The 72,089-nt window shown below is 40.4% G+C and overlaps 2 gene segments (V, D, J or C); both read left to right on the top strand.

The window, feature by feature from the left end:
- The first annotated feature begins 24,851 nt into the window (after nucleotides 1-24,851).
- Nucleotides 24,852-26,859, top strand: LOC149472274 (putative non-functional T cell receptor gamma variable 10). The segment is given in 2 exon segments: nucleotides 24,852-24,915; nucleotides 26,540-26,859. Coding segments are annotated over 2 exon segments (384 nt in total).
- On the top strand, nucleotides 26,561-44,743 carry LOC149472273 (T-cell receptor gamma chain C region C7.5-like). The segment is given in 4 exon segments: nucleotides 26,561-26,892; nucleotides 37,220-37,549; nucleotides 40,294-40,335; nucleotides 42,822-44,743. Coding segments are annotated over 3 exon segments (414 nt in total).
- The last annotated feature ends 27,346 nt before the right edge of the window (nucleotides 44,744-72,089 follow it).

Below are 72,089 nucleotides of genomic sequence, written 5' to 3'. Positions count from 1 at the left end.
GTGGGTGTGAAAAAAACTCTCCAAAAATGAGTGCGTTGCGTATATATCAATTGAAACATTTGTAGCAACCCTTCATCTGGAATATCCTAGGTGGAAATCTAGTGTACTTGTGTATTGGATCGGCCTGTACTAAATGATCCCTTAGTGTTTTACCACGCTTGTATGCTATCATGGGTTTCACCCTGATTCTAGGTACTAAAGTGCCATCTGCCTGTAAAATGTTGATATTCCTTTCTACCGCCTGTTTAATCCACTGGAATCCCGGTTAAACACATGGACAAACAATGTTGATCGATCGTACTGGTAGTCCTAGATGATTGGTTACAGTACAATTTAGCACCTGGGCAGGGTATCCCTGATCTAAAAACTTTTGGTACAGTATCTCAAGTTGTTGTTGCCTATCATCAGTGTTTGAGCAAATATGTATGACCCTTGTAAATTGTGAAATTGACAAGTTCCTGTGTAGATGAGCAGGATGTGCTCTATGAAAGTGGAGTAACGTGTTCCTATTAGTAAGTTTATTATAAATGGATGTAGCAATGGTACCGTGGGTGTTGGTGATCATTACATCTAGAAAAGTGTTCTGGCATGCTGAAATTTCAGGGTTAAACACAATCCCTGGAAACACATCATTCAGAAAGTTGATGAATATATATAAATCATTCTGACTGCCTGTTCAGATAAGAAAGATTTAATCTATATACCTCCTCCAGCCTTTCACATGCTCAGTGAATAAAGTGGATGGGTATTTGTGACATTCCTCCAAGTAGCCTATAAACAGGTTTGCAAATGCAGGAGCTGCCGAGCTACCCATAGCAGTACCTCGGATTTGTGTGTGTGTTTTGCCCTCAAATTTGAAGTGATTATTCGTAAGAATAAACTCAAGGCATTCGATAATATATTCATTTGGTAAGTCAGAGGAGCCCCGTTTGGTCTGGAAATGTCCAACTGCATGTAGACCTGCGTTATTAGGTATGCATGTATAGAGAGATGTAATGTCCATTGTGGCCAGTTTCCAACCTTTCTGAAATGAGGAAAATGCCCTTAGTATCATGAATATAGGCTGGTAGTTCGTGACAAAGAGTTGTAAGTGAGAGTCTATAAACTGGGCTAATGGTTGGGTAATAGCCCCAGTACCAGAAACAACTGGACTGAACTTCAGTGGAGTAGTCCCCTTATGGATCTTTGATAGTCCATAGATCAGTGGTATGCGGGGATGGCCATTAAACAGAAATTCAGCAATCCCATCGGTTATCCAACCATTAGTTTGACCAATGTCAATCAGGTTCTTCAGTCTATTCCTGGTGCCTTGTGTGGGATCCCTCTGTAGTGACGCATAGTTCGTGGTATCTGCCAGCATGGAGAGCATACCGTCCCTGTAATCAGTATAATCCATGATCACAATACCCCCCACCCTTGTCTGCTGGTTTTATAATAATGTTTTTGTCTTCCCTTAAGGACCTTAATGCTGCAAACTCCTCAGAGCTCAAGTTAGTGCGGTTATTTCTGGGGATGTTATTGAAGACATCATATTTGATTCTTTGTGTATAGTTATCAATAGAAAGGAATTGCCTCGGAGGTGTAAATTTACCTTTCAGTCTAAAAGGGGTAGACATTGATATAGACCATGGGTTGGGCTGTGTGTGAAAGAATTGCTTGATTTTCAGTGTCCATTCAAATTTGAACATTTCTATTTCAAAATTGAATGTGTTCAGTCTGCTGAGAGGACACAAAGAAAGAATTCTCCACTCACCATTGGTGATGGGTCTAGAGGAGAGATTAATTATCAGGCACGTCTGGTTCCCTGTCGTCCGCTGCTGCGTGGTGGGAGGACGTTGCGGACCCCTCCTGGGTCGCCATTTCCGCTGACCATCAGAAATAGGGGTTCACCGGTAATATTTGTAGAAGCAGTTGTTCCTGTAGATGGCCCAGCCTCATTATTTGTGGAGAGATTTTCAGTCAGACAAATGCTCTCAGATGTAGACGGTCGATCGTTCTTAGTTAATGGGCATGCACGAAGCCTTCTCCATGGACGGGTTGAGCCAGTCAGCCAAGGATGCACTCGGCCCTCTTGGCAGTCTTGATTGATTAGTCTGAGTTATACTTGCTTAGTTTGTTTCTGTTTTTTGGTGTAAACAATTATTTTGTTACCGATCTTCTGAAGCCTCGTGGACAAATCGTCCTTGTCCTGTACAGAGAGTTCAAGAGCTGGTAACTCTCTATTCACTTGACACAATTGTACTTTCACTTTCTTGATGAAAAGTTAAGAGAATTTTGTGTTGAAACCTCACACCATTTCTCGCAAAACTCCTGCTTGTGACGATCAATCGTCGGTTGGTTCTTTATGCAGAAACCACTCAGGATAAAATCAAATAGTGTTGCGCTCCCAAACCTCCAATTATTATATTATTATTTAAATCACTTAATCTCTATCCTAAAAATCATATGATAGGAGAAATGTGTATAAAAAATATCAATAATTAAAAATGATGTCTGTGATTAATCATAAATTATAAATACTGATAATCTTATGCTTTATATCAATTCAAATTAACCTAGTGCATAAATGAATAAAAACAATGAAAAATGAAAAAAATTGAAAAAATTTTTGAAAAAAAACGTCCCATATAATAAAAGTGACTTTGTGCTGAAAAATCTTCAATCTACAGTTGTGACCAAAATTATTCAACCCCCACTGAAATTGAGTGTTTTGGCCAGTTTGACATTGCTTTTGATCATTCAGTCATCTTGCTTACATTTACATTAAAGAGGCACTTGTAGGTCAGACAAATATAACATAACAGTTATAATGAAATAACCACAAATGTCTTTTCTGTGCTCACAGCATTATCAGTTTTATTCAACCCCCAAGTGACATTCAATCTTAGTACTTAGTACAGCATCCTTTTACAGTTATAACAGCTTTTAAACGTGAAGCATAGCTTGACACAAGTGTCTTGCAGCGATCTACGGGTATCTTCGCCCATTCTTCATGGGCAAAGGCCTCCAGTTCAGTCACATTCTTAGGCTTGCGCACTGCAACTGCTTTCTTTAAGTCCCACCAGAGGTTCTCAATCGGATTTAAGTCTGGTGACTGCGATGGCCACTCCAAAATGTTCCAGCCTTTCCTCTGCAACCATGCTCTAGTGGACTTGGAGGTATGCTTGGGATCATTGTCCTGTTGAAAGGTCCAACGTCTCCCAAGCCTCAGGTGTGTGACGGACTGCATCACGTTTCCATCCAATATCTCCTGGTACTGAAGAGAATTCATGGTACCTTGCACACGCTGAAGCTTCCCTGTACCTGCAGAAGCAAAACAGCCCCAAAGCATGATTGACCCTCCACCATGCTTCACAGTAGGCAAGGTGTTCTTTTCATCATAGGCCTTGTTCTTCCTCTTCCAAACATAGCGTTGATCCATGGGCCCAAACAGTTCTAATTTTGTTTCATCAGTCCACAGAACACTATCCCACAACTTTTGTGGTTTGTCCACATGGCTTTTGGCATACTGCAGTCGACTCTTCTTATTCTTTGGAGACAGCAAGGGGGTACGCCTGGGAGTTCTGGCACGGAGGCCTTCATTACGCAGTGTGCGTCTTATTGTCTGGGCTGAAACTTCTGTACCCACATCTGACAAATCTTTTCTCAGTTCCTCAGCAGTCACACGGGGACTTCTCTCCACTCTACGCTTCAGGTAGCGCACAGCAGTCGAAGTCAGCATCTTCTTTCTGCCACGACCAGGTAGCGTTTCAACAGTGCCCTTTGCCTTGAATTTGCGAATGATGCTTCCTAAGGTGTCTCTTGGTATGTTTAACATCTTTGCAATCTTCTTATAGCCATTGCCCTTCCTGTGAAGAGAAATCACCTCTTCTCTTGTCTTCCTGGACCATTCTCTTGCCTTCACCATGTTTGTAACCACACCAGTAAATGTCTAGAAGGAGCTGAGTATCACAGTCATTTTAAAGCTGCCTAATTGGTGCTTATTATGCTTGATTGCTGCTCGGTGACATCCACAGGTGTTTTCAATACCTGATGGAAAGCACCTGTATGAACCTCTGTTCTTCAGAGTGGTAGTCTTTAAGGGGTTGAATAATTGTGGCAATGAAGAAACCACATAAGAACCATTTACTACTGTATTACATAAACAATTGATGTCATTTTAGTTGCATTTGGGTAGTTACAACGTCCTTGTAGGATTTGATTCTGAATACAATTCCAAATGTACACTATAGTCCCTAAACCCCTTTACAGCATTGGGGGTTGAATAATTTTGGTCACAACTGTATATTGATTATATATCCGTGACTGCTTGTGAATCCTCCCAAAAGTGAAGATGTATGCTCACCTCATTGGAAGCCTGCAATTAGGCTATATAAGCATTCGGTTCTCCTCCCTTGGAACCTACTTGTTAGGAACTCTTGCTTTGAGATAATAGATATCCGTAATAGACGATATGTGCTGTGGATCACTTCTCCAGAGGATGCAACTCCTCTATATTCTCATCTCCATGCGGTTCTCCACATATAAAAAAGATCTCGACATGGTGCTTTATCTTTTATAAAGATCGGCTTTATTTGCTCAGAATATGGCACTCACATATATTGTATTCAGACAGTGGTAACTCGAATACGATCCGAAACTTCCGCTGACTGTCGGAGCTGTACACCCGTGGTCCGGCAAACGAACTGACTCCCTCCGAGTGACGTTACAGTCCCACCCCTACGCGTTACGCCACTGGTCACGTGGCTTCATCAGGGGGATTTGATTGGTCCGTCACTCGCACATTGCCAGCTTATAAAGCACGGCTCAGCCATTTTAATGACTATCTACTGGAGGCAGCCATTTTCCTGGAGGTAAATCTAATTTGAAGACGCTGTCTTCTATTGCTACATGTGATAATAGTAACACTTTAATCATCCCGGAGGGGTACATAGTAGCACAATTCCGCAGTCCGCGTGGATATAGCCAATCTACCCAATAACATAAATATGCAATATATAGCAATGATGGCTATATCCACGCGGACTGCGGAATTGTGCTACTATGTACCCCTCCGGGATGATTAAAGTGTTACTATTATCACATGTAGCAATAGAAGACAGCGTCTTCAAATTAGATTTACCTCCAGGAAAATGGCTGCCTCCAGTAGATAGTCATTAAAATGGCTGAGCCGTGCTTTATAAGCCGGCAATGTGCGAGTGACGGACCAATCAAATCCCCCTGATGAAGCCACGTGACCAGTGGCGTAACGCGTAGGGGTGGGACTGTAACGTCACTCGGAGGGAGTCAGTTCGTTTGCCGGACCACGGGTGTACAGCTCCGACAGTCAGCGGAAGTTTCGGATCATATTCGAGTTACCACTGTCTGAATACAATATATGTGAGTGCCATATTCTGAGCAAATAAAGCCGATCTTTATAAAAGATAAAGCACCATGTCGAGATCTTTTTTATATGTGGAGAACCGCATGGAGATGAGAATATAGAGGAGTTGCATCCTCTGGAGAAGTGATCCACAGCACATATCGTCTATTACGGATATCTATTATCTCAAAGCAAGAGTTCCTAACAAGTAGGTTCCAAGGGAGGAGAACCGAATGCTTATATAGCCTAATTGCAGGCTTCCAATGAGGTGAGCGTACATCTTCACTTTTGGGAGGATTCACAAGCAGTCACGGATATATAATCAATATAGATTGAAGATTTTTCAGCACAAAGTCACTTTTATTATATGGGACGTTTTTTTTCAAAAATTTTTTCAATTTTTTTCATTTTTCATTGTTTTTATTCATTTATGCACTAGGTTAATTTGAATTGATATAAAGCATAAGATTATCAGTATTTATAATTTATGATTAATCACAGACATCATTTTTAATTATTGATATTTTTTATACACATTTCTCCTATCATATGATTTTTAGGATAGAGATTAAGTGATTTAAATAATAATATAATAATTGGAGGTTTGGGAGCGCAACACTATTTGATTTTATTTTGCGTTTTGCCACATTGGTAGTTATGTGCTAGAGGTTGCGATCCAACTTTAAAGTGTTTAATAAGGAGTTTTTTTCTGCTTTCTGGCTCGCAAGACATTTCAAATATTAGAAACCACTCAGGGTTTTGATTAGTGGTTTATGTATCTATAGTCTGTATAGTCACTGATGCACCCTTATCACATGGCTGACAAAGGGGTCCTGCGAGGCTCCGAAACGTTGCACTTTTCTTTCTGATGTGATCTTTTTGGGATAAAAACCTTTTTGGACCATATCGAGATCTGTGGTGTGCTGGCAAATATGTATGTTTGTGCGAAGTGTATACAGTTAAAGTCTGCATACTTTTCAATAAACAGGTATCAGCAGTGTATTCTAATTCTGAGAAAGTAGTGTCATCCTCCTGATTAGTGATGGGCCAAACACCCCCCTGTTCAGTTCGAGGTCGAACATTCGAACCTACAGAATGTTCCACCGCGAACTTCGAACACGAACAATTTACTTAGTGGTATCTTACCACATCTGAATATGTGGTAAAATACTGCTCAGTTACTAAAATTTATATTATTAAGTCATGCGTTATTTTAGTAGTGAAACATTCATTATTGTTTCAGCTGTCAGTGGGGTTCCCTGTTGACAGCTGAATGTAAAAGGATTGCCGGCATTGCCCAACAATTGAAAAAAATGTTTAAAAATGGCGTGGGTCCCCCCTCTCATCCATACCATGCACTAAATGGCATGGGCATCTCCACCAAGATCCATAACACAACCTCATCAAGCAGCCTGGCAGGTCAAGAAAGGGGGGATGGCCCCTCTCCTGAATAATACCAGGCCACATGCCCTCAACATGGGGGGGTGCTTTGGGGCAGGAGGGCTCCCCCCCAAAGCACCTTGTCCCATGTTGATAGGGACAAGGGCCTCTTTCCCACAACCCTGGCCGGTGGTTGTGGGGGTTTGCAGGCGGGGGGCTTATCGGAATTTGGAAGCCCCCTTTAATATGGGGCCCCCCAGATCCCGCCCCCCCATGTGAATGAGCATGCAGTACCCATTCACAAAATAAAGTGTACTGTACAAAATACAGGAGAGTCTTTGACCTTTATTAAAAATAAAAAAAATGTCCCCTGAAGTAGATACAACACCAATCATGATACCCGCTGCCGCCCTGAAAAAACAGAAAAAAACCCCGCTCCACTCACGACACTGGCTCCCACTGTCTGACAGCTGTGCCGCGATGACAGTTCTTAAATACTGTCATGATATCACAAGGGAGTGGGGTTAACCCCGCCCCTTGTGAAATCATCCTGTGCTGTAATTGGCCAAAGCATTGCACCTGACCTGCGGTCAGGTGCATTGCTTTGACCAATCACAAATCACTGTCAGGGCACAGTGCATTGCGGGGCGCATCGGGCCCACTGACCGTCCGTATCGTTCGTGTGTTCAGCAAACACATGAACAGTCAATGTTCAAGTCGAACTTAGGTTTGACTCGAACATTCAGCCAAACACTACTCCTGATTATGATGGATAGAAATACAAATACTTTGCCAAGAAAAACTCCTCACATACACTGTATGTATTTTATTTGTGTATTTAAATGTTTGCCTGTAGTTCTTAGGCAACCTTTATTCACCATTATGAATCTCACCACAAAGCCACGTCCAGACTAAGATGTAGCATGGGATCTTCTGTCACTAGTAATCTCAGGTCACACTCCCCACAGAGCCATACCATCAAAGATATAAGCACACAACATCATCCATCGTGTAAAACCATTTATTAATCATCAAACAGTAAATTAAAATTGCCCACTCACATGTAGAAAAAGATAAAAACGCATTGCCACCACTTAGTATGGGTGTACTGCATGGATCTTTAGATAGAGCCCAAGATAGATACCCTGAGGAAGTCACGTGGTCGTGACGCAACGAGTCGGTACATCAGTTCCGATGACGCACTTCCGTTTGGACGCCATTCTTGTGCTCTATCTAAAGATCCATGCAGTACACCCATACTAAGTGGTGGCAATGCATTTTTATCCTTTTCTACATGTGAGTGGGCAATTTTAATTTACTATTTGGCACATTAATCAGCCACTGAATAGCCCTCCCCTGGGAGTAATATATATCCATTACTATCTTCCGAAAGCCCCCCCCCCCCCAAAAAAAAAAATTCAGAGTATATGTTTACTAACACATGTCAAATCTGCAAAACTGTGCTCAGGCATTTATTTTACCCTCAGTCATGAAAGGGTTAAATGATGATGATTTCAGAACAGGCACAGTGAAATCACAGTGAAATAACTGAATGTTCAGAGGGTTGTATCAGAAGGAGATAGTCACAGCAGATATCAGTTAAATCTGGCTTTCAACAATACACTAGAGCAGGGGTGTCAAACTGGTAGCCCTCCAGCTGTTGCCAAACTACAAGTCCCATGAGGCATTGCAAGGCTGACAGTTACAAGCATGACTCCCAAAGGCAGAGGCATGATGGGACTTGTAGTTTCACAACAGCTGGAGGGCCGCCAGTTTGATGCCCCTGCACTAGAGAATCAAATCAGGACTGACAAATAATAATGTATTAGGTTGGCTCTTTAGCAGCCAAATGTCCGCAACCATGAAGTTTCAGCCCTTGTAGAGTGTTGTGTATGTTGTTGTTGGCTATTCCAACTTGGGGAGTACAAGTCACTGGAAATGTGTGTAGCAGAGCTGTGGGCCATTTTTACAGAGTTTGGGCCTAAGAGAGTAAAGAGTGTAGAGTCTGCACATTCCAGTAATATGCAGAAATGTGCCAAACAATCTGTATACATTAAAGTGACTAAAAATAAAATTATTGTCAGTCAACTGACTTTGACCACTGTGGAGGAGAATGTGGTGCCAGATTTGTATTATATTTTTATGAGTATAGTACTTGTATAGTGGTACTCCCCAGGTCATCCAGCTTGTTTAAATATCCCAGAGTTTCATAAAAATAAAATGAATGGCCTTTTAAAAGAAACATATGCAATTTTGATACATTCATTCCTGCCACGGTCTGACATGCATCCCACTGTCAGAGCTCGAGCTCTCCAATTAGTATAGTTTACGATTCCTATTGATTTTATAGCTCTAGCTCTAACGGAAGCTTGTGTCAGACCAGTGAGGTAAGACTTGCTCAGAGGTTTGACTCTTCAGCCGCTGCATTGTAACGGAAATCTGTGAGAGCAGCAGATTATATAAACATCTAAAACAAGTCAGCTTCTACAGTCTTAATTATATTTTGAACCCTGAATTATACAGTTCATTTTGTTCGGGAGAGTACAATTTGGCTTTAAGTTTAGGGCAAGGTTTAAAGTTGAGTTGAGGTTAAGAGTTAGGTCAAGGGGTCTACTTATAAGTAATTTGCCAAACCATTTGTCCAGTGAATTATTATTATTTATTATTCATGTACATTTGCTCTGTGCTAATTGGGTAAAATTTAAAAACCATGTCAACCCAGCATTTCATATTCCTGATATGTTCCTGCTGTACCTGTTTTCTTTGTATTGCTTCCTTTGTGTGAAATGCCTAGTGTTCCTGCCAGTCATTCTGCTTTCCTATAAAAAATTGACCACACTGGACATGAGAGCACAGTGTGGTCAGTTTGCTGGCACTCAGCTCGCTGTCCTCGAATCAACAGACTTGTCCTGACATGCCCCCCCCTTCAGCACAGCCGTTCACTGAGAAGACAGTGGTGTATCATCATTGTGTGCAGGGTATACATTGCACGGTGGGATGAGGGGCTACTGTGCCCTGACACACACTGCCCACATGGATTACAAAAAAAAGCAGCAATCAACAATTTCCTATGCCCCAAGTGGGAAAAATACTGTCTCTAGGCATCAGGAGCTTTGGAACTTTTGCCCATCTTACATGCAGGCAGCGGCAGCCGGCACATTTGCTGATGGTATGATTATAGTTCCGGCTGCAACTGCCCACAGCCACTGTCTGGAAGCCCTGCAGAATGATATCTTGACTTGCTTCTCCTGAGGGCTGAGAGCAGGCTTATGAAAGTAGGAAAGAGAGAGCATTTTCCCCACCCACCATGCTGGGGGGGGGTTTGCTGACGATGTGGCCCCTCATCCCTCCTCACTGACTGGAGTGACTACTGTGTAACTCCTGTCAGAAGGAGCAGCAACAGATAGCTGCAGCTGGAGAGAGAATTAGGCTTTCTACTCTCTCCAGCCTGCAGGTGGCAATAGTGAGCATGTACGGAGACTCAGTCCTCCCTCAATCTCAGCACAGTGCTGCTATGCAGTGCTGTGTAGTTATGCTACCATTCTTCCTCTCTCCCCTTGTCATGTGACATGTCATATGACTGGAGAGAGGAAAAAGAAGATGCCTCATTGTGTGGTATATAAGTACAAGGGGGAAGAGCGAGGGACAAACCAGCTCCAGACCTCCCCACTCTACTTCTCAGATCCCCCAGACCATCCCTCTCCTCCTCAGACCCCCCTCTCCTTCTCAGACCCCCTCGACCCCATTATCTACTCCTTAGACCCTCCATTCCCTCTTTCCTCCTCAGACTCCCCCAGACCTCTCCCCCTTCCTCAGACCCCCAGACCTTCCCTTTCTACTGCTCTGCCCCCCCCAGACCTCCTCAGATCACCTCAGACCTTACCTTTCTCCTCATCAGACCCCCAGACCTCCCCTCTCTACTTCTTAGACCCCCTCAAACCTTCCATCTCTACTCTTCAGACCCCCAGATGTCCCCTCTCTACTTCTCAGACCCCACGCACTCCGCCCTCTCCTCTTCAGACCCCCCAGGTATCCTTGCTTCACTCCTCAGATCCCCCAGACCTCCCTGCATCTCCTCAGACCCCCCAGACCTCCCCCTCTACTCCTCAGAACCCCCAGACCCCCCAATCCTCCTCAAACCCCCCAGACCTCCCCTCTCTTCTCCTCAGAGCCCCCCAGACCCCCTTCTCCTCCTCAGACCCCCCAGACCTCACCTCTCTTCTCCTCAGAGCCCCTAGATCTCCCCTCTACCCACACCTTACTGGAAGCTAATGAGGGGCATTCTGTTCTCTATTAGCTTCAATGGAGGGCATGTGAGACATCAGGGGTCTAAAAGACTCCTGATATCTCCTCAAAAAGAACCTATCTTAACAACAACATATCACATAAGGGACTTTAGTTTTAGTAAAAAAAAAATAAAAAGTGTCAAAAAATAGTTACATGCAAGCACTTTGAAACCCCTCCTAAAAATATTTTGAGCCATCCCCTCCCAGCATATGAGAATGTACAAAAGTAAACATACCTGTCGGGACACCTACTTATGAAAACATTTCTTGTACTACACATGTTACATATTACTGCACCCTCAGAATTAGAAATAATTATAGGCCCATTATTCACAATTCACCCTAAACTGATGACCTGTAGGGCCACACCCAATATTTAGTGCAATTTAAACCATGCCCACTTTTCACCACGGCATGGTAGTGCTTTGTATAGTGAACTCGGTGTAAAGTTATTTACCCTGAGGTCATCACAGAGGACAAGGGGGAACTCCTTACGTCTGAAGGAAAAGAAATTTAATCTCCAAACACGGAAAGGTTTCTTCACAGTAAGATCTGTGAAAATGTAGAAAAGACTCCCTCAAGAATTGGTTCTGGCCAGCTCAGTGGATTGCTTTGAAAAAGGCTTGGATTCTTTCTTGGATACACAGAATATAACTGGATACTAACATTTTTAGGTAAAGTTGATCCAGGGAATATCTGATTGCCTCTCGGGGGATCAGGAAGACATTTTTTCCCTTGCAGGAGCAAATTGGATCATACTTTGCTGGGTTTTTTGCCTTCCTCTGGATCAACTCTGGGTGTAGGATTAAAACTTTTTTTTTTTTTTTTATGGTTGAACTGAATGGACTTTTGTCTTTTTTCAGCCAGACTAACTATTTAACTATGTGCTGCTTACGCCACATTTTCTTTCCACCTGTGTCTAGGGCCCAACCTGTGATCCTGCACACAAGCCCCCTGATTTCATAAAACACCCCTGTGGGAAAACCAGTGTGCTGCTGTATATGGGTAGTAGTAAGACACACCCTTATGGCCACTACATACATCTTGGTAACAATAGATACAATTTAACAAATCTAGAGGCTGATAATAGTATATGTATATCCTATCCTCCTCAGCAACATCTGGAGGCCATATTGTAGTATTTTACTACTGCCCATAATAGAAGAACATTTGTTCAGAAGAGCAAATTGTCTAAAGAACATTTTTTTGTCCAATTTACACAGAATTAATGTAAATGCAAACTCGCTGGACAAATGAGTATGTACATTTTTTTAACATTCTTTATTTATAACATAAGTTTTCAATAAATACAGAAGCAGAGGAATGTCACCTGAACAGGAGTCGACCTTAGTACATGCAAATTACATAGTAAAGCGATTGTAGCAACAAAACTATATTGTGTCAAACATTAAGTCGAGAACCGTAGCTACTGTATATGGTAAACCTTTATAGCTATACAAATGAGCTCGGCATCCTATCTGCATATACAGAAAAAGAAAAACAGATAGCCGAGGACAAAGAAAGAAAGTAAAGAAGGGAAACAGAGATACGAGGATAGAGAACAGGACTTGTAGCATTCTTGCAGGGACTCATAATCACTAGAACATGTAAAGAGGGACCAGTGGACCCACGGATGACGGAACTTGTCCTGTTGGCCGCGAACTGGAGCCATGATACTTTCCACTGAATGGATATTTTCAATCCTATTCAACCACATGGAGAGAGATGGGGGAGCCTCATGTTTACAGAGAGAAGGTATGCAGGCACGAGCAGCATTAATCAGGTGTATTAGCAGGGAGTTCTTGTTCTTTTCCTCGAGAGGTCTGAGTGGAGCAGTAGATAGCTAGTCGGGTCTTCCTCTAAGTCAAAATCTGTCAAGCGTTTAATAATCTCTCTACCTTGTGACCAAAAATTGGCTAGTTTTCTACAGGACCAAAAAATATGAAGGAACGAACTGTCCCCTTCCTTACAACGCCAGCAGACCTTCGTTGCCTCTGGATAGATCTGTTGTAAAGTGACCGGAACCCAATACCCGCAGGTGAGCAGCTTGTATTCCAATTCCTAATATTTGTTCAACAGTGAAGAGCGGTGGGCAAAATATAAAATATGGTCTCTCTGTTTCAACTTAATTAGATACGGTGGTACAAAAGAGTCAGCAGGTTGACTGAGAAATTTGTAGGCCATCAAGATTGCATGAGTGGTGGGATCAAGATTGACACAAAGATCCTCAAAGGGTGTATTAGGTCCCAGGTCTATACCTCTATGGGTCAAGGAGGCCAAAAAATGAATGAGTTGCTGTAGTTTACAGTCATCTAAGGGTGGCAAAAATATCCACTGTATTTTTACCGGGTACTTCATCTGCTTGCCAGCCATGAAATCCTGAAGATGGAAAATGTCTCAAGAAAAAAGGGACAGAAATCTCCCTTCTGAGATCCCCGGTGAAAAACTAGGATTGTCAAATACTGGATATAGTTGCAAAATCGTAGAATGCAAAAGCCGACCACCTTCACATTGTTTCAGGACCCCTATAGTAGCTCCTACCAAAGGGTGGGTTTTGATGGCTGGAAGTTGGTTGAGATCCAGCCACGGTAAGCAATGAAGAGAAACATCCATGAAACACTGCTCCATCTCCACCCACTGTTTATGACCCCTATCCCTACACCAGGTGAGGATTCTGGCAAGATGCACCACAGAAAAATAATGAACGGGGTCTGGGAAGACCATTCCCCCCTGGTTTTTTGAAAACGACAAGTAGGGATGAGAGATACGTGGATGAGACTTCGCTCAAATGAAATGTAGAAAAGCACCACACAGATGCTTCAAAAACGAAAGGGGGATCGCTATTGGAAGTTTCTGGAAAAGATAGAGTATATACATTTTTTATAAATAGTAAATAACTTTCAATAACAGGTTAACCGTTCTCTGTTAAAACAAAATGAATTTAAAAAATATTGACAAAACTTCTTGCTTGACAAAATTTCTTGCTTGTTCTGCAGGCCAAATGCAAATTTGCGGCTTTTGATTTTAGTTAACCACTTACCCTCCAGAGGATTTACTCCCCTTCATGACCAGGCCATTTTCTTTGCATTATTTTAACTGACAATTGCACGGTCATATAATGCTGCACCCCAATTTAATTTACGTCCTTTTTTTCCCACAAATAGAGCTTTCTTTTGGTGGTATTTGATCGCCTGTGCGTTTTTAATTTTTTGCACTATAAAAAAAAACCTGCCACAATATTAAGAAAAATACAATATTTTTGACTGTTTGCTATTAAACATGTCCAGTAAAAAATTTAAAAAAATCTAATTTCGTCATAAATTTAAGCCAAAATGCTACATGTCTTTGCTAAAAAAAAATCTGAATATGTGTAAAGTAATTGGTTTACGTGAAAGCTATAGCATATACAAATGGCAGGATATATACTGGGATTAATTGATTTATTTATTTTTACTAGCAATGGCGACAATCAGCAACTTATAGCGGGACTGTGGCGGGCTTTCTGACACTAGGGGGAACTGACTTGGTGTCACTGACATCCCCAGTAACACCAATATAGTGATCAGTGCTAATAAAAAGCACTGACACTGTACTAATGGCACTGGACAGGAAGGGGTTAACATGTGGGGCGAGCAAAGGGTTAACTGTGTGCTCTGTGCTGTTTTATTGTGTGCTGTATGTGTGTGCTATAAGCACGCTGCTTTGCATGACTCTGCTATGCAAAGTGTCATGATTTTGATACATAAATTACCAAAGAAATACCACTCAACAAGACAGTTATGAAACACCAGCAATTTTCCAGGAACAGAAGTGTCTTTTCTGTACAATAGACCACCTAAAACAAAAGATATTCAAAATTTTTGAGCAACCAGATACACTTAAGAAGAGGACCTTAACAAGCACAATTGTTGACTGAATATAAATGACCTATTTAGGGACAATGAAGTCATACAGCCCTGACCCAAATCAACCTGGCCAGTGTTGACCAAAATTCATAAATGTTCATTGTGAAAACATAGCATCTAGGTACCTGAAGTTTGAGAAATATAACAAGTAAGCTCCCAAGAAATTGTACAATTGGTCATTCAGGACAAGGATGTTAGCCTGTCTCAGGATTTTAACACCCATTATCAACAGAGTCAAATATCTGCTGGGAGATCAACTGACATTTTACCAATGAGCTATATAGACAATGGCCCCAGCTATGTTTGCTTAACCACTTCCAGCCTGCCCGCCCGCAATGTACCCGTAAATTGGGAAAGCATCTGATCACACCGATCTCGGTGAGATTAGATCATGTAAGGGCAGAGGAGATATCTAGAGTCTGATAGACACCAGATTTCTCAAAAAAGAATATATGTCAATGCCCATTTAAGTTATAGGGGATATTTGTATTCCCTGTGATAGCAATAAATGTGATCAAAAAAATAATTAAAGGGACAGTGTAAAAATAATATAAAAATCAAAATAACTAAAAAACAAAAACAAAACAAAACACCCTTGCACCCCTGCGCGCGTGCACGTGCCTGCACAAGCCTCGACCCTGTGCCTGTATGTAAACAGTGGTTGCGCCATGCAGGTGAGGTATCGCTGTGAATGTCAGGGAAGTAATTCTAGCACTAGACCTCCTGTGTAAATATAAATTGGTGACCTGTAAAGGCTTTTAAAGCGTCGTCTATCGATAATAAAAATGTATGTACTTTGTTGCCATGGCATGGGCATGCGCAATTTTAAAGCATGTCTATTTACTCAGCATGGCATCATATTTTATAGTTTATGAAAAAATTGGCCAATATATTGTGTTTTTTGTGCATTAAGATTCTACAAAGTGTATTTTTCCTAAAAGATTTGCTTTTGAAAAATCGCTGCGCAAATACTGTGTGATGTAAAAAATTTCAACACCCACGTTTTTATTCTCTAGGGCCTCTGCTTTAAAAATATATAATGTTTGAGGGTTCAAAGTAATTTTCTAGCAAAAAAACAGTTTTTTCATGTGAACAAAAAGTGTCAGAAAAGGTTTGGTCTTCAAGAGTGGGTGATGTGTGGCATAAGCTTCTAATGTTGGCCCTGAAATGCCAAGATAGTACAAACACCCCCCCCCCCTCTCCAAATGATCCCTTTTTGGAAAGTAAACACTCCAAGGTATTTGTCAAGAGGCATGGTAAGTGTTTTGCAGATCTAATTTGTTACCACATGTTTTTGTAAAATGAAGAAAGAAAACAAAAAAAATATTTTTTCTTTTCTTTTTTTCTTTTTCAAAACCCTGTGATAAAAATGATATCTGTAAAATACTCATCATGCCTCTTATCAAATTCCTTGGGGTGTCTACTTTCCAAAAAGGGGTCATTGGGGGGGTGTTTGTACTATCCTGGCATTTTAGAGCCATCAAAACTGTGATAGGTAGTGGGGAAGTGATATGAGGAAATATGCCCTTTGAAACCCTGGAGGTGGTCATTGGATTTTGGGGGCTTGTACGTAGCTAGGCTGCCAAAAAGTCTCTCACATGTGGTATCCCCATACTCGGAAGAGGTAGAAGAATGTGTTTTGGGGTGTTATACCCATTGCATGCATGAGCAATATATTATTTAAGAGACAACTTTGTGAAAAGAAATAAATTGTCATATTCAAAAAATTTGTGGCAAAAAATAAAATGTTCCATGGACTCAACATGCCTCTCTGCAAAATCCTTGGGGTGTCTACTTTCCAAAAATGGGTCATTTGGGGGGTTTGTACTACCCTTGCATTTTAGCACCTCAAGAAATGTGATAGCCAGTCAGAAAGTAAAAGCTACGTAAATTCCAATATATATACCATAGTTTGTAGATGCCATAACTTTCACACAAACCAATTAATATACATGTATTGAGATTTTTTTTTTTACCAAAGACATGTAGCAGAATACATTTTAGCCTAAATTTATGACTAAGTATTGAATATATTGAATATATTGAATATATTGAATATATTTTATCTCGAGGGATCCCTCGAGAAGAAGTCGGAAGTGACAAAACGCATCAGTCACGTGACGTCAGACACGTGACATCAGGCGCAAAACCGGAAGGAGCGGCGTGGCCATTTTTGTTACTGGATATTCGTCTGAAAGAACTGCTGTAACAGATGGACGGATTTTCTAATTTCTAATGTAAGATTTAATAAAATTTGTTAATTACCCTTTACACTCCACTGATGATTCTCTTCTTTACCCTTACGAGGAATTAGGGAGACGGTAATAGGCATACCCGCAGGGTGGAAGCTGACATTACAAACCCTGAAGTGCTGGTCTATGCTGGTTTATGCTGCAAGAGGGTAATTGCCTTGAATCCCACTATTGTGTGGCACTGCTAAATATTAACATTTTCACATGTTAAGTTTGCTGTGATTTCAAGGAGAATATAATATATGACCTCATGAGTGTGGGGAGTCACGGAGTGTTTTTTTTTTTTCATTTATTTATTTATTTTTTCTGTGCTGATATTCACTTTTTGATGTGTTGGAATTTCACAGAGTGTTGTGTGAATATATTCATTTATATATAGAGGTTTTTTTTTAATCACATATCACTAAAATCTATTTGAAGATTTTAAGGGTAATACACTATATCTAGTTTTATATTTTTTGAGGTACTTTGGATCTGGAGTGGCGAATTGAATTGGATATTTCATGCAATATTTGGATGATGTATTTTGGACATTTTTTGGACATTATTTGGAGTGAGGACTATTAGGGTGTTGGGATAAAGGTACTTGAGAAAAGGTTTATGGGGGTAAATATGGCAGCTGCAGCATACATCGCTGTGCTTAAAGTGGTATTTTTTTTTTTTTTTCATTTTTTATGGCAACACACAGACACATTCCTACATACCTACCTATGTACCTGGAATATATGGAATTATTATATTTCAAATACCGTACATTATTTAATTAAAACGTAAAAAAAAAAAGTGACAGTTAATTATTCTAGTTACTTTTTAAATGTAATTTCCCGTGTGATTTTGACTGCTTTAACGGTTGTGGCTTTCTAATATGTGTATGTCAGGTGTTTTGCTGAATGCCGTGTGGTTGTTATTTGTGGTTTTACTGCGTATGAAAAACATTTTGAAGTTCATTAGAAATACACAATTGCAAACAAGGGCTAGAGCAGTTGTTCATACTAACAAAGAGTGACATATCACTAGTTGAACTAGATCAAATATTGAAGAAGGAATCTCAGCATGCTGGTGTATACCATACTTCTGTCTTTTGTCTGTATAGGTAAATATACCACTCCAAAATGATTACATCCTGTTTTTTGTTACAACCGGTCATTAACTTTTATATGTTCAGTTTCTTGCCAGGATTTGAAGTCTCTTATACGGCAAACAGGGAAGACAGCAAAGTTCAAGTGTGGAGTTGATGGGGTTTACATAATAAATCAAGGTCTCCACTGGTATCTTCAGGACAGCAGCAAGAATATAAAATGGTTACTCTTCTATAAGCCTGGGAAGATGGAAGCATTGGATGACTATAAGACACGAATATCTTTGGAAATAATCTCAGATAGTTCTTGCATCTTAAGCATCACAAATATTAAGCCTACAGATGACGGCACATACTTCTGTGCAGCATGGCACAGCAGCACTTTCCTGCAACTACATAGGAAATGTATACAATATCCTCCTAGAAAACTTCTCTAATTTCCTTTGTGAGAATATTACACCAGAATGTCTATTTAATCAATAAAATACGAGTAAATTGTAGTTCTAGAGTTATTAGAAGTGCCTTATGAAAGCACGGCTTTGTGGGTCTCATATTGTCCATAGCTTTCTACTTAGTTTACCTAAATATACAGTATTTGTTTACAACTCTTGGTTTTAATGAATGTGTATGAACATTTTTTTTTATTTATTTCAGGTACTTATATAGCACTGTCAATTTGCACAGTGCTTTACATATATATTGTACATTCACATCAGTCCTTAGCCCTCAAGGGGTGTACAATCTAAGGTCCCTAACTTACATTCATACTAGGTCCAATTTGGATGGGTTCCAATTGACCTACTGGCATGTCTTTGGGGTGTGGGGGGAGGCACATGCAGGCACAGGGAGAACATGCAAACTCCAGGCAGGAGGTGCCATGGCTGGGATTTGAACCAACGACCCTAGTGCTGCCAGGTGGAAGTACTAATCATTTAGCCACTGTGCTGCCTGTAGGCACTATAATATAATAAAAATCTAATAGTCAATGCATACTGTATATACGAACTGCTACAGAGGAACTGTGTGGTAGAACTGACCTAAATGAAGAGCAAAGACCTGTTTATTTTCCTGTAGCATTGTAAGTCTGGGTTGAAAGTCCTTGGATTTTCATGCATAAATTGGAGATATCTGGACAACTAGTTGATGTCTTCTACCTTGATAACCTCCTCCAGTGCCCTGTCACCCTATGTCTGAAATGGAAAAGCCGTTCACTGCTGACAATACTTTTTAATGCAACAGTGCCTCCTGTTTAATCAATAACTCACCATGGGGGTGTAATTGCTCAGTGATGGTTTCTGGTTGGTTTACGAGTGCAAATTCTTCTTGGGTGGTGTCATGCTACTGTTCAATGAGAACACCACAGTGGCCAAAATGTGATCCCATTGAAAAGGGGAGGACAGGTGGCTTTGACTTATTATTATTACAGGTACTTATATAGCACCGTCAATTTACACAACACTTTACATATATATTGTACATTCACATCAGTCCCTAACCCTCAAGGGGCATACAAGCGAAGGTCCCTAACTTACATTCATGCATACACATACTAGGGTCAATTTAGACAGCATCCAATTAACCTACCAGCTTGTCTTTGGAGTGGGGAAGGAAACCAGAGAAAACCCATGCAGGCACAGGGAGAACATGCAAACTCTAGGCAGGTGGTTCCATGGTTGGGACTTGAACCAACAACCCCAGTACTGCCAGGCGGAAGTGCTAACCAGTTAGCCACTGTACTGTCCACATAGCTTGAGGATACGAATACAGGGCTTTGGAAGTTTGGCGCTTAGTAATAAAGTAAAAACCGAAATAGAGGGGCAGAGGAAAGAGGCATTTGGGCTTTGAAAAAAGGTGATAGAAGGATAGAAAAAAAACCAGCCATAACCACAGTATACAAACTTTGACAGTTTATACAATGCCCTCCAGAAATGAAGTTACTACATTTTAACCCCTTGGCACCGGCGCCTCCTGGCCCTTTAAGGGTTTCAGAAACCGGGAGGCAGGGTGGGGTTTAGGGTTATGTGACCACGGCGGTCACATGATCGAGAAAGGTCCCGAACGAAAGTGGAGATCAGGACCTTTCAATGAGTACCAGACATGCGTGCTGGGAGTGCGCTCGGCATCTAGTCCCAGACGCCGGGAGGCCACACATTTGCGTTCGGCCAGCGCCAAGAGGTTAAAGTGATCATGTCAGTGGAAAAACAAATATAAACCACAAATATATTGGTATGAGTGAGAAGAAGTGTCTCATCATTTATGTCAGTGGGAAAATTAGTTCCCCATCTCTGGTGCCAGTGGGAGGACTAGTGCCCCAAGGACCGGAAAAAGGCAAGCAAAGGGCCACATACCACCCGTGGGCCACAGTTTGGAGATCCCTGCATTACACCATCATAAAACTGCTCTGAGTGTGTAATTTATTGTTAACTGTACATATTAAAGCATATCCTAACCCAGAAATAAAAATGTAATTTAGTGCAACTTACCTGTCCTTAGATAAAATAGCTGCATGCCGTTTTTTTTGATCCTACAAATAACAGAGTTCCAGTCCTGTCATGTCTGCATTAATTTCTCCATTGAATCTATGGAGACAACCATGTTGTCACACAGGCTCTATTTCAAACATGTCTACTTTTGTTCATCTCCATTGCATGGCAAATTGACTGGACTAGTAGTTTACATAATGAAAATAAAGTTCTTTGCATCTCCTTTAGAGCTCACGGGAAGTGGTAAGGACATTGCATTTCTGGCAAGATCAGCAGGAATATTCTATATTCATCAACTGTAATATATCACATTTACTGTATGTTTTAGGGTTAAAGTGCAGGGGCGGAGGGAGCATTTTAGGTGGTTGGAGGGGTGGGAGAGAAGATAGGAGATAGCGGCAGAGAAGCGGTGGTGGGGGTCACATTTCAGGTGAGTAGCTCTTATCAATGGCTTGTCAGTCACTGATCAGAGCTATCAATTTGTTCAGCAGCGTCTGAACAGTTCTGCTATAGGCTCATGGTTACTGAAGTGACCATGAGCTTATAACAGAGAAGGAATGCAGGTATACGGACCTGGCCAGCTAGAATCAGTCCTGTAGGTCCGTATGCCATACTGTAGATAAAGGCAGTTTTTTAGAGGTTGCAAAATAAATTACCGTATCACCCAATGGATGGCTTCCATTCAGTAGCCAAAAAACATGCAGAAAGAAAGAAGTTTGTGAAAAGAGATTCACAGAAAAGCGGCTACATTATGAACAGAATGTGATACTCAGAAAAATTTCCAAAAAATATGCTTTATTAAACATGAATATTTGACATATGGGCAATCGCCCTGGTTTACCATCACCTCAGTATGAGACAATACACACAGACCTAAAACCATATAAAATCACACCAAGACCGGTCTGGATAAATGTGCTACAAAGACTATGACTACTATAGTCTAAAAGTCCTTGCAGCACTGGCACATAGGTAACACTTCCTAAAGGAGGTGTATACAAAAATTATACCATAGGTATACAATGTCACATGCTATATATATAGACATATGTCATAACCATATAGGTTATACCCCATATAGGGGGGATTTCCAAAAATTATACCGAGGGTATATCATATCACATGCATGCAGTACAGCGAGCACAGTAATCGCCAAAGAGAGGCATGACCATAAGCCTATAATAGGCAATGGATGAGTATAACATAAATAATGCAGTACAACCCTATACCGGCACAAGTGGTAGGGGCCCATTAATCTGTGATAAACGTGACTGATTGAGAGGATTCTTATAATGAAAAGAGTCCCTGTTGTTGCCTTGATGGAAAGATAGATGCCAATAGCAGAAATCTGCTTTAAATGGTTTCTTCACCACAGCATGTGGACTGCAAACCACTTTTTTGTTGGAAACAAGGTAAGGCCCAATGAATCTTCCGCCTGTTGACATATATGTGGTGTGCCTTGTTTCTATGTAAAGCACCATAATGTCCCCATCCTGTGATAAGACAAACAATATAAAGATAGTCACTTGTGAGAACTTTCACTCTATGGTAGACGTATATTGTCATGCAAGTCGCAAGGGACTTTTTATCTAATGTCCTGTAACAGTCCACTCACCACCTCTGCAATAGGTAGTAGAAAAAGGAAAACCTTCATAGGTACTGCCATGTTGATCCAGGGAACCACCGCTTACATCAGCCGACATATCGCGGGTTCCAACCTCTCCATGGTGCCTGTACAGCCTTTGCATGACTCATGGCATGTGGAAATGGCTGCCTCCTTGTAGGTCGGCGTGTGTTTCACCTAGTGCGCATGACCGGAAGTGACGTATCTGACGTATGACGTCAACGCGTTTCGCCGATGGGCGTATCTCACTCAGCTTCGTCAGGACCAATGAGATTACTGCATTTCAGCTTCCTATTTATAGTGGGTTAAGACCCACCCACTTATGCAAATAATTAACTTGCAGTTATTCTCAATGGGAGAAAAACAGCTAAATACTTAGCACAACCGCTGGTCATTATTAAATTAAAAAGACAGGTGACTGGATATACTAAAGAGTGGAAAGGCTTGACAATTCCATCAATGCAAAAAGAAATAAAAATAATTAAATAAAAAATAAAATATAAAAAATTACCACACATTCACCAGAAGATGGCAATATTAATGGAAGAATCTCCAAACCTGGTCATTAAGTCAAAGGCATCCAAAGTCACAATAGTAATTACCACAAAACCACCTGTGATCAATCACAGCTTGTTACATAACAATTGTAAACAATGGCTGACTTCTTTTCATGCCATCCATTGTATACAATTGTGCTACTAGCTGTGTTTGGTCACAGTAATCACATGGTACAGACTGGGCCAATCACAGCCCATCTCCATCTGAATCAATTTCATTCAGTAAATGCTTGCTTATAGCAATGTAATTCATTGCTGTAAGCAATCATAATGTGTAAATTAAAAAAAAAAAATACTGATTATTTCCCCAGAGTAGTACAATGTTAATATGGCAACATTAATTCACTCTGGTCACAGTGTGTTATAAAAGAAATAATCTAAAAAAGAAAAAACTAATAAAAAATGAAAAAAAAAATTGAAAAAAAAATAATATATATATATATATATATATTTTTTTTTTTTAAATCCTATCACCAGTCAGTGTCCCTGATCACTGCCACTCCAGTTATATGATGACGCTGTAGTGCACTGGTGACAGTAAATAAAAATTAAAAAGTGAACATTTTTTTTTTATTTCTTCATTTTCCAAAAAATGATGACAAAAAAATTACAGCTTCAAAAAAACTCACCATGCCTCTTACTAAATATGTCAGACTGTCTACTTTCCAAAAAGGGGTAATTTGAGGGATTTTCAGATATATGCAATAGTTTGCAGACTCTATAACTTTCCTACAGACTAAATAAAATGCACTGATTTGGGTTATTTTCACCAAAGAAATGTAGCAGAATACATTTTGGCCTAAATATATGAAGAAACAAAATATTCATTTGCAAAATTTTATAACAGGAGCAAAGAAAAACATGGGTTTCTTTTTTTTCAAAATTGTAGGTCTTTTTTCATTTATTTAGCAATAAATAAAAAAGTCAGTGGTGATCAAATACCACAAAAAGACAGCTCTATTTGTATGAAAAAAAGATAAAAATATCATATGGGTACAGTGTTGCATGACCGTGCAATTGTCATTCAAAGTGCAACAGTGCTGAAAGCTCAAAATTGGCCTCGGCAGGAAGGGGGTAAAGGTGCCCAGTATTGAAGTGGTTAAATACATATTCTACACAGCTCATGTCTGTCTGGCAGGACAGGAGGCCTGATTTTGCTGTGTTGCAGTTAAAGTGTTACTAAACCAAGGACCCTGGGACTATATCTGGTCCCCCACAGTACACAGAAAATGGAAATGCAGTTATTTTAGTAAATATAAACTGCTAAATACCTTTTCTCATCAGCAGTTAGAGCAGTCTTGTGACTTCAGCAGAGCACTGGTTAAAGCTTGTAGAAGTTTTCTTTCTGCTCTAGGAGGATGCAAAACCCCTGGCCCTCTGTCTGGACAGTGCTGATTGGCCCTCTGCTGATCACATGCACTCGCCCAAGAAAACACAAACCTCACTAGCAATACACACTAAACTGAGCATGTGCAGAAGGGCTACAGGTTCAGTCTGTCTTATCAGGGGATAATAGGAGACATTTGAACAAGAGGAAGGACAGAGAAGTCAGGAGCAAACAGCCTTTTTACACAGTGCAGAGGATTAACCCCTTAGGTTCCACAGCGAGTACAACAAGCATGCTTTACTGCATATACAGACTTATTTTACTGTTGTGGATTTAGTAACACTTTAAATCATGCAGCTTTTCTCTCCCTTAACCTGTGATTGGGCAGCAAAGAAGCAGAAAACTGACTAGCTCATCCCTCTGCTCCCTCTTTCTATGAGCATGCTCCCTTTTAGCACTTGATCACGGCAGCACAGATGTTTTACTACTTAAAATTTTGCAAAAACTTTATACTATCCTTTAAAAGGGAAAGACCAGATACTCTTACCAGGTGTTAGCAACATTTCTATAGAACTCTTTTGCACTCACAGCAGAAACATGTTTGGTGCATACGTAGATGTAGGAGCCAAGACAATGGTCAATTACCAGGCAGAGCTTCAAGGTAATTGGTGTTGGATTGAGCCAGCATTGGAGGTTCTCCAGACAAAGAAAGTTCCATTGCTGGAGGCTCTCTCCAAACAAAGCAAATTATCTAACAGAGCCCTGAAATCTGAAGGATGCTTTATTATGTGTACTCATTTAATAGATTGCATACAGCCTAATATACGCTTTAAATTGGTCTGGTAAAATATCTACATAAATAAATAATTATTTTTATTGGTATATATTTTAAATGTAATTTGTGGCTTGTTTTACATTGCCTTCTACAAAACAGAAAGCATGCTGCATCTGCACAGCAGTTTCCCCTGTAGTGTAACTTTTCATCTTTTAACCACAATGAAATCACCTCTTTAACCACAGTATCACATGCTGTACAACATTACAAATGATCTGGCAGCAGTGTAATCTGCAAAACTATTTTACTGTACAATGGCATTCTTTCATGCCCATCTCATAAACCTTTTCTTGACATGTAAGTATATTGTACAATTATTGTATTCCTAACTAGTATTGGGGTTTTTTTTTTAACTCATAGACATATTCTCCATTAAAAAAAAACTAATGACCGATCATGTTGGAAATGATAAAGGTTGCCATTGCTAACCTTGTTGTCTGGCTGGAAAAATGACCCATTGCTTTGAGAGGGTTTAGTGTAATTGTTATGCTAGGGTTGGGGGGTCATGAGTTAGGTAACAGGTAAGAGGTTAAGTCACTGCCTGGGACAAATAAACTGACAACTTCTGGCATATCCCTGACTTTTTTTTGATCTACATATGTGATTTGGGTAAAAAAAATGCTTACTATTACAGCCAGTCAGTTAGTATTTTTAGGAGGTCATTAATGGCAAGTCCTTTATTTTCTACATAATGGATTTTTTAAAGCTATGTATCTTGAGATTACATGGTAGGTGTAATATCTGTTGTTCTAATCATGAATTTTTGATACATGTAGTGTAAGTTTCTAAAATTATATTTCAGTCTGGATTTATGATATGCGATTATCCATATTAATACCACTACCTCAGTATAATTAAGGACTTTACTTGTTGTTACAGCAAGGTAATCTAAATTTTATTGCCCATCATGTTTATTTCAAATGCACAGGAATATTTAAATAATAAGGTGAGAGAAGGACTATGATAACAGTGCAAAAATCCACATTACATTTTACTATTTTAGCTTTCACTTGTGATGAGCAGCAGGGGCGGACTGACCATTTGGAAACTCGGGCACTGCCCGAGGGCCCGGGGTCAGTAGGGGGCCCCATGAGATGCCCCTGGTACCTTTTTCATAGGCTTTTTTGACTTTGGGTAAGGACACAGGGGCCCCATGATCCCTTATTGCCCAGGGGACCCCATGAGGTGTCAGTCTGCCCCTGATGAGCAGTAAAACAATTTCAGGTGATGAGCCACTATTTTAGTCTTGCTATTTGTGATATATTTCTTTTGTATTAGGATTAAACCAACAAATGTACCTGCAATAAAAATCAATTTCCTCTCCATGGAAACACTATATATTATACAGTAGCTAAATACACATTCGATTCTTAGCAGTGTTTTATGATATTTTGAATTCAGTTTTTTTTTGACAAATATTACTAATGAAAACATCATTTACATTTTTCAGATGCATTTGCAGCAATCTTAATTGACCAACCATTAATTTCACTAACTGAAACTGAAGGAAAATCCGTCACGTTGACTTGCAATACTATAGGTGTTGACCTGGAAAAAAGACCACTTCACTGGTATCGACAGAAATCCAATGAAGGATTAGAAAATATCCTTTACATATTTGAAGGAAAAGCTGCTTACAGACCCAGCTTTTCTGCTGCCAAGTATAAGGCTGGCATTATTTCAAGTTTGACAATAATGAATATAAATGAAGAGGACAGAGCTGTATATTACTGTGCCTGCTGGGATACAAGTCACAGTAACACAACTTAGGAGACACTTCATACAAATTTTACCATACAGAAGGTAAGGCTTTGGAGCATGCTTCTGAAATAAAACCTTGATATGATAAAAAATATTTAGCTTAGGTTTTTAAAGAGAGCAGCTGAGATTACCAAATATTTTGCCAGTTCAAAATAGTTTATGCTTACTAAACCTAAGCCATCATGTGTGGCCAATGTGTATGGTATATACAGTGCTTATGCTTATAGTATGGGAATAAATTTATTTTTTATACATAATAATGCAATTTATTATTAAAGTATTTTATTTTAAATGTAAGCTGTCCAGAGACAAATGCAGAGGTGGCCATTGCTGATCTCCCGCTGGAAATGCAAGTTGGCTAGCCATCATTGACAAAGTATACTGTATCTGAGGATACAACTCTTTTAAAATGTTTTTTTTTGTTGTTTTAATTTAATTTTGGATAGATTATGGAAAGCTTAACAATTCAACCCCTGTCACCTCAGCTGTCAGTTTTACCTCCGATACATTGCAATTACTGTATATAACCAGCGTAGGAATCATTCCCATTTTTTAGCATGCAGCAACAGTCCTGAAGAAGGGAAAATCCTTTTCTCCTGAAACACATAACCTGATATACTTGTCGCTATTCTTAATAAACGCCTCTTAATTTACCATCGAGCTTGCATTGTCTTGGATATCGGGCACGCCTTCTTTCATATTATTCCAAGTCTACATGTGGAAATGACATTAAGGCCATGCCAGAAAGGCGGAAGCCACCATTGGGCATGGCCTACTGGAGGGATGTTTCCTTAGTCACCCACACAATCACCCACCCACGGCCAGTGATTGATCCAGTCAGTCCGACGCATCCAGTACAAACAAGATTTGTTCTAAATGGGGAATTCATGCCCTCAATTGTCCTCGTTACTATTGTTACTGGGAAAGAAAGTGAGGGAAAATCTACAGTTTTGAAACTGAACTTTTTTTTTGTCTAAGATGTACTTGTTTTTTGTCTAAGATGGGATGTCCCTCACTTTGAAAAAGTTAGGTTGAAAAGAAGACACAAGTCCATCTAGTTCAACCAATAAGATGGATATATATTTGCATCAAGCCTTAGGAAATTTACTATAAATAAAAATGTAAATAAAAATGTAAATAAAAAGTTCCAAGTATCATTAGTGAAAGTATTCAAATTTCACAACTTCTACCAGGGAGGCCATAATAAACCAGCAGCCTATAACATACAATACAGTAATGATGTGATCTTCCCCATGGGTTCATAAAATATTTGTAACACCGCGTGTACACCACCGGCCACTCTGTGGCTTTCCAGAGAGGCTCTGAGGCTTACCTTAACAACTTTTCATTAGCCAACTGTTTGTGAAGACTACCTCTTCAGGGCATATGAGATACTTGCTCTTCCCCTAAATATTAATGTCCTATAGATAACAGTTAATATGGCATGCAAGTCTTGTAAGAAATCTTGCTGCTGGAAGTTCAGAGAGATATCTGCACCTGTTAGGTACTAGAAAGGAATATTTTAGCATATTAAACCTGAACCCCAGGTAAACACACATATAGAGTGAAATTGCACAGATGAGATCTGTTTTTACTGTAAAATGATTTGTGTCTGTCCATTTAGTTCTGAGACATACATAACCCTACCAGACAGTACAGGTTGGTAACCTGATCTTTTTAAGCTGTTGTTAAGATGTGTATCTTGGTTACTTTCCTGTGGAAAGACACAGTGAAAGCAAAACAACAGCCTAGTAAAGAGTCTGCCATGTGCTCACACCACTGCCTTCTCTTCTTCTATCACAATGTATCTTGCCAGCTCATGTTTGATGGAACACAACTGATTTGCCCAAGTGTTGCCCCCAGGGCCAGATTAAGAGCATCATGGGCCTAGTTCACTCTTACATCAGAGTTCCCAGACCCCCCTTTAAATCAGAGTCCACAGGGTTCTCCCTTACAGTGCAGCATGGGGGCACTCTACAGACCCTGATGTAAAGGGGAATCCTGCAAACAATGATGCAAAGGGGAACAACACAAACTCTGCTGTAAAGAGGAACTCTGTTGTAAGGGGGTTCCTTTTACATCACAGTCCGCAGAGTCTGCTGAGTTCCTCTTACATGAGCATTTACAGTGATCCCCCTTACATTAGCATTCTCCTTATATCAGAGTTCCCCTTCACATCAGAGTCCACAGAATTCCCCCTTACTGGGCAAGGGGGGAATGTTAAGGAATGTAGACAATGCCTCCAACTTTATATTTACACATTAGTATTATTATTATTATTATTATACAGTATTTATAAAGCGCCAATAGTTCGCTCAGCGCTGTACATTACAAAGGGAGACAGAACATGTGACAGAACAATACCAATACAATGCAAAACATGAGGGGATCGAGGGCCCTGCTCTTTCGAGCTTACAATCTAGGAGGGAGGGGGTGGTGGCACAGGAGGAGATAGCTGTGGGGGATGGAGTGGTAGGAAGAGTGGAGGAGGGAGGCAAGTTAGCAGGGGGTGGGGTAGGCTTCCCTGAAGAGATGGGTTTTCAGGGTGCGCCTAAAGGAGAGGAGAGTAGGTGATAATCTGATGGGTTGGGGCAGGGAGTGAATAAGGTAACGCTTTTTGCCTTTAGTCATCTGATCATGTACAAGCAAAAATCTTGTTTTTTTCATTGTCCTTGCAAGTTATTACGTACAGTATCCAAAGTGAACCATATACATTACTCTAAGCAAACATTCTGCACTCCTTTGTTAAATAAACCTTATCACTGTGCTCCCATAATAAAATTATTGATATATGGCCTCAATTTGAACCTGAAATTAAATTTTAGTCCCTATTTATCAAAAAGTTGCCATAGAACTGAAAACATTTCGGAGAAGGGCAACCAAATAATTTTGGCCAAAGTATGTGCCAGATTGGGCTTCAATTAAGTGTACAGACCATATTGAGTCCATCCTCCTTTGCTTCCCTGCCCATTCTCATGCTCCACCATTACCCAATGATAAACTGACTTTCTGGTATATGTACAAAAATAGCTATCACTTCAGTGATCACAGGAACAGCCTGCACAGTTCTGATAGATAGAAACCCTAATTCACTGTAATTAGTTGCAACAGTTTTATTATTTTTTAACAGAAAAATAAAAAAAAACTACAGAGACAACAGTTCTGTATCCTAGTAAGTCTCATACTGTATGTAAGAAGAGGATCTATACATGCAAAGCTGACACTGTAAGTACACAAAAACACCTCCCAAAAACTTTTCACTATGTATTGTACTCAGTTTTGAGAGTGCCACATAGACATGCAAATTCTACATAATGTTCTCCTTGAAAGTTTAGGTTATTTATGGTTGTTGCTCTTGGTGCCCTTGAAAACTAATTTCCATGAAACACTATCCATACAAGTGTAGGTGTCTGACACTCTTTAGACTAAGATACACTAAACTAAAATTATGGCAAAGGATGGATACAATAATCCTTCTTTTTTTTTTTGCCACTTCCCGACAGAGCTATAGCCAAAAGGTGACTACAGTGCGGTCGGCTAGTTCTGGAAGGGCGTCCATGGATGTCCTCCCAGAACCACACCCCCTGTGCAACCCCTGGGGCGCGCGCCGTGCGCGATCTGTGATTGCTGTGTCCTTCAGGCACAGCTGATTATGTGTCCAAGTAATCCAATGTCTTTTACATGTGACCAGCTGTGTCCAATCACATGTAAACAGGAAATGCTGGTTATTGGCAGTCCTCTCCTTACACTGAGAGTGCATGAGGAGAAGAGAGCCGGTAAGCATCATTTTTACACTGATCATCTGGGCAATGGTCATCAGTGCCCAGATGATCAGTGTATACCCTGATAGTGGCCTTTATTGCCCATCTGTGCTGGCTTTCAGTGCCCATCTGTGTTGGCTTTCAGTGCTGGCTTTCAGTGCCTTCTCAGTGATGCCTGTCAGTGTCCACTAGTGTCACCTATCAGTGCCCATCAGTACTGCTTATCAATGCCCATCAGTGCTGCCTATCAGTGCCCATCAGTGCCTTCCATCAGCACCCATCAGTCCCACCTATGAATGCCCATCACTTCCACCTATCTGTGCCCATCAGTGCCTCCCAACAGTGCCGCCTATCAGTGCCCATCAGTGTCACCTATCAGTGCTCATAAATACAGCCTATCAGTGCCGCATATCAATGCAGCCTCATCGGTGCCTCTTCATCAGTGCCCATCAGTGCCACCTATCAGTATCAGTGCAGCCTATCAGTGCACATCAGTGAAGAAAAAAAATCACTTATTTATAAAACTTTTTAACAGAAACTAAGAAAAACTTTTTTTTTCAAAATGTTTGGTCTTTTTTTTGTTTGTTTAACAAAAAATAAAAACCCAAATGGTGATTAAATACCACCAAAAGAAAGCTCTATTTGTCTCAAAAAAATATACAAATTTAGATTGGGTACAGTGTTGCATGACTGCAGAATTGGTATTCAAAATACAACAGAGCTGAAAGCCGAAAATTGGCCTGGGCAGGAAGGAGGTAAAAGTGACTGGTAGGCAAGTGGTTAATTATGCACAGAACTGCTTCATATAGTTATACCATTTATAGATATTAGTCAAATCTTGTGAGCTGGATTGATACGCATCCAGAACTTACATGTCTTAGATCTTCTATTTATAGCTAGCAATTAAGTTTTAATGAATCACCAGACCTTTTTTGTGTAAGCTATGAAGCATGGTGTACATGGAAAGTTTTCGGTTCAGGTACAAGGCTTTTTGTAACAGGTAGGTACCGATATTTCACTTAGTCTTTATTCAGCTAATGCACATATTTCTTCACGTTACCACTGTTTATTATTTATTTTTAGAAAATATGTTTTTATTGTATATTTTAAAATGATAAAACAAATAACCAAACAAATACAAACGGGGGGAGTGAAGCCATATACCTTCTTAAATAACAGTTTGGAATAATATACAATATCAGTTCCCCAATATTTGCAAGAATATGGTGAAAACGATAACATTCAGTGGAACAACTAAGAATTTCCATATTTATTAACCCTAAAAAAATATACAATAAGAGTCTAAAAAAGAAATACAGTAACGTAAATAACTTTTAAGTAATAGAGTATTTTTAAACCTTAACCAGGGATCACATAGACTTCAGCTTCTAAAAGTTGTTGGCTTGAAGATTTAACATTCCAATTAGACAAATCTAAAGATAAATACAACCTTTTATAAATGAAAAGATAATTATCAGATAACACCTTATCAGATGAGCATTTATCTGATAAGGTATCTACCTAAGGCTTTCATTGTTCTAAGCAGTGGATCATATAGACATACAGCAAAAAAAAAAGCTGGCTTTGTTACCATTCTTTCTTCAGCCATGATAAGAATAATTTAAACTCCATAAATATTGGACAGGGTTATAGAAAGAATTCGGAACATAATACATGAGTACAAATTGTAAGTTTAATGGCATATTAATGTCCCAAAAATATTATAACACTTCTTGTAATTTTAAATTCCTATTACCATCAGAGTGATGAGCTAATAACAAGGATTTTAAAGACTCGAAATTTAAAAAAACGTTTCATTTGAAAGAGCATTTATTAACAAAAGTGTGACATTTTTTCCAATACATCTCAATTTTACAAAAAGGTCCATGATTGGATTGGTATATGTAGGTAATATAGAATACAGTAAATGCATTGCCTCTAAAATGCCATCCATTTTAGGAATTCATTCATCCTCCACATATTGCAAACATATAAATCTCCCCAACTGCAGGCAAATAAGAAAGTGGAGATTTCAAAGCTAAAATCCTCATTTAGAATGCAATGATCTCTGGTAGTGAACATGTCAGGTACTTCATAGGAATAAGTGAAAGACCTGCAAGTGATTTCTTGATTTTCCATTGAACAACAATATTATAACGAATTGTGTTGAGCACCCTAACTGCATCTGTACATTTAGTGAGCAAAGAACTGGAATATTGGAATTAGCTACATGGCAGCAACTCTTTTTAAAGGACTACAAAATGTTGTACTCTAAAATCTGTATATAGTCTTATATTAACATTATAAAGCATGTGAATGATTATTTATTTCTCATGCCTATTTTTCTTTTGAAGTAACAATTACAGAAGGTCAGTACTAAAGAGCCTCATGAATACTCTTACTTTTTGCAGAATTGTTTTTTTAAACTAGTAGCTATGAATTTCGTATTTTTACACTATTCTATTAATATCACAGGAACGGTTAGCTGTGTAAACAATCAGAGGGGAAATTAACAATTAATTCCAGTAGACCATAGGTAAACTGAGGATGCATGAGTTCAACCAATTCTGAAAAATCTGCCCCAGAAATGCTCACAATGGTCACCTTTTATTTGTATGGTTTAAATTATTCTGTAAAAAATACTGTTACTGCTTCCAGCTCTAGCATTCTTGGCAGACATAGTTTGTCTCATTTCCCACCAATGTATCCTTTCCTTAGTCTACATGTAAATGTATGTCTGCAATAATAATGCTTTAGTTAGGTGTACCTAAATCTAAACCAAAAGTATTTTTTTCAAAGCATAAGCAAATGTTTTTTCATAATCAGAAGATATGTACAGATTTGTATACTAAAGTTTAGTATACAAATCTGTATATATCTTCTGATTATGAAAAAATATTTGCTTATGCTCCGAAAAAAATTTAGGTACACCTGAGCAAGATAAAGAGACAGGGTATAGGTACACATTAAGGGGTTGATTTACTAACATTGGAGAGTGCAAAATCTGGTGCAAATGTGCATGGTAGCCAATATGCTTCTAACGTCAGCTTGTTCAATTAAGCTTTACCAAGAAAACCTGGAAGCCTGTTGGTTTTTATGCAGATCTGCACCAGATTTTGCATTCTCTAGTTTTAGTAAATCAACCCTTAAGTGTCTGTTTCTCACAACTTTCACTAAAGATTCACATATTTTCGCATAAGATTTCATCAGAAAACAGTTTGGCTCTTGAGTAAAAGTAGTGTGAATCTTGGGTAAAAACACTTGTAAATAGACTCCTATGTATTCTCAAAATATTACAACCATTCATATTGGAAACCCTTTTGAGCTATGGGCAAGAGAGACTCCTAGTGGATTAAATGGACTACCTACAGTTGTTTATTTGGAAAGCTGGCAAAGCTCTTTTTAAAGGCCCATTAAGAAAACTATGCAAGTGTGTGAAAATATCTAAAGTATGCCTATCATTTTCAGTTTTTTTTTATATATATTACTCAGTTAGAATGTCATCATTTTGGAATTGTTATCAATTTGAAAGCAAACTAGTTTCAGATAATAAACCTTGATGTTACTGAAAATGTTCAAATTCACTGTTTCTATCCAACCCACTGATAAGGAGTTATACCCTGTAACAAAGGGTTTTTGCTAAGAAAGTCAGCACTGTGCAAGGATGGCAGCATAAAAACATTTGGAACAGGCACAAAACTTTTGATTACTGGTATGTATAGCACTTGACCTAATCTATATAATCTATATTGGAGTATGAGATGCGAGGGATATCATCAAGGTAATTAAGGTAACCATCACATCCAAGTTAGTTATTTTTCATTTTCTTTAATCAACATAATATACTTAGATATTTATTTTTGACATTTATGTTTTTGTAAAATTAAAAATGGTGATCAAAGTTGTTTTTTTTATGTAAAATAAGCTGCTTTTCAATATGATCCAGCCCCAAAAATATGTTGGTTAACCTCTTAAAATGTGGTTGTGCTTTTGTGATCTAATACACAACCTCAGTGTCATAACTGTCCTAGTGGGTCACGATGATAAACCTGTAGGCATGTAGCATGTAGTTCAACCAGTAATCAGCTCCCACACTTCCCTGATAGCATGTCAGCAAGTTACCATATTTGTCAGATTTTAAAGGACTACTATTCCAAAAAACATTGTGTTGTTACAAATGTATGCTGTTAACAAATGCAATAATTAATAGTATAAGTAGAATAATAGTATTCCGTATATAAATACCTTTTTCCTAATTCACATACCTATGTTCATACTTTTTTCGACATTTACATATGAACCATGTTGTTCAACATGCTTGATAGTGACCAAATAGCCAGTGCTTACCTACTGAGATTGATGAGTTGCACAGTATACCGCACTGCAGCTAGTAGCATCTATTAATGTAACATTCTATGCTAAGGTCTCCATTGTTCTCTGAGCTTCATGTCTCTATGGTCTGGCTGCAATGAACCATAGATGTAAGGTCTCTTCAGCAAAAAACACCCAGGTAAGTAAAAAGGACTATAATGAGCTTGTCTGGGTGTCCTTTTTTCCTGGAGAGTCCTTATCATCAGTGGTTTGTTGTAGCAGAACACTAGTCCCTAAAGACACATATTTAGATTTTTAAATTAACACGAGCTACTAGCTGCAGTGTTCTACACAGCGAAACTTACCCATCTCAGTAAGTGAGCACTGTCCACTTAGGTACTGACTAAATCCATTGCTAATCATTTGTTTGGATGTGTTCCCCTAATTATATATATAGTGAGGAAAGACTGCAATATCATACTTAGTGTGTTACACAGAACGCATCTTTCTGATCCATCATGGAGCTTACCTGTAAAATTTCTATGCAGAGTTGTTTGTTTAAATTGAGCAAATGTGATATTGACATTGGGACACACTAGAACACTGCCGGGGATGCTGTAGCTGTTATAGCAACAGTTTTAGTTAAGACAATTACAACCATGTCAGTGAAAGATGACCGCTATAAACACATCTGTATCATTACTTAAAGGGAATGTTCCACCAAGAAAAGAGAGCTACTGACCCACTGATTAGGCAAATTCCACTGCTTATTTCATAGCATGGGCAATAAAAAAATGGAAGGTAAAGAAAAAAAAAAATCAGTGTTCAAGGCTGTTCTACAACCAGTAATCTTCTTACAACTGATAAATTTAATGCTAATTCTACTACATTTACATCACTAAAAATAAAAAGGTACTTAGAAAGAGATTGTGTTGACTGGAAGGTTAGTCCTGGGACTATTCTAATTTAAAAAAGTGTTTCCTACGCTTGTAAAAAATAAAAAAAAAACTATTTTATCTAATGAAATAATTACTAAAAAAGAGATAGTGTAGCAAGAAACACTATTTCACTAATGATATATGCAGAATACGGTTGTTAAAGTTCATATTTTTGTGCTTCTGCAGTTATTAAATGGTAATATATCAGGAATGCAAAATAATACAGATGTTGACTAAATTAGACTGCAGTGACAAACTCATATGAATTAAATGTGTAGATTTGTAAAGATACATATTTTATGTTTTCTTACATTACTGTTAATATGTGTGCATCCTAGGTTCAGTTCACATTATCTCACTTGTAGCTAGTTTATAAAAGTAGTTGAGAATCTTCACTCAATAAATTAAGCAAAGAATCACTTCAATTATCCAATCATGTAAAAAGCATATTGTTTATATTTTATCTACACATAACTGAGTATTAAAAGTGAAGATTTTCTATTCCTTTAGTAAATCAGCCTTATTACCAGTATGACATTTATGGGGTTTATTGAGTGAAGATTTTCTATTCCTTTAGTAAATCAGCCTTATTACTAGTATGAAGTTTATGGGGTTAAGTTACTAAAGGCTAATAGGCTGTTCGCTTTGCAAAGGGAATTTTTACTTAGCTTACTGAAAATTAGAGATCAACAAAAATGGAAGCTTATGTAAAGATACTTTTTACGCTTTTTTAGAAAAAAACGTTTACATAGCATGTTACTTACTCGTTCATTCACCCATGATTTTTTTAAGCCTGTGAAAAAAAAATACAGCACATAATTGATTGGCTGTTGAATCTAGGTAGGTACTGTAAATTGTTACAAAGAACATTGCACAAAGATTTTTTTTAGACATGCAGCAAGCAATAGCAAAATTAACATATTTCTTCCCTGCCTGTCCAGAAAAAAAATTGCACAGTAAAATATTGAATCCATTCTTTGCAGGTTTGTATGGTTGTCTGTGTTCCTGTTGGCAAGCTTTCTTCTCATCTCTTGTCCCAGTGACAGCATGCCATAAGAACCAGAAATTCTGGGAAGTTCTGAGAAATCTCTCCAATTGGGATATAGACAAAAACAGCACTTTTTCTTTTTTTACTGTGCCTACTTTTTTCTGTGAATTCCTTTTCTGTTTTTTTTTTGCCACATTTTTTAATGTCACAGAGACAGTTATTGAAAGGAAATGCGATTACAGACGACAAAAAAAAAAAAAAGAAACCAACCCCACTCTATCTAAAACTTAAAAAAAAAAAAAAAAATGTTTTAACTGTTTCGACTAAAGTTGGAATTCACATTCCCATTAATGTTTTAAACGTTCTTTTAGATCAACCTTTGAAGGAACCAGAAGTAACCATCTTAAAGTCTGGCACCGAACAAGTGGCTAAAAAAGGGTTTGCAATTTATATGTGCAACTTGCAAAATTTCTTCCCTGGTCTGATTAAAGTGGTCTGGCATGAAGGTAATGGCGAAGATGAGGTGCAGTCAGAGCAAGGTGAAATTGAACACAATAACATCACAAACACATATTCACTGAGCAGCTGGATAAAAGTGCCAAAATCTGACCTGGGAAAAATGTTTACATGCAAGTACAAACATGATACAACCAAAGAAGGCTGGAAAATGGAATCTGTCTCAGGAAATGAATATAATCTAGGTATGCATACCTACTTTAAATAAGAATTATTTATAAAAACTGAAAATCTGAGGTATGAAGCAAATTATTATAATATAATTTCTGTCCATGTGTGAAAATAAAATAAATTAGAATTCCCAATAATGTAAAACTCAATAATAAACATATACAGTAAACATTCGTTCATTGATTTAGCTGTTGTCAACACAAGCTAGCTATTACACACAACTCACTTAAATACAAAAGTGGAGCCTTTCCCATCCACACTGGGAACCATTATACAAAACAATTGGGGAATGGTATTTAACCACTTGCCTACCGGACACTTCTACCCCCTTCCTGCCCAGGCCAATTTTCATCTTTCAGTGCTGTCGCACTTTGAATGACAATTGCGCAGTCATGCAACACACCGATCGCCGTTCTGCGCGCCCCATCATTTGATGTCTTACCTTGCGGCCATCATTTCCTTATATGGCGGGCGGGGGGGGGTGGTTAAAATTATTGTAAATCTTCAAGTGCAAAAAAAACACAGTATACTTATCTTCTGATTTTGCACAGAGTGGCATCAAACCTCCTTTACTTGGGTCCCCTGCCAGTGCTATCCACTCCTCCTCCTCTTGGTACATCCCAATAGGAAGCTTCTCTCTCTGGGGTCCCACCTGTGTCAGTCCCAAGCCGGCTGATTGTGCCCATAGACACAGACAGGGTGGCTTGGCCTCACTCTATCTCTCTGCTCTCAGAATTTGATTGACAGCAGCAAGATCCCATTACTCCCACTGCTGTCTCTGTGAGCAGAAAAAGTGGAGATAGCCGCTGCAAATGGGTGAGACGGTGGTACAGATACAGAGGCATTTTTTTACCTAAATGCAGAGAATGCATTAAAGCGGCATTCCAGTGACACTGTAAAAAAATAAAAGTTAGCAGCTACGGAAGCTGTAGCTGCTGACTTTTATAAAACTGCCACTCAGCTGTCCCTTGATCCCGCGGTGTCCTCCCCACAGCCCGTTTCATCAGCCGTCCTGTGTTCCCAGCATTGGTATCTTCATTCTGGGCACCCGGCTTTGACAGCTTGCGGCTCCACAGCCGGGTGCCCACTGCGCATGCATGAGTAGCACTGCGCTTTCTGAATGGTCCCGTAGTCTTCTGGGACCTGTTACATCTCCCAGAAAACTACAGGGAGGGGGGAGGACAACTTCTGTTTCTGATTGCCTAGGCAATCGCGGCAGAAGTGGGTGCCTATCAATTTTGGGTACACGTTCCCCCCCCAGCTCCCCAAATGTGCCAATCCTTAAAAGGGAGCAGTCATGGAAGCGGAACTTCCCCTTTTGGGTTGAGCTTCGCTTTAAGGTAAAAAATGTCTAGCTTTTCAAACCACTTTATTCTTCAGCATAAGCAATTCTACAATAAAGTGAAATGAAGCAGTAAAAGAAAATTTTCCTAGCAATTTTTTGGGTACATGAGACTTTGTTTTATTTTGCCAAAAAAACTTCTTTGCCAGCAATTTTTTTAGGGGTTTCTGCTTGCAGTGCAGTCTACACATCCAGCCCACTCCTGGCCAGAAGATGGTGAGAATGTTCTGCTGGCCAATGCATCTCTAGCAGGCATTCCAGAAATTACATCATCAGTGGCCACCCAATGGGCAAAGGGTGAAGAAGCTAGACGTAGAAGATGAAAAGAAGATGGCAAGGGTGGACATAGTGGGGGGGGGGGGGCACGGACCTCATATAGCTGGAGAAGTGCTGACAAATGGGTAAGTCTGTTCATACTTTCACTAGCGGATACACAGTACATTTAGTTCCACTTGAACATTACACTGTACTTAGGAGGTATTTAAAGTCAAAACTTTGTTTTAGTTTTGGAGAGAGCAGGTAATGAGAAGATTTGACCTTTCTATTTTTCATAGTGATCATTGTCACTGAGAAATGAAAGGAAGGGAAAACTTCTAAAAAAACTTCTAAAAAAGGGAAATTCCCTTCACTATGGAGGAATTTCCTCTCAATTCCTTTTGTTTCTACTGCACAGAAAGTGAAGAGAAATTGCCCAAATGGGACATAAACTGCCAAACCCCCCAAAAAACCTAACAGTGGTTTTAATATTTTCACACTGTGTTCAAAACAAAAAGTTTGGGCTTTAGATATACTTTAAAGCACAACTTTACCTTTAGTGAAGCAGTTTTTTTTAACCCCCCCCCCTACGCCCAGACTGCACCCTAACTGCTAATGTACACACCTTTAGCCCCAAATCCAGAAATGCTGGTTGTTTGGCCCTGCTGCACAGCCTTTGGTAAGAAAACCTCTGGATGGCTCTTCACATGGTGCAGGCACACCAAGGCCCCATTTCTTCCAATAGGATGGTCCTGCTTACAGCAGCCTTCACTGGTCATACTGAAGGCCTCCAAATGTGAAGTTGTCCTTTAAGAAATGTTTTGTAGACCAACTCTGACTCACTAAAGTATACAGTGATACAGTGTAAGTTGCAAAAAGAACAGCATACTGCTTCCCCAAGCCATGAAAATACTGACTCTCTGAAAGTCAGTATTTGCAAATCCTTAGCATGCCCAGTCACCTCATTATAGATGTTAACAAATATAGAAATCTGCAACATATGTTTATCAAGTGCCTGCTAATTGACCATATTTGGGAAAATATTAAGAATAACCACAACCCAATAAATACATGTGGAACTTAATGTGATTTTCATGCAATTAAATTTGCTTTCATTTTAAAAAATGTAGCAGATATTATGTAACCATAATTATATTTCAGAGATTTTTAAGGAAGATCCCAAGCACAAGAAATGCAATCAAGGTAATTATTTTTTTATTTATTTTGGATAATTCCTATAACCCAGAAGTTTGTTGATTGGATCTATAATTTGTGCCTTATATTATTTTTCCTTTATTAAAAATGTAGATGCACCTTATATGTACAGTATATAAGTGTGCCAGCAGATTTTAACTGAGCAAACAATACCAAAAATACATTTTGTGATTATTTTATGTGACAATTTTTTTTATTTTTTTTTGTTTTGTTTCTGTTCTTTTTAATTTTAAACATTGACACATATTTTAAACCAAACTGCTTTACATATTTCTCAAACATATTGTCTGCAGTAATTTTTATTTTGTTGGAGAATTATTTTAACCCATGTTTTCTTATTATAGCTGCCATTAAGATTTTTTTTTGCTACCTAGAATGTTGCACTTAATTCAATTGCTTGATTTTTTTTCTGTGATGTCAAAAAATTAGCTATTTATTTTAACCCTTCATCAGAAGTATTCAATTCCAGTTTTCTTTTTTTAACTTTAAAAGAGTGCCTCTTTCAATTTAAAATGCACAATCTCGTGCACAGTTTCCTCTGCACATGATTTTAGGGTAATACGGTATTCATCCTATTTCTCATCAGTTAAGATACTAGTTGCTCTTGGCTACTGCACTTTCAGTACCTGATATATCAGTAAAATTTACCATGCATAAACTGACAAATAGACAAATTCTTATAATAATCATGAAGTTAAATAACTATAAAGACTTTCTGTGATTGATCGAAATAAATCATTTTTGTTGAAATATTTTCCCAACATCTTGCTAAAATGTTTTACTGCCAAGTATCAAATTATTTTCTGGCTCTGACTGTTATAATGTCAGTTTTAGATATGCTATTGGCAGAATCTAGAATCATAAATAGGAAAAAAAAATATCAGAAATGTTAAAAAGTCACATAAATTTGTGTTGATTTTCCTATCATGACCATTTTCTTACAAAGATAATTATTCTGCCTAAAAATGTAAGCGAATGAACAGTGTTTCACACTGACTGCTCTATTACTTGTTAAATACATGCTGTCACAGTGAGCAGCACTCCGCAAACTGATTATCAAGTCAAGTAAATAGGCAAATAGATGTACTGTAGATTTTCACTTTCAATGGGTCTTTATTAAAGTTTTGGAGGATGCATAGCATGACTCGTACAAATGTTCAAATCTAGTTAATATATTGTAAAAAGGTACATAGTGCAGCTGTTAGTCATAGAAAACAATAATGGTTATGGTAAAGATCAAATAATATGGTATAATACAAGTTAGGGCAAATGTGTAATGACTGTAAACTAGGAGACACTCTTGGAGTAGGTATGAGAGTTGAGTCTTGCACAGGGGTAGATAAGAGACATATTAGTCATGGCCTCCCATAGCAGGGGACTAAGAGAAAAAAAAAAGGGATGGAGATAGAACAGAATAGAAAAAGGGGAACAAAGGAGAATGTTGGGGACACTCCAGCCAGAAACCCAGGGCATTCAGTGCCTATAGCAGTGTGTAGTTTTCAGGGAACATGGAGGGGTAGCCATATTGTATCCATGGGGCCCAGGTTTTTAGACATTTCTTGTTTGTATCTAGGAGAATACTAGTAAGCTTTTCACTGATAATAAAAAGTTGTCTATGCGACAATGAACTTCTGTGATGGAAACAAATTGTTATTTCTAAGCTTTCGCAATATTTTGTTTTACTGCTAGTAGAATATTCTGTAGATGGCCAATTTAAATTAAGGTTTCAAATCCAAAAGGATACCTCAAGGGTCTGTGGGAAAGGGGCAGTTTAACAACGTTTTCACCAGTTTTAGGACCTTTGTCCAAAATCTAGAAAGCATAGAGCATGGCCACCATGTGTGAGGTACATTCCCTGGGAGGGAGCAGTCTCAAAGTCAGGTACTGGAAGAGTTGGAGCAAAGGAGTGCTAAACGGGTTCGGGATGTACTATACATTTTTAAATTGTCTTCTCATTTGGATTTCTGGAGTTTGTCATTCTCCCTAGTTCTGAAATATCACACAAATATTCAGGAGAATTAAAATTGTACAAATAACAAATACCATTGTTTCAGTCATTCCTGTTAGCAATCAACATTTTTAGAATCAGTAGCTATGGCACTTTTAATTTAAATCACTGATACATCTGCAAGGAGCTGGGTAGAGTTGTCATGGTACCTTTAAATTCCCTTGAAAAGGATTTGATATTTGATATGAGCAAAGACAAGTGTAAAAACTATTTGTGCAGTATATTATAAAATTTTAAATGACTGTTGCAATATCCTTTATCAATCTTTCTTAAATATGCCATCATTTCTAACTTTCCATTGCAGTTTATTGGACAATAGCAGCATGAATTTAAAAAGAAATAAAACAGATATCTGGTAAAGGCTGCGCTATGAAACCATTGACTACTATCATATGTAACAGATTTGCTTTATGTAGTAACCATTCTTGTAATATGACATTAATTTAATTTAACTTACTTTTTCTAGGTTTGCCAAGTTTTAATCGTATGATGTACCGAGCAGGACAACTTACCTATGTTATGCTAATCTTGAAGAGCTTAATGTATTCATCCATGTTGATTTTCATTAAGTACAAAACCAACCCATAAATTTGTCAAATCAAATAATGGCTTTTGGGAAAAGATTATGCAGAAAAAACATGCTTAATTTTTTTTTTTTATTGTGCTTTACTTCTTTAACTGACATATTTACTAAACCTGTATCTTTTCTGTGTGTATTTTTCAAATAAAGATTATAATATGCGTTTATATGTATTTAAACTTGAAAACTGCAGGTTACCAGTCCTTAAATGTATTGACTGCATTATTTTTGGTTTATCCTCTTTTTCAACTGGTGACCCTGTCAGTAATATACTTCCAATACTACGGTAACAATGTACACTCACTATATTATATCTACAGAGGGGAGGCACTGTCCCCTTGAGATAGGAAATATATTAGGATTACAAAACACCATCCCACCATCTTAACTCTATAGGCAAAGGGTCTGTGGTCAACAGAGAAGACTTAGAACAATGCTAACTGATAAAAGTGCAAAAGAGAGCACAGAAATATATTGGCTCATTAGATATTTGGCAAGATCGACAACTAATTTGCACTTATCGATCAGTTAAACAAAATGCTATTAACTGCATATTTATTAAACCAAAAGGGAGCAAATAAGAGAAGGTAATTGTCTTAGTTTATATATACGGTACTTTAACACGGTAAATCTATTACAATGTGATAAACATTTTTTAAATCTATGGTAGAAACTATAGCTGTATAAGTCATAGTGGAAGCTTGGATTCACTTTAAAATTTCTAAATGTACATTAGTCATAGTTGGTAATTTACTAAAGCTGTAGAAAACATTCACTTAGCAAAAAGACTGCTGATTAAGCAAGGTGGACGCTAACTTGGCTTAGTGGTTGATTATTGAAGTGAGCCGAACCTCAAGAACGGAGATTGTAGACACTCACTTCTCTTTCAGTTTATCAACCCCACTGAATCAGCATTGCTCAAACTATATTATGTATTCATTTATTTTGGATTAATTAAAATGTATGCTTATTTGCTAGTGAATGCAATAGTCATAATAGTTAAATAAAGTTTAATAGATTAATGCAACATTATGCTACTAAGGGTAGATTTAGACATGGGTCTCAATCTCCTTTGCCTCTGGAGCCCAAAACACATTCGGATTGTGCTCCAAAGGCCACAGATAGGCAGCGAGGAAGTGATGTGATACCTCCTCACCCCCTGTTTTAACCCCAATTTTACCTAAACTAAGCATAAGAGTCCTAATTCATTTACCATAAAAAGGTAAAAAAAACCAAAATGACCTAGCTGCCAAACAACAGCTATATTATAGTTTATTGCAGGGGTGGACTGACCATTTGGAAACTTGGGCACTGCCTGAGGGCCCGTGGTCAGTAGGGGGCCCCATGAGATGCCCCTGGTACCTTTTTCATAGGCTTTCTTGAGTTTGGGCAAGGACACAGGGGCCCCATGATCCCCTATTGCCCAGGAGCCCCAAGAGTTGTCAGTCCGCTCCTGGTTTATTGTCTACATTATATAAGTCTTTGGAAAGACCAAACCTTGAAACCTTATGGGCACCAGACTATAAAGGGATATATTGTTCCTGAATACCTTTGCAGTGTTGGCAAGGCACTTGGGTGGTCAGAAATTAGTATCATTTATATACACAAGTACACTTTTTTTGTGAGAGTTTTTTTATTTACTTTATGAATTTTGGTTATTCATTGTTAAGTTTTTGCTTTGCTACAAATTCATACACATAAGCTTGTACTTTGCGCAGTATATGTGATGTCTTTGTTAATTTTGTTATTTTGTACTTAAAAAAATGTTTGTACTTAAATTTCTGCATTAAAATGAAAATTATCTGTAATATTTGGAGGTCTGTGAAAAAGTAACTGCTTATTTATTTATTCATATAGCAACCTTTTCTTCTCTATGATTTAAAGAGAGCATTATACTTGAAGATCTGATGTTCCTACCACACTGATATACAAATGCAACAAACAGCAAGTCAGTTTGTATGTCAAGACAAAACACTTTTTTTTTATGACATAACACTTTAAAAGGAACCTGTAAAATTATTTGCATATCCTGTACAAGCAGTAAAAGCACTTTAAAACAAGTCCTGATTCACCTTTAAGCATTGTGGAGAAAGTTATCTTCAAATTTCTTTGCAGAAGCAATGCAATCTGAGCCCACTTACCTTTAATTTTCTATGGAGAGCAGAATCTTGGTAGTGTGCCATATGTAAACACACAGAAGATGTTTCTAAACTGTTAGAAGCAGAATGAAATCTAACTCTAAAGCGGGGGTCGGCAACCTGTCAATCACAATATACCCGTCAATTGCAGGCAGGTGATGGGTAGTTTGGCAATCCTGCTTTGCTGACCCCAGACTGCTCCTCCCACACTGCAGAGCGGCGCTTGGAGGAACTACCTGATATGCTGCGCTGCTGACTGCCGACCCTTCTCTCATGTCCATCCCAGGAGCTTCTGTGTGACATCACAGGGGATGGACAAAAGAGAAGGGCTGGCCGGGATTCAGCGCGCCAGGAGGAAGAAGAGTACTGTGTCACCGGCACTTCCCTTCTCTGCCAGTGCTTCCCTTCTGTGCATGTGAGTAAAGTTTCTGCTGTCCTGTGAGCCCCTGTATATACATTACTGCCCTACATCACTATTCTTCTCTGCCCTACTAATTGACACCATCCACAACCCTTCTAACTGTCACCATCCACTGCCTCACTAACTGTCACCATCCTCTGAAGTAGTGTGACCATCCACTGCCAAACTAACTGTCATCATTCTCTGCTTTACTGTCACAATGGCATAAGAAAAAAAACAGTTGACAAGAACAAACTGCTAAATTTGGTATTAGTCAATCCCAAGCAGAGTAAATAATGCATCAATATGAATGTAAAACGTATCTTTATTATATGATCCCAAGGATCATGTGAAGAATAAACTCTTCTCAAAGTGAACATACAATCAGACAAATAACATTAAAAGACAGTGTGATAAAAACATTTGTCCATGCCATACACATAGCGTAATTAGATATACAGTTGCAAGAAAAAGTATGTGAACCCCTTGGGATTACGTGGAGTTTTGCATGATTTGGGCATAAAATGTGCTCTGAACGTCATCTAAGTCACAACAATAGAAGAACACAGTCTGCTGAACATAATACTACACAAACATTAGATGTTGCCATGGTTTAATTGCACATAACATGTAAACATTCACAGTGCAGGGAGGAAAAAGTATGTGAACCTTTTGCCTTAATAACTGGTTGACCCTCCTTTGGCAGCAATAACCTCAACCAAACGTTTCCTGTAGTTGCAGATCAGACCTGCAAAACGATCTGGAGTAATTTTGGACCACTCCTCTTCACAAAACTGTTTCAGTGTAGCAATATTCTTGGATGTCTGGTGTGAATCGCTCTCTTAAGGTCATGCCACAGCATTTCAATCGGGTTGAGGTCAGGACTCTGACTGGGCCACTCCAGAAGGCGTATTCTGTGCTGTTGCAGCCATTGTTTTGTTGAATTACTTGTATGCTTTGGGTCATTGTCCTGTTGCATCACCCCTCCTCTGCGGAGCTTCAGTTGGGGGACAGATGATCGTACGTTTTCCTGCAAAATGTCTTGATAAACTCTGGAATTCATTTTCCCATCAATGACAACAATCCGTCCAGGCCCTGAGGCAGCAAAGCAGCCCCAAACCATGATGCTCCTTCATGTTTTACAGTGGGGATGAGGTTTTGATGTTGGTGTACTGTGCCTTTTTTTTCTCCACACATAGTGTTGTGTGTTCTTCCCAAACAACTCAATCTTGGTTTCATCTGTCCACAGTATATTTTGCCAGTAGTGCTGTGGAACATCCAGGTGCTCTTTTGCAAACTTCAAACATGCTGCAATATTCTTTTTGGACAGCAATGGCTTCCTCCATGGTGTCCTCCCATGTACTCCATTCTTGTTTAATGTTTTCCTTATTGTAGATGTGTCAACAAAAATGTTAGCATGTGCCAGAGATTTCTGTAGGTCTTTAGCTGACACTCTGGGATTCTTCTTTACCTCATGCAGCATTCTGCGCTGTGCTCGTGCAGTCATTTTTACAGGACAACCACGCCTAGGGAGAGTAGCAACAGTGCTAAACTTTCTCCATTTGTAGACAGTCTGTCTTACCGTGGACACATGAACATCAAGGCTTTTGGAGATACTTTTGTAACCCTCTCCAGCTTCATGCAAGTCAACAATTCTTGATCGTAGGTCTTCTGAGAGCTCTTTTCTGCGAGGCATGGTTCACATCAGACAGTGCTTCTTGAAACCAGTAAACCCAAAACAGGTGTGTGTTTTTTAAGGGCAGGACAGCTGTCAGCAACACATCCAATATCATCACACTGATTGGAGTCAAGGTTGGCTCACTCCTGGCTCCAATTAGCTCTGGGAGAAGTCCTTAAGCTAGGGCCTCACATACTTTTTCCTCCCTGCACTGTGAATGTTTACATGTTATGTGCAAATAAACCATGGAAACATCTAATATTTGTGTAGTATTATGTTCAGCAGACTGTGTTCTTCTATTGTTGTGACTTAGATGATGTTCAGAGCACATTTTATGCCCAATTCATGCAAAACTGTTTCTTGCAACTGTAGCATTAAATTGGCTTGGAGACCAGACAATACATAACCTCATAAGGATAATTCCTACTGTGAAGGTAAAAGGACATGAATAAATTATATAGCCCACTTGATCTAATTCAATCAGGGAAGGGTGTAGTGAAAGGAATCTGCTGGCCAGCATTTTTGCATAGAGCTTGGTGTCAACACTTAGTAGAGAGATTGGTCTGTAGTTCTCAACTAGGGTTGCATCTTTAACCTCTTCTGGGATGACAGTTATATATGCTTCCAAAAAGCTATTAGACATGGGAGATGAGACAGGTAAGGCGTTAAGGGTAGCCAGACGCTTAGGGACAAACACTTCATGAAAACATTTATAATATTGCAAGTTTGGACACTCTGGCTCAGGGCTTTTGCCTGTTTTCATCTGTTTTTTTCACTACATCTACGTCCTCTAATGTGAGGGGATATTCCAAGTCCCTGGCACACTGAGGCAAAATAGCCTTTGGGATATATTTGGTCAGAAAGTTCCTAATCCGATGAAGATGAGTGGCTCTCGAAGGGGAGTCCACATCTCACTGACAGATGTTTTACAACTCAGTATAATATTGCTCAAAGTGTTGGGCTATCTCATAGTTTCTCGAGAGGAGTTTCTCATCATGTCGATCACAGAGATGATGAACATGGAGTAAGGATCTTGATTCCTGAACGGCATGAGACAGAAGTTTTATTTCCCATGCTCATAGAACACTTTCAGATTTAGGATGTAATGTCTTCTTGTCTGTTTGCCAAGTGCCTCTAGCAGAAGGGAACAGGCCTGGATGAGGATTAATGTTGCCTGGGCACAGAACCCTTTATGAACTGCTTCTAGCATTTTAATGTAGTCCATCAGTGAGCCAATCTTCTCCTGTCATTTCATTTTTTGCCTGGGCAGAAAGGTCCAACCTTGAATACTTAGTATGAAGTATGGAGAAATATGTATAATCCTTATCATTAGGGAAAAGGGTACGCTTGTAAGCTTGTAGTTTGTAAAGGCAATAACCACAGCTGCTCAATAGACCATAGGAGACATATATAAAAGGAATAGTAGCTGATGAGTACAGATTTGTGCTTTGTCAAAGACCTTTGACAAGGACAAGGACTTTGACAAAGTATAAATCTGTGCGAAACGCATCATCATAGCAACCAGGACTTGTTGTGGTTGAACCCAGGCACTTTGACTTCTCTGCCCAATGATCAGCGTTCATCTGCCAGTTTTTATGCTCTGACATAACTTCTGATGCGCGCTGATGATACTTTCAGTGCGCGAGCTACTGGAACATCCGAGGCAGTATTCTGTTGTGTGAGTGTTTCCTTCTCACAGTTGGCTACCTATCTTCCAGCAGAGCAGTCCACAGGATTTCCTTACCACCGCCTCCTGTAACCTGGTACATATATACGACTGTGATTAATGGTTTTTATTCCTCTGAAGTGCATAATAAAATCCTTTTTTTTACACTGGATAACATTGCCATCATCTTTGCCATTTTTCAACACTTCACTGGTCACTGCCAATTTGGCTTTATACCAATAGTGCTCATTATCAGCTCCTATAAAGCAACAGTTACATATAAAAAGCACAGCCCATATACAGTAGTGAATATAAGCATGAAACACAAAAACAAATGACAGAGTTTAGGTGAATATTTTCATATCCTAAGTGGACAAGCATAATATTTCAATCAGAAAGGAAGGAAATAGCTACTGCAGTCTGTGAGTACAGTACAAAATATATATCTCTCTCACACTGCTATTAATAGGAATTTACATAGAGAGCACCAATATGTAGAATCTATTACCTTTCTTGCAGAGGACACCATCTGAGTCCAAAACAGTGCATTTTTGCAGGAGCTGCCTAAAATCTGGATTGCTCTCAAGGCTCATGAGAACAGTAGTCCCAGCATATGCGGGTCTAAGCAAGTACAGCCCTGCAAAGAAAATGAATGATGCCCATTGCCCCAGGTCAACATAACATTCAGCCAGCGGAGATGGGCAACATAATCATAGCAGTTTAATAGGCAATTACCAAAAATAAGAAAAAGACCCTGTGATCTTGGCCACTAGTACAGCCGATAGAGAGTCTTATTTCTTCATGTAAGGGGCAAGATGAATGTAATTGTAAATTGCTCAAGAGCAATATGGGGAAACAGGCTGTAAGAAAGTCAGGTAGCAGAACAAATTCCTCAGTCTGAAGCCAATAATATCACAGGTTCCTGAAGGGTTCAGAGCTATGTCGACGTATCGTGGAAAGCTGTGTGAGAGTAAACATATCTACCTTGAAACTGATCTCCTATATCTCCTGATGTTGGTATATCACAGAATAGGCACAGTTGAGGTCTGGAAGTAGAGAGCATCAAAAAAAATAAATAAATGGGTGGTCAAGAGTCATGGGCACAGATTGGAGTCAGCTGCCAAGTAAGAACATCCTCAGATAGCAGTGTCACAGGTTTTCTAGAGGCATAGGCATATGTGGTGGTGACTGTCATTGCATGATTGTTCAGCTAGTGAAGGGCTGTTGGTATAGGTGTGCCAAGTAAGAACAATAGCCAACCGGGCTAATAACAAAAACATGAAAGCATGTACTCATCTACGAATCTCAGGACGAGATGGGAGGCACTTTCAGTGGTGAGCAGGCAGTGTGCCTGGGCTGTGACAATCCAGCTTTCTGCAAGATGGGCAAGAAGCAGGAGGTGTTGGAGCAAACCTGCGGAGGGAGCACTGCCTTTGAGCCTTATGCAAGGGGTTTTGGGACACTGCTTTGCTCTGCTGGAAAATAGAATGAGTACCAATCAGGGAGGCTGATTGATGGGATGTCGAGTTGGTTGTAGTAGGCTGTAAGATCTATGGGGGTTCGTAAAAGAGCAGTGTGACCCCCAAGAGATGGCTGAGAAGTAGAATGGAAATTTCCATCTACTAGAGATACCTCGTGTTCGAAGGACATCCAACAATGGGCGCAATGCACGCATATTTTTCAAGGTCAGTTGAGACAAGTCCTGAAAGAGCTTAATCTCTGCATTGTTGTATAAAATGCGACCCCTCTCTCTGGCTTTCTGCATTATTTCGTCCTTGATTTGAAAATTCACCAAACACCATATAGCATCCCTGAGTGGTTCAGACTCCCAGGATCAGGGACGTAATGCTAGATGTGCCCTCTCCATCTCATTGGAGGAGTCTTGCATGCAATCAAGTAACTCATTAAATATTGAGCAAAGTGCTGGTTGTAAGGCATCAGCTTCTACCGATTCTGGTATCCCCAGCACCCTTGTCTAGGTCTTCATAATGCGTGTACATCTCAAGGAGATGTGAAAGCTGTGCATCATATGTATGCTGTACTTGGCAGATGGCATCCGAGTGTAGGCGAGACATCTGCTCCACATCACCGAGTCTCATGGCAATTGCGTATATGTCCATTTTGAGATTCGTAATCTCTGCAGTCAAAGCGTTTTTTATGTCAGTAGCCACTTTTTGAAGATCTAGCTGGGAAGAAGTAGCGTGGGCATATGTCAGGTCTCCGTTATTCACTGGAGTATCCAATTTGCTGCTAGGAGAACAGGGGGTTGAAACCTATGTAGCTACGTTGATATCTTGGTTTTGGGTGCGAAAGAGCTCAGGGATATTTCGACTGAGCTGAGTGTCCAAATCCCTCGGTGCCTGGAGGCTGAGATACTCTGCCTGATCTTTCCTATGGCTGTAGGCTTAGCAAGACACCAATATACCTGACTGTTTTCCTCAATCTACTGAGGCTCTTTGGTTCAGCGGCCATCTTGATCACTGATCAAGCCACGCCCTGTTCATTTCCTGCTTGTTAAGAATATGTACATATTTTAATGTCCACAGGTGTAGTTTAAGTAACATGATCTTGTATGTTTACATATTGTGGTAGGTTAGATCCTGAACAAACTATCTATTGTAAATTGATAGTTTGCCAAACGTGTATCACACAATCAAACTTCTTCATGTGCTGCAGCCTGGAAATGGCTGATTCACAGGTGTTCCAAAGGTGTGTTCCCTAGTACTTATGACTTAGTAAGAGAATAAGTCTTTGCATGTAGCATTTTATTACAGCATTTTCCCTAGTGATAGTTTCTGTGACCCAATATCTTTTAATTTAGTAAAAGTACAGTAATAAAATATACACATGGTACCCTTATTAAACAGATTGCGGGGAGGATTTATAGATATTATTTAATGTAAAAACCCACCAAATGTATATGAAAATGGTAATTATGTGTACTGTAACTTAAATGTTTTCACTGGAAATGTAAATTAAAAAGACAGTTTGACCACAAAATGCTGCTGCTAATACTGTATAGCTAGATGTGACATTAGAAGTTGATATTAATAAAAAAAAACAAAAACCAGGAAACAGCAACCTGATGGCAACATTTGCTCATCAGAACATAGTAATCTACTGCGACCACAAACAGTATTTTTCCTGGAAATGAAAAGCTTCAAAGGTAGAAGTGTCAGCCAGATGCTCTTAACTAGATATTTCAACAGGACTGATTAAAAATGATATCTAGATTCCAAAGTAAAGATAAATATTTTTATATTTTATTTAAAATGGACTTTTCAGATGATCCAGAAGTCTACATCAGTGTTTCTGAACCTTTTTTCAGTCACCCTTTAAAGTTATGAACAATCTTGAGGCAGCCTTTAAAATTACGGGCAGTCTTAAGGCACCCCATTCTAAAATGTAAACAGACTATTCTAATAGTTTTACCTAATGCAGCAACACCCACACATGAAGGACATCCAATGTTAGAGTGGATTTATGCTTCCAATGCAAATACACTGGTACTGAATAGTATTCCAATGTTTCTCTTCTCCCCTAGTTTTTCTCTATCACTTTGCTAATTTGACCCCAGTGCTGAAGGTTGTAATGGTGCCCAATGAAAACCTATGGCTTTATGTAACTAAAAGGCATGCTTGATCCACCCGCTGGCTTATATACAATTTTTGGGCAATTTTTACGCATTTTGCCAAGGCAGCCCTGAGGAAACTTCAAGACAATCCAGAGTGCTTAGTCACCCTGGTTGAAAAAGGCTGGTCTACATAAATAAACTTTCTGAAATTCCAGAACTGTACTTTTTATCATTAAAAATAAATAATTGAGTGACAATCAAGTAACTGTGCCTTTGTCTGAGAATGATGTCAGCAGTCTGATGCCAGCAGCGGAAAGTATTTACTTAGTTTCATGTCCTCAAGTGCTTCTACTCCTCGACCTCTCCGCGGCTTTCGACATGGTTGACCACCCCCTCCTCCTCAAAAAACTACACTCTCTTGGCCTCAGAGACTCCACTCTCTCCTGGCTCTCTTCCTATCTATCATAGCTCTCCTTCAGTGTTACCTATAACGCTGCCACCTCCTCTTCACTCCCCCTCTCTGTTGGGGTCCCTCAAGGTTCTGTCCTCTGGCCCCTTCTCTTCTCCATCTACACTTCCTCCCTGAGCCAATTGATACACTCTCACGGCTTCAACTACCATCTCTATGCCGACGACACACAAATCTATCTCTCTACCCCTCACCTCACCCCTTCAGTCCCCGCCCGTATCACAAGCCTACTGAACGACAAATCGGATTGGATGTCACTCCACTTCCTCAAACTAAATCTTTCCAAAACCGAGCTCCTAGTTTTCCCCCCAGCCCGTGCCCCCCCCTGACTTCTCCATCAAGACCAACAATACCACCATCAGTCCCACCCCGCAAGCCAGAGTACTAGGTGTCATCATAGACTCCAATCTGTCCTTCCAGCCCCAGGTCCAATCGCTGACAAATTCATGTAGACTTCACCTCCGCAAGATCTCCAAAATATGTCCATTCCTAACCCCGGAAACCACTAAGCAACTCATTCACTCCCTTATTATATCATGACTTGACTACTGTAACTCCCACCTCATCGGCTTACTCCACCGCAGGCTATCCCCGCTACAGTCTATCCTGAATACTGCGGCCAGGCTCATCCACCTTACTAACCGCTCCATATCCGCCACCCCCCTCTGCCAATCACTCCACTGGCTTCCGATTGCCCAACAGATAAAATTCAAAATGCTAACATTGATGTACAAAGCTGTTCATAATACAGCCCCAAACTACATCACTGATCTGGTATCCAAATACCACCCAAAATGTACTTTCCGCTCCTCACAAGACCTCCTACTCTCTAGTTCCCTGGTCTCCTCCTCCCATGCCCGTCTCCAGGACTTCTCCAGGGCTTCCCCATCCTCTGGAACTCCCTACCCCAATCCATCAGACTATCACCTACTCTCCTCACCTTTAGGCGCACTCTGAAAACCCATCTCTTCAGGGAAGCCTATCCTGCCCTCAGCTAATTGCCGATCTCCTCCACTCTTCCTACCACTCCATCCCCCACAGCTATTTCCTCCTGTACCACTATCCCCTCCTTCCTAGATTGTAAACTCCAAGGAGCAGGGCCCTCGAACCCCTCGTGTATTGTATTGTATTGTTACTGTACTGTCTCGTGTACTGTCTCCCATTATAATGTACAGCGCTAAGCAAACTATTGGCGCTATATAAATCCTGTATAATAATAATAAATAAAAAGTGATTATTCACTCGGACTGTTCATGGTAACTTTCTGGCGGCTCACAAGGTGAGAGGCACATGTATGATTAACTAAAACGTGAAGTACAGTGAAGTAATGTAAAATGCAGTGAGTGAAGTGAAACTGATTCTGATTTATTAAAGCAGAGTTTTAGGTTGAGTGAATCTGTTTTCATATCAGAAAAGCGTAACTGAAACCTTCAGGGCCCTGATGCAAAATACCATGAAGAGCCCCCTTGACCTCTTCCCTCTGAGTCCAGGCCCCTTTGCTTCAATTGTTGTCCCTTTATTATGGTCCTGCAGTAGAACCGTTTCACATGTTCTGCAGCGGGCCCCCGTTCTGCCACTCAGGTAGGGTTGCCACCTTTTCTTCAAGCCAACCGGAACACTTTAGTGGCACATGGCAAATTTATTTGTAGTATACATTATACATCAGGGTATCTCAACCAGGGTTCTGTGGAACACTAGGGTTCCTCCAGAGGTTGCCAGGGGTTCCATGAACAATGAGGTTCCCACTGACACCGTTGATCTTTTTAGCTATCTGTAAGGGGGTAATTCTTCCCAATGACCACATGTGTAAGGAACATTCTTTCCACTGACCATCACACTAATGTATCATGAATTGTAGATAAAGTCATTTAGCAGGGGTTCCCTGAGAACGGAAATTATGTCAAGGGTTCCTCTGCGTTGAAATTGTTGAGAAAGGCTGCTATACATATATTTTGTGAATAAATAACATTTCTAATCATATGGATTTAATCACAAGAATCCCCCATTACATCATAGTCCACAGAGTTCCCCCTTTACATCTGAATCCACAGAGCCCTTCTTTACATCTGAATCCACAGAGCTCCCTTTTACATCAGAATCTGCAGAGTTCCCCTTTAAATCTGAAACTGAAGAGTTCCCCTTTACATCTTAATCCATGGAGTTCCCCTCCTGGATCTGCAATTCCCCTTTACATATGAATCCGCAGCAGTCTCCTTACATCTAAACTTGCAAAGTTCCCTTACAATGTAAGGGGCGACTCTGCAGACTCTGATGTACAGGAGAATTCTGGGGACTCCAATTTAAGGAGGAACACTGAGAACTCTGATGTAAGGAGGGAACTCCAATGTAAGAAGGAACCCTGCAGACTCTGGTGCAAGTGGAACTCTTATATAATGAGGTTTCTAGTAACCAGAGCCCCCACTTACATTAACGTTCCCACAACTCCTTTAATCAGGGTTTCTAGAGTACCCTTTATATCAGAGTCTGCAGAGCCCCCTTACATCAGAATCAACAGAGCCCCCCACCATCAGAGTCCACCGAGTTCCCCACCATCAGAGTCCACAGAGCCCCCTTACATTAGAGTCCGCAGAGCCCCCCACCATCAGAGGTTGCAGAGCCCCCCTATATCAGAGTCTGCAGAACCCGCACCATCAGAGTCCACAGAGCCCCACACCATCAGAGTCCACCGAGCTCCCCACCATCAGAGTCCACAGAGCCCCCTTACATCAGAGTCTGCAGAGCCCCCCACCATCAGACTCCACAGAGCCCCCCTATATCAAAGTCTGCAGAACCTCCCACCATCAGAGTCCACAGAGCCCCCCACCATCAGAGTCCACCGAGCTCCCCACCATCAGAGTCCACAGAGCTCCCTTATATCAGAGTCTTTAGAGCCCCCCACCATCAGAGTTTGCAGAGCCCTCCCTATGTCAGAGTCTGCAGAACCCCCCACCATCAATGTCCACAGAGCCCCCCACCATCATGGTCCACAGAGCCCCCCTACATCAGAGTCCGCAGAATTTCCACTTACAATGTAAGGGAGATCTCTGTAGATTCTGGAATGTAAAGGGGAACTCTGATTTAGGGGGGCTCTTATGAAGGGGAAATGCTGTGGACTCTGGTGCAAAGGGGAACTTTGATGTAAGGTGGTCTCTCCTCACCAAATCCTCCCCTTATAGCAGAGTCCACAGAGCCTGATTTACATCAGAATTCCCCTTACATTATTGTACTGGGAGGCAGGAGAGGGGAGAGACTTTATTCACAGTATGCAAGGATGAATGGATGGGTTGTCGGCACCGTTCTTCTTCCTGCTGTGCGGCTTCAGTTCAAACCCCCCCCTCTCTCTCTCCCCCCTCTCTCCCCCCCCTCTCTCTCCCTCCCCTCTCCCCCCCGCTCCCTCCCTCTTCCCCCCTCTCCCCCCTCTCTCTCTCTTTCCCCCTCCCTCTTTCTCTCTCCCTTCCCCTCTCTCCCTCTCTCTCTCCCTCCCTCTCTCTCTCTCTCTCTCTCTCTCTCTTTCTCTCGGCTGCCTGTGAGAGAAACTCTCACCTCAGAGCCCTGCAGTCAGCAACACCATGGTGCTGGGGAGACACAGTCCAGCTCTTGGGCCCCCCACAGTGGAGGAAATCCAGAGCTCGGTCACAAGTGCCACCACAGGAGTTCCGCCACTGCCTGCACCTGTATGTTTAACTCCTTGTTAGACTGCACAGGGGTGCATATCCCTACACATGAAAAAGCCCACTATGCTATGTAACAGCCTTTGTTAAAGTGATGCTCAACCCAGGACCCTGCATTTACTATATCTGGTCTCCCACAGTACACAGAACATGAAAATGCAATTATTTTAGTAAATATAAACCGCTAAATACCTTTTCTCATCAGCAGTTACAGCAGTCTTGTGACTTCAGCAGAGCACTAGTTAAAGCTTGTAGGAGGAGTTTTCTTTCTTCTCTAAGAGGATGTGAAACATCTGACCCTCTGTCTGGACAGTGCTGACTGGCCATGTGCTGGTCAAATGCCCCCTTCCAAGAGGTAAAAAAAAAAAAAAACCTCTCTAGCAATACACACCAAACTGAGCATGTGCATGTGACCACGGGTTCAGTCTGTAGCAGGGGGTCATTTCAACAAGAGGAGGGGCAGAGAAGAAAGGATCAAACAGCCGTATTACACAATGCAGAGGATTAACCCCTTAGGTTCTGCAGTAAATATAACAAGCATGCTTTACTGCATATACAGACTGACTTTACTGTTGTGGGTTTAGTAACATTTTAAGGACTTTTATATAATTGGTATATTTGGAACTGCCATTATTAGGAAGCCACAGAGCAAGGAGGAGCACAGCACAAAGCAATCCCTATTTACATTACCACAATCAAATAAATAGCACAGAGGGAGCATGTAATGTATAAATACCATGTTCCTTGATCATCTTATCTCAGAGGGAAACAAGGATCGAACTGTTGATGTCATAAGTAACGCACATCCATCTATGATATTTATATCTACCTCAGTAGCCTCAGAATGACTATTTCTCTTTCTACAGATATGTAGTACGGGTACACCCATCCATGTGGCAATTAACTTACACCACTAATGGACAGGCCCCACACATCACCATATCCACCAAAAATTCCTAGCTGGCTAATGGGATCACCATGTATTGTGAAGACTGTGCAGTCCTCTTTGCCCCGCAAAAATCATACTCAGGGAAAACATGACCGAGTGCTCCCAAAAAAAGTGCTCTAAAAAAAAGAACCATGAGAAATGTATACCCTACATGTTTTGTTCAAAAGCACAGCTTCATCTGGGGTAAAGTGAAGTGACAAAGGTGAGCAATCATATTTTGTGATGTGATTGCTTGGTCACATCTTATGGGAATGGCATCAATTGTTTGTTAGCACTCCTATTTCTGGATTAGATGGCCAAAATGGCCACCGAGTGTGTGACGCAATGACGTCATGATGCGCGTTCGACATCGCGCATGCACCATTATGTTCTGATGGCATTGCCGCCATTTTGCTGCACACTTGTAGATCTAAGCAACACCATCTTGTGGGCACAAAAGGATATCGCCCTTAACAGCATCTGTATGGGAAGATTATAGGAGAGTAGTCTGAGATATATGGTGCAGAATTCAATACAGCATACATTTCTACCTGCAGTCCCCACTAGGCTGCCTGCAGACAGACAGATATATATACAAGTCAGTACCACTTACAGAGCATTGAAGAGCCAGAACACCAACTGGCCTACTCCTAAATCTATTCCATTATCCCATCAATACAAATACCATATTATTGGGCTATCCTAATCTTCCACAACTATTAGACAGTCTCTACCAAATCCACTAGTCAGGCATAAAGGGTATATACATAGAACTATTAATCACACAGAAAAGTAGACAAAAAAGTAAAGTCCTCATTTAAACCATGTGGTGCCCGTGAATTTAAACAAAAAGTCCACTTGGCCTCCAACTTAAGAAGATATTTATCCAAATCACCTTTTCTTGCGCTCAACTGAAATTGTGCAATTACCCAAAACTTTATGTTTCAGCCTGTCCCCCATGGTTGGCCACAACATGCCTAGCCACTGGTTTGTCTTTTTTCAAAGCAATATCATTGATGTGTTCCAAAATCCTTCGTCTAAAGAGGCGAATGGTTTTGCCCACATATATGCTTGAACAGGGGCATCTGATGGCAATCAATGATACCATTGGAAGCTTATAACAAAATAATTCAGCACACCAAACGTTGAGACCTCAGTATTTTACCAAGCTCATAGATGCTCCTATACATTGTTCTCAGCTGACCTTACAGATGTTTTCATGGCTGCTGACCTAGAGATGGTTACTGATGGCAAGGTTCAGCCTGATCCTGTGCTGGAGGTATCATAGTTTACACTGCAACTTGAACAGTGCCACAGCCACGGGCGGACTGACCATTTGGAAACTCGGGCACTGCCCGAGGACCTGGGGTCAGTAGGGGGCCCCATGAGATGCCCCTGGTACCTTTTTCATAGGCTTTTTTGAATTTGGGCAAGAACACAGGGGCCCCATGATCCCCTATTGCCCGGGGGCCCCATGAGTTGTCAGTCCGCCCCTGGCCACAGCACAGCAACTTCCTGCACTACACCACCATGCACTGCAACTCATGTATTCACTACTTCTGTCTGTGGTAGGAACTACAGTCCTGTTAGCCAATTAGCAACCAGTATCACTACTACCATCACCATCATTCCCAACAGTGACACTTATCCTCCTCTCAGCATCTCTCCATGTTACCTTTGGGTAACTATCTCCCCAAACCTCTGCTAACACATGATGTAGGATGGACATACCACCCTGCAGGCTCTAACCCACCCCCTATGCTCCAACTGCTCATACACATTAAAAATACACTGCACATGTGCAACCATGCACTTACGTTTTAACTAGAAAGAAAGCTAATGTGTAATACATGGCATATTTTTACCTAAATTAGAGCATGGTGTAACAACAGTAGCTTTCAGAGAGTATAGCAAGCCACAGTCTAGCAGAAGGGAGGATCAGAATCAGTTTTATTGGCCAAGTATGTACAAGCATAAAAGAAATTTGTCTTCAGTTTAACGTTTAAAGGTTTTAAATGGTTCTTTGTCTAATGCTACTGATCTGTGTAATAAGTGAGATGTGCTTCCCAGCACACATCTTACTTCTCAAGATTGAAAAAGCATGTGACCAGCAGGGGCGGACTGACAACTCATGGGGCCCCCGGGCAATAGGGGATCATGGGGCCCCTGTGTCCTTGCCCAAACTCAAAAAAGCCTATGAAAAAGGTACCAGGGGCATCTCATGGGGCCCCCTATTGACCCCGGGCCCTTGGGCAGTGCCCGAGTTTCCAAATGGTCAGTCCGTCCCTGTTCTCTGCTCTCTTTCCCATATCTTCAACCTCACTATCACTATTGGAATCCCCAGTCAAAAAAAAAACCCCCGTGCTGTTGACCCCCTGACTTAAAAAAAACCCTCACTGGAACCCACCAGTCTGAAGAACCTAAAATACAGTTCCCTGCTCCTTTTTAACTTCAAAATCCTACAACATTTAGTCTACAGCTGTCTGGGCTGGGAAGGAATTAATGACTTAATGACACTGGCTGGGAAGGGGTTAACATCTAGGGGCAATCAAGGGGTTAGCTGTGTACCTAACAAGTGTAGTGCAAGCTGCTTTTAAATAGATCTGGTTGTATTTTCTCCCTGATTTTCAGGGAGAAGAAACAGCCAGATCTCTGTTCTATTTACACAGAGTTCTATGTGTTTGTAAACACAGAACTCTGTGCTGTGTGTGGACACAGCCAATCAGCTGGTTTTAGACAAAATCATTGGCTGAAACCTGCTGACATATTCATGCTGTGCTTGAAACCCAGAAGCCAAGTGGCAATGTACAGGTATGTCGCCTAGCCTGGCTGTGCTGCCCACTTGCAGTACTTGTAAACAATGATAATGGTAAACAGGACAAATAGAGAGGGTGAATCTTCCCTAAGGAGGGCACGGACTTCAATAATAACCTAACAGGTGTTCTAATACCTCTCCACCCTATCCAGATTTTTAAAAGTTTTTCCTTTAGTTATACTTTAACTGCTTTCCCGTCGCCCTATAGCAGAAACACTGCTACAGGGTGGCAGGGGTGCGCAAATCACGTATATATACATGATTTCGCATTTCCGGATAGGGGGCGCGAGCGCCCTACCTGAGTCGCCATTCACGGCCTCGGCTGTCAATCACAGGGTCCAGCCGCTGATTACTTGCCGTTACCCGGTGATCGCCGAGTATTACCGATGTGAGAGAGAACTGTATGTAAACAATACCGTTCTCTCCCCTGTCAGCTCCAGCACACTGCTTTGTATGGCTTTCGAAAGCACTAACACACTCCCATAGTAAAACAGCGCACAGTTGTTAACCCCTTCATGCCCAGTGCCATTAGTACAGTGTAAGTGCTTTTTATTACCACTGATCACTGTATTGGTGTCACTGGGGATGTCAGTGACACCAAGTCAGTTCCCCCCAGTGTCAGAATGTCCGCCGCAGTCCCACAGTCCCGCTATAAGTTGCTGATTGCCACCATTACTAGTAATAAAAAATACAGTATATATACCGCCATTTGTAAAAGCTATAACTTTCACGTAAACCAATCAATTTACACGTATTGGGATTTTTTTTTTTAGCAAAGACATGTAGCAGAATACAGTGCAACAGTGCTAGGTGTCTAATAGTTATTCAGATAGATATATGAGTATGTGGATTAATAAATTGATTAATTGAGCTGCTGGCATAGAAAGTAAACCTCAAAAAAACTTCGGATAGTATATCATGAAAATATGCAGCGCTCATAAATTGGAGAATAACCAGATCCCATATATTAGAGAAAACCTGATCGCATATAGTAGATATAAATTAGGTAAGATTCATGATAAAAATAAAACATTAAAGTATAGACATATTAAACTCGTGACTTCTGTGGTGCATCCAGGGTTGGGAAACCAGAGAAAAGTTTGTGACTCTTGTGTTGAAAAAACTGAGAATAGCTTGCACTAACCAGATGTCTCAGCACATGGAGCATGGAGTAATTAAGACCTACTCCTGGTACTCTGAAAGGAAGCCACTGGAGGGGATGATGTCATCTGATCTCTCGCCACTAGATGTCATGTTCCCAGGACAGCAGGAAGGTGATCCCAGAGATATACATCAGCCAATGGAGGAATTAATCCAGCAAGCCAGCCAGCAACACACAGGAGACCAAGAGGAACCGAGCACCTTCAAAAGGCCCGGGCTCCCTCCAAAAAAGAGAGCCACAGGCCAGAAGCTTTGATAGTGTAGTATTGTATTTATTTCAGTAGTAATTTCAAATGGTAGAAAAAACACACAAATTATAAATCACAGGAACATGGGGCAGCTAAGTGGTATGTCCAGACAGTTGGGGGGCACCTCCCTAACGCGTTTCGTGTCACACACACGTTTTCAGCTCCATGTGCTGAGACATCTGGTTAGTGCAAGCTATTCTCAGTTTTATATCTACTATTTTATATCTACTATATGCGATCAGGTTTTCTCTAATATATGGGATCTGGTTAATCTCCAATTTATGAGCGCTGCATATTTTCATGATATGTAGCAGAATACATTTTGCCCTAAATTTATGACGAAATTTGATTTTTGAAATTTTTTTTACTGGACATGTTTAATAGCAAAAAGTCAAAAATATAGTTTTTTTCTCCAAATTGTCAGTATTTTTTTGTTTATAGCGCAAAAAATAAAAAAGACACAGGCGATCAAATACCACCGAAAGAAAGCTCTATTTGTGGGAAAACACAGACGTTTGGGTGCAGCGTTGCATGACTGCGCAATTGTCAGTTAAAGTAACGCAGTGCTGTAACGCAAAAAATGGCCTGGTCAGGAGGGGAGTAAATCCTCTGGAGGGCAAGTGGCTAAGCAAATACAAAATATCTTTATATCTAAACATATATAAAAACCTTTCTTCCACCTATGAAAAAAACAAAAAAATTGTATTTTCTATTGGTGGAAGAAGGGTATTTATACATATGTGTGTGATTTTGTTATACTATTTTCATTCAATATTTGACATTTATAAAGATATTTTCTATTTACCTAACTTTGTTGTTTTTTGATACACCACATGTGTCCCATGAAAGCAGCTTCCCTTTGATTGTTATTCCAGTCACCTTTTTCCTTTCATATTAATACATCTGCTGCAAGGACCGCTACTGACTTAGTGAGTTGGTATATTTCTACACTTTAAACCATTTTATCTCTTCATTAGCAATAAAAACTGACAGGGGTTCTAATTCTTCTCCACTGTATCCATCCCACTGGATATCACATGAGATAAAATACTGCATGGTAAATGATAGTTGCAGGCTACATGACTTTTGGTTATAATTTCTGTAATATGTAATGCCTATGAACATCAGCTCCATCTAGTGACCAAAATGCTGTATATTTTCTAGTTGAGGTATTTCAGAAACCTTTGCCTCATTTTGACTGCTAGATAGAGCTGATGATCATAGGAATTAATCTATATCAGACATTGCGATCATAATTCATGCAACTTGCAAAAATCAATTTTACATTTATTTAATTCCTTTATTATATGTTTTTTAAAATCAGGATTATTGTTTACATATATAAAGAGTATTTATAGAAAACGTAAGGGTTCCAACACTGAACTTTGGGGTATACCACTAAGTATTAATCTTTATATAACCATTTATATAAGGACAGCATAGTGGCTAAATGGTTAGCACTTCCACCTGGCAATACCATGATCATCATTTCAATCCCAACCACAGCACAACCTGCCTGGAGATTGCATGTTCTTCCTCTGCCTGTATGGGGTTTCCACTGGGTACTCCAGTTTCCTCCCACACTCCAAACACATGCTGGTAGGTGAATTGGATCCTGTCTAAATTGTCCCTATTAGGTGTATGTATGAATGTAAGTTAGGGACCTTAGATAGTACACCCTTTGAGGGTTAGAGACTGATATGAATGTACAATATATATGTAAAGCACTGCATAAATTGATGGTGCTATATAAGTACCTGAAGTAAATAAATAAAATAAAAAATATATTTGTCCAATCTCTGTTAGTAAGCCTGGAGATGAACAGTACAGAGCCAACATTACATATCATGTACAGACAAGTAGATATTTCAGTGTATACATTATGTGCAAAAGGAGAAGGGAAAGTTGAAGAGAATATGACAGAAGACAGCCACAGAACTAATTACGATGCTTTAGTTATCCATGATAAGTTTCTAACAAATATTAAAAAGAAAAATGATGTTTAACAAATTAGTAGATGAAGATATTGGTACCTACTATTTTGCACTATGGCATTTTGGAATTCACACTGATATAAAAGAAAATAAGAAATATTTACAAATAAAAACAGTCTAATACAGATTACCCAATATATTATAATGACCACTGACCACACAACACCTTTAAGCCACCTAAAGCCTAACTAAAGACACCTTTAAATCGCCTAAAGCCTATACTGTTGAATATTGGCAAGGCAACAATGAAGTAAATTCCTAAAGCCTAATGACTGGAGCCAGATGGGTTATTTGGCACCACTTGTGACAAATCAAGTTTGGCTTACATGGCTGGGACTCTGGACGTGACTTGAGACACTCAGATTCACATGCCATGTGAATTCTTTGTTTTAAATGAGTGAGGTTCCTATTAATGCGACTGAACTTGCTCTGGCTTTAGAGAAGGTTCCTGCACATTTACCAACCAAAGAAAGTCCAGTTTGCTCTGAAAAAAAAAACAAGGTATAATTGACCTGTTGAATTATACCAATAATTCATACAAGCTGGCTGCGATATGTACACTGTTACTAACACATGTAAAATTAGCAAAATTGTGTTTGGGCATTAAGATTTGTTTAACCCTTCATCTGGGGTTAATAAGTTTAAAAAAATTACATTAAAAGTGTTTATTTTATTAATGTTTTAAAAAATTTTTCGTTTAGAGGTTTAATAAAGACACAGTATAAATATGTATATATATATATATATATATATATATATATACACACACACACAGATATGTGTAGGGGCTTTTGCTATGAGTGTTGAAATATTGTCTTGCAGTCCCCTATTTTATGTTAGTTGCCACACAAATTACTGTCTCCCTATGTTATGAAACAGTATTCATATCAGCTTTTTTTTTAGAACAACAACATACCTTGTAAAAATAGAGACAATGGGATCGATTTACTATAAATGGAGAGTGCAAAATCTGCTGCAATTTTGCATAGAGACCAATCAGCTTCCACATGTTTTTGTCAAAGCTTAATTGAAGAAGCTGAAGTTAGAAGCTGAGTGGCTACCATACACAGCTTAACTAGATTCTGAGGGTAAATCCTCTATATTACTATATGCATATTGCTAGCAAGGTGCAATAGAAGATAACAATACTGGTGTCAAAATGCCACAAAGAAAATAAAAATAGATATATCAATTACAGGTTTCCTCAATGTGATTATTAGTCTTCCTATGGGGAAACACTCCTTCAGAAGTCCTGTCACTTTAGCTGGCTGGAGTGTAAACCCGGCAATTCGTCAAAACTGGAAAAAAAAATATGGCAATTTAGCTAAATTTACACTTGCAAAATCAAGTACAGAGCACAATGACTAGTTGTCAATGAGTTGTGATCGCAAATAAAAAAAGGATTTCCCAGCAACACTTACCAGCCAACCTGAGAAACAACCAATTTGGCCTTGTCTAACAGTTTGCGTAAAAAACAGAGGGTTGTATTTGCACTCATTTGCAAATACATGCATAAGCCACAATCCCACGTCAGGGGTCCTCTGTATACTGTGGATCTAACTAAAATCTTCAAAGTCTTCATAGTAGGAGCATATGCATCAATGGATAGATTAAGAGCAGGTGTGCCTGGAGGAGCCCATCCCCCCTTAAAGGTACAGGGACGCACCATTATTAGCCAACTACACAAAAAATGCCAACTGTCCCAACCTATAACCAGCCTTAGCAGTAAGGTGCACATGGAAGGGCAATACAGATCACAAACAAGCAATTTCCCAGCACCTTTTACCAGCCAGCCTGCAAAACAACCAATTTGGCCCCGTCTAATAGGTTATAGGTTGGGACGGTTACCATTTTCCATGCCCTTCCATGTGCACCTCACTGCTAAGGCTGGTTATAGGTTGGGATGCTTCCCATTTTTTGTGGAGTTGTGATGATACACTGTGAGAGCTAACAATTTTCTTAAACATTTGTGTTGTTTTGTGTTTGTTTTGTGTTTGTTCAGCGGCTGCAGGTTTTCTTTCATACATGTACCTAACCGGTATTGATGGTGGCTGGATGCACACAAAGTGATGAGACATGGTCACCTGGCATATGCACATTTGGGAATAATATACTTCTTGAATGTGCATGTTGACATCTTTCTTTTGACATTGAAGAACTTGTCCTCATGTGCACGGAGGTCACCAGAACTGTCCTGTATCTTCCCTATTTGCAATGACTGGATGGATCCAGTGCCTACACCTTCTCCTCTGTTCCTTTTCTTCTTCTTCAATTAACACTGCCACACCAGCTGTAATGACTGCTGACCTTACATAGTACAGAGAGAACATGACTGCTGACCACCACACAATACTGAAAATAAGTAAAAAAGGGAAAGGAGGCCCGGAGTAAAATAAGAATGCAAAATAGACGAAGGGCCAGCATGACAGGCATTAAAGGGGCGTGAGTCTGGGCTAGGGAATATCTGCAGTTGAAACTAAACAGACGTGTGATTGGATCAAGGTCAAGGATAGGTGGAGCTGCAGGGGGTTGGATGGTAGCTGTCCTGGGCAGGTCTTTAGTCGGAGGTCAGCTGAGTTTGGTTAAACTTCCCGTACTCCCGCCCTGTTTTGGGTTTTGTTTCAGTTAGGATTTTTGGTTGTTTTAGTTTGTTTTATCATGCAGCCGGCGGAGTGCAAGGTCTTTTTAGGTTAGCATGGGCACAAAGGCATGGTGTAGGGACCCGTCTGAGGTACAGATCCCAGTTGTTGGGATGGGTATCTGTGAGTTGTCTCCTAGTCGGTGTTTTATGGCTGGAGGCCATATAAACAAATACATGATACATGTGTACTTTCCTTCTTTTGTTGCCTAATAGAACCTTGGGGCTCCATTATTATGCACTGTGGTATTAAGTTACTGTAATTGTCTGTGTTTAATCTGTTATTTATATTTTGGTTAATAAAAGGCTGCTATGGCCATTTAACTCCAATTTGTTGTGATGTGGTTATTCTGTAGAAGATGGGTGGGGCTATGGTCAGAGCAGAATAGAGACAAGCCATATTTTATACCCTAGTCAAAGAAATCACAGTAGCAGGAAAAGAAATTGTGCCACAATAGGTACTGTTATCACTGGCCAAGGATAAAGTCACATTGCATCAGAGTCACAAGCAAGTTATGATGCAATGTCACACCAGAAGTCACATGACTTTGGGATTGCAGCAGTGTGACCCGAGCCCTAAAGTGCAAGTAAACTCCCACTGGACACTTGTACCTGCAGGTAAGTTTATAATAAAGCTTACCTGTAGGTACAAGGGATATCTCCTAAAAGTGCACTGTTTAGGAGATATTCAGTGTCCCTGCAACTGATGACATCATGGGCACATGCACTCTGAAGGAACGGCATTCCCCGTGCCGTTCCATCAAAGCTCTGTACCGCGTCCGAGACTCCCACGTGCATGTGCTCAGCCAATCAAATAGCCAGAGCCCGTGAAACTGGGAGATCGGCTGAAGATGGAAGCCCTGTCAGCAGTGAGAGTGTGCTGCTGCAGGGCTTCATTCTAAGGTAAGTCTTTCAAAATGTGCTAGTATGTGATGCATACTAGCACATTATGACATCATTTTGCAGGAGAATTTTTTTTTGTGATTTACTACCACGTTAAAGTGAAGTAGGGATGGTAAAACAAGTCCTGGTTTGATTCAGGGGCTGCTTCACAAATAACGTTTAATATCTAGAAAATCTGAATTTTGCCCAGATCCCCAAATGTAGAGCTAATATATAAGTTATAGTTAAAAAAAAGGCAAGGGAAGCACTGCAATAGGGACATGTATCAATGCCAAAACAATGCCGTAAAGCAAAGAGCACCTTTTTGCTAGTTACCACACAGAAATATGGCAGCATACTGCATACAAAGGATTGCTCCAACAACTGCTCAGCTTCAAGTGTATGTTGAACACTAGAGATGAGCGAATCGAAGTAGGCGAAGTGGAATTCGTTTCGAATATTGGAAAAATTTTGATTCGCGCCGAATCCGAAAATTAGCATACTTCGGATGCGCGAATCGAAATTTTTCCTAAAATGGCGGCGACATGTGCGGCGACGGAGCGGGGATGTCTGGGAAGGCGCGCAGACAAGGCGCACTGACCCATAATGCATTCATTAATGACATGTGATCGCATTAGCCAATCAGCAGCCAGCCAGCCAGCACTGTGTAATGGTCGAGCTATAAATGGCGGCCATTTTAGAATTCTCCATTTGCCTCCAGTCATTCAAGAGAGGCAGACCTCTCTGTATTAGGGACAGAGTTAGGGCCACAGAAACGTTACTCGGACACAGAATTGTTACTGAGGGCCACAGAACCGTTACTTAGGGCCACAGAAACTTTACTTAGGGACACAGAATTGTTACTCAGGGACAGACACAGAATTGTTACTCCGGGACACAGAATTGTTACTGAGGGCCACAGAACCGTTACTTAGGGCCACAGAAACGTTACTCAGGGACACAGAATTGTTACTGAGGGCCACAGAACCATTACTTAGGGCCACAGAATTGTTACTCAGGGACACAGAATTGTTACTGAGGGCCACAGAACCGTTACTTAGGGCCACAGAATTGTTACTCAGGGACAGACACAGAATTGTTAATGAGGGACACAGAATTGTTACTGAGGGCCACAGAACCGTTACTTAGGGCCACAGAATTGTTACTCAGGGACACAGAATTGTTACTGAGGGCCACAGAACCGTTACTTAGGGCCACAGAATTGTTACTCAGGGACAGACACAGAATTGTTACTCAGGGACACAGAATTGTTACAGAGGGCCACAGAACCGTTACTTAGGGCCACAGAAACGTTACTCAGGGACACAGAATTGTTACTGAGGGCCACAGAACCGTTACTTAGGGCCACAGAAACGTTACTCAGGGACACAGAATTGTTACTGAGGGCCACAGAACCGTTACTTAGGGCCACAGAAACGTTACTTAGGGACACAGAATTGTTACTCAGGGACAGACACAGAATTGTTACTCAAGGACAGACAGAATTGTTACTGAGGGACACAGAATTGTTACTGAGGGCCACAGAACCGTTACTTAGGGCCACAGAAACGTTACTCGGACACAGAATTGTTACTGAGGGCCACAGAACCGTTACTTAGGGCCACAGAAACTTTACTTAGGGACACAGAATTGTTACTCAGGAACAGACACAGAATTGTTACTGAGGGACACAAAATTGTTACTGAGGGCCACAGAACCGTTACTTAGGGCCACAGAATTGTTACTCAGGGACAGACACAGAATTGTTACTCAGAGACACAGAATTGTTACTGAGGGCCACAGAACCGTTACTTAGGGCCACAGAAACGTTACTCAGGGACACAGAATTGTTACTGAGGGCCACAGAACCGTTACTTAGTGCCACAGAAACGTTACTTAGGGCCACAGAATTGTTACTCAGGGACAGACACAGAATTGTTACTGAGGGACACAGAATTGTTACTGAGGGCCACAGAACCGTTACTTAGGGCCACAGAAACGTTACTCAGGGACACAGAATTGTTACTGAGGGCCACAGAACCGTTACTTAGGGCCAAAGAATTGTTACTCAGGGACAGACACAGAATTGTTACTGAGGGACACAGAATTGTTACTGAGGGCCACAGAACCGTTACTTAGGGCCACAGAATTGTTACTCAGGGACACAGAATTGTTACTGAGGGCCACAGAACCGTTACTTAGGGCCACAGAATTGTTACTCAGGGACAGACACAGAATTGTTACTCAGGGACACAGAATTGTTACTGAGGGCCACAGAACCGTTACTTAGGGCCACAGAAACGTTACTCAGGGACAAAGAATTGTTACTGAGGGCCACAGAACCGTTACTTAGGGCCACAGAAACGTTACTCAGGGACACAGAATTGTTACTGAGGGCCACAGAACCGTTACTTAGGGCCACAGAAACGTTACTTAGGGACACAGAATTGTTACTCAGGGACAGACACAGAAATGTTACTCAGGGACAGACAGAATTGTTACTGAGGGACACAGAATTGTTACTGAGGGCCACAGAACCGTTACTTAGGGCCACAGAAACGTTACTCGGACACAGAATCGTTACTGAGGGCCACAGAACCGTTACTTAGGGCCACAGAAACTTTACTTAGGGACACAGAATTGTTACTCAGGGACAGACACAGAATTGTTACTGAGGGACACAGAATTGTTACTGAGGGCCACAGAACCGTTACTTAGGGCCACAGAATTGTTACTCAGGGACAGACACAGAATTGTTACTCAGGGACACAGAATTGTTACTGAGGGCCACAGAACCGTTACTTAGGGCCACAGAAACGTTACTCAGGGACACAGAATTGTTACTGAGGGCCACAGAACCGTTACTTAGGGCCACAGAAATGTTACTTAGGGCCACAGAATTGTTACTCAGGGACAGACACAGAATTGTTACTGAGGGACACAGAATTGTTACTGAGGGCCACAGAACCGTTACTTAGGGCCACAGAAACGTTACTCAGGGACACAGAATTGTTACTGAGGGCCACAGAACCATTACTTAGTGCCACAGAAACGTTACTTAGGGCCACAGAATTGTTACTCAGGGACAGACACAGAATTGTTACTGAGGGACACAGAATTGTTACTGAGGGCCACAGAACCGTTACTTAGGGCCACAGAAACGTTACTCAGGGACACAGAATTGTTACTGAGGGCCACAGAACCGTTACTTAGGGCAACAGAAACGTTACTCAGGGACACAGAATTGTTACTGAGGGCCACAGAACCGTTACTTAGGGCCACAGAAACGTTACTTAGGGCCACAGAATTGTTAAACAGGGACAGACACAGAATTGTTACTGAGGGCCACAGAATTGTTACTGAGGGCCACAGAACCGTTACTTAGGGCCACAGAAACGTTACTCAGGGACACAGAATTGTTACTGAGGGCCACAGAACCGTTACTTAGGGCCACAGAAACGTTACTTAGGGCCACAGAATTGTTACTCAGGGACAGACACAGAATTGTTACTGAGGGACACAGAATTGTTACTGAGGGCCACAGAACCGTTACTTAGGGCCACAGAAACGTTACTCAGGGACACAGAATTGTTACTGAGGGCCACAGAACCGTTACTTAGGGCCACAGAAACGTTACTTAGGGCCACAGAATTGTTACTCAGGGACAGACACAGAATTGTTACTGAGGGACACAGAATTGTTACTGAGGGCCACAGAACCGTTACTTAGGGCCACAGAATTGTTACTCAGTGACAGACACAGAATTGTTACTCAGGGACACAGAATTGTTACTGAGGGCCACAGAACCGTTACTTAGGGCCACAGAAACGTTACTCGGACACAGAATTGTTACTGAGGGCCACAGAACCGTTACTTAGGGCCACAGAAACTTTACTTAGGGACACAGAATTGTTACTCAGGGACAGACACAGAATTGTTACTGAGGGACACAGAATTGTTACTGAGGGCCACAGAACCGTTACTTAGGGCCACAGAAACGTTACTCGGACACAGAATTGTTACTGAGGGCCACAGAACCGTTACTTAGGGCCACAGAAACGTTACTTAGGGACACAGAATTGTTACTCAGGGACAGACACAGAATTGTTACTCAGGGACAGACACAGAATTGTTACTGAGGGACACAGAATTGTTACTGAGGGCCACAGAACCGTTACTTAGGGCCACAGAAACGTTACTCGGACACAGAATTGTTACTGAGGGCCACAGAACCGTTACTTCGGGCCACAGAAATGTTACTTAGGGACACAGAATTGTTACTCAGGGACAGACACTGAAATGTTACTGAGGGACACAGAATTGTTACTGAGGGCCACAGAACCGTTACTTAGGGCCACAGAAACGTTACTCGGACACAGAATTGTTACTGAGGGACACAGAATTGTTACTCAGGGCCACAGAATTGTTACTCAGGGACAGACACAGAATTGTTACTCAGGGACACAGAATTGTTACTCAGGGACACAGAATCGTTGAATTATAGAGTATGTCAGACAACATGCAGAGGAGTGGCAGAGGAGGCAATGTTTTAGGAGCGAGCAGACGTGGCAGCAGAGGAAGGGGTCGAGGCAGCACTAGTCGCAGCCAGAGGCCAGTGCTCCCGGTGTCATCCAGCGGTCGTGTCTCCACCGACAACCCTGCCGTCATCGATTGGTTGGCTCGGTCGTCTTCCTCTTCCCAGGTCACCTCTGACACCTACAGCCAACGGTCGGTGTGTACGTCAGACACAACCGTTAGTTGGCATGGCCCGGGAGCAAGCCCACTGAAATCACGTGTCCTCTACCTGCCCCTGTCCTTTGCTGTTCCCTCACCAAGCGAAGTATCGCATGCTGTGGGCTCAGCCCCACTGTACAGTGAGGAAGAGCTAACAG

This window comes from Staurois parvus, unplaced genomic scaffold (assembly GCF_062004578.1).
Source record: "Staurois parvus isolate SC_StPar_1 unplaced genomic scaffold, SC_StPar_1.0 ptg000020l, whole genome shotgun sequence".
Lineage (NCBI taxonomy): Eukaryota > Metazoa > Chordata > Amphibia > Anura > Ranidae > Staurois > Staurois parvus.
The sequence above is the reverse complement of the archived record's forward strand: the minus strand, read 5'-3'. Positions and strand labels throughout refer to the sequence as shown.